This window comes from Chionomys nivalis, chromosome 4 (assembly GCF_950005125.1).
Source record: "Chionomys nivalis chromosome 4, mChiNiv1.1, whole genome shotgun sequence".
NCBI classification, from domain to species: Eukaryota; Metazoa; Chordata; class Mammalia; order Rodentia; family Cricetidae; genus Chionomys; species Chionomys nivalis.
The window spans coordinates 8,441,473-8,512,523 of record NC_080089.1 but is presented as its reverse complement, the minus strand read 5'-3'; the positions used below and the strand labels follow the sequence as shown (position 1 = coordinate 8,512,523).

The following is a 71,051-nucleotide window of genomic DNA, read 5'->3' as shown; positions in this document are numbered from 1 at the left end:
AGAACAATACCTGTAGAATATCCCCTCCATTCATTGATCTAACTACTTTTTATTTTATTTGTTTTGTTTTATTTTGAGACAGGGTATCTTTGTGTATCTCTAGCTGTCCTGGAACTCACTCTGTAGACCAGGCTGGCCTTGAACTCACAGAATTTAGGGGTTACTGTGCCAGTCACAAAAATTACCAAGAAGAGAAAGAACAGGAAAGATGCTTTCCAGAAACTTAAATACTAGGAAGATTATACATAAGAAGTCGGTGCTCATATTCCCGTGTACACAAACAGAAGCAGTCAAACAAACTGACTGGCCTCACTATACTGTGTGCTAACTTTAGTTCCTTACAACCCACCCCATCGCTGTCCTATCTTCTACACATGCTAGTATTTTCTACTGCAAAGAAATATCCATACAGGAAACAGTAGGCAGATCAAAATTGGGTGTTCCCCATTGTCTTTCATGTGGGGACACTAGCAAGCTCCCTACCGGTCTGGCACTGACATAGAGAGCACAGGACAACGGGGTTACAGGGTTACACATTAGGGAAGAATTTCAGTTCATTTTATAAATACCAATATTCTCTGTAGCCAGCCCCTCAGTAATGGACTTGCTTGCTTTCATGTCTAGATTTTCCAGGCCTGGCCTTCCGAGTCCCAGAAGGTGATGCTGAGCCTCGGCAAAGTCATCCAAAAAATTTCTTCCTAGTCATTTAGACCCAGAAGGGAAAGCCACCGTCTGAATTCTGTAGCTTTCAGCAAATTTCCCATAAATGAGAGTTCATTTACCTCAACAATCTTTGCATTTTTCTCTTCCAGGACTTCAGGTGGTACTGGAAGGGCCTTGGCAAGCTGCGTGTGGAGTAACAACAGAAACGGAAGTGTCTGCAAGCGAAGCATGGCCCTTTCTTCTGAGACCACCTCGTCTGCTTTCCTCTGCCCGTCTGGCAGGTGCCCTGAAGTTCACAGCCACCCCTGCCAATCACTGCTCCGGTCTGGTCCCTTATAAAGCCACATCTTGAGTAACTGCTGCCTCCGCAGAGTGAAGCAACACAGTCAACCAGACGAGAACGTCTCTTCAATGCTAGAAGGTGATTGGAGCGTAAGAGCGGGGTGGTCCTTCAGCTGAAGAAAACATGGGCTGCCCGCCGCCAGGAGGAAAAGGAGGCAGCGGCTGATGTGGAGTTGCCAGGCTTCCGTTTTCCTGACGTGTGTGATGCTGCCGTACTAGTTTCATCGGGGAAACCTTTTAAGAATATTCATAGATCATCTTCAGATCAAACTGCACCTGTGAGCCCTGTTTCTAATCTGCCACTGTAGCTTGTGTGTAAGTGCGAGAGTGGCCTGTCACAAAGACCACAGCAGCTCCTGGAAATGGCTCAGTGTTTGCCATACAAGCTTGAGGACCTGAATTTCACTCAGCACACAGGCAGCAACGTTGAGCGTAGCAGTGTTTAAGTGTAATCCCAGTACTTGGCCATGTGTGTGTATGGGGGGAGGGAGTGGAATTTCTGTGGCTTGTTGGCCAGCTGGCCTAGTCTACTTGGTGAGTCCCAGGCTAATGAGAAACCCTGTCACAAAACAAACAAAACTCACATGACAGCATTTAAAGAATGGTGCTCAAGGTAGTCTTCTGGCCTCCACACACATGTGCATGGACACACAGACACAAAGCATGAGCTTTCACACGTAAATGCACACATGCATGTACTTACATAAAGAGCTGCTTCTGTAGGACACGGCTTTGCCAGAGAGGTGCAAAACCCCTCACTGTCTATAAGGAGGGGTTTTCCAGAGAAAGGACAAGGATTGGAATACTATTGTACAAACTAACATTTGTGGAATATTTGCAGTGTTCCAGACATGTTCACACCCCCTAAATTCCCTGTCTATTCTCACACAGCCTTCAGTACAACATGCTATTATTGCAGGAATAGCAAGGTTGGCAGACATAGAAGAGGCACCAACTCAGTTTGTGGAGGACTCAGTTCCAAGGGACCATGAGAGACACTGCTCTAGTTCCCATCCTATACCAGGCTCGAGTTCATCAGACCCCCATCTGAATCCAGGCTGGAGCACCAGTACCTGTGGGCTCACAGCAAGTAGAAAACTGGCCTAGATTCATGGATGAGACAGGGGAGAGAATGAGATAGATGTTTTACATATTCCCAGAGTGGTAGGAGGGTCAGTGGTGACTTCCAAACAGTGTGTCTACACAGGGCACCATCTGCCCTGCTCTCTCTGCCCACCTGGCTGTCTACACAGGACACAATCCTCCCTGATCTCCATCTACCTGGCTGTCTACACAGGGCACCATATGCCCTGCCCTCTCTGCCCACCTGGCTGTCTACAAATGGGTCCTAGGGGTCTAACACATGTCTTCATCTTTGTAGACAGGAAGTACTTCACAGACTGTGTTATCTTCTAATCCCCTTAACTGAACTTTAAAAGAATTTAAAATGGTTTACAGAGATGTTTAGAACATAAGTGCTCAGTAACATTTTCAGTCTGTGTTGAACATAGCAAAGGAGAACCACTTGGAAGTCTGAGCTCACAGAAAGCATCTGGCTTGTGTTCGTCTACTGCCTTCTGCTCCATTCCTAATGGACGCCATTCTTTCCTTTTCCATCTACACGACACAGTCCGAGAGCTGGGACTCAGGTAAGGGTTTATTACCCGAGTATCTCCACAGGGCACCCAGGGGAACGCCTTTATTTCTTTTTCTTTCTTAACATATATTTTATTTGAGTTTTGCGACATGACCTTTGTTTCTCCTCCTTCCTCCCCTCCCAGTCCCCCACATCTCCTCTCTGCTCCTCCCCCTTCCTCTCTTCCCCCATTTCTGTTCAGAGGACAGGCTAGCCTGAGTCCTTGCAAGGATTTGATGTTCTGGCTGCTGGTGACCCCTACTGGCCACAGGGAATATCATTACCCTCGCCTTCTCCCCTTCACCCCCCTCCTTTCTCTTGTGTCCTCTTCTCTTGTAACCCCTCTTTCTCTTTCTGTTTGTGTGACCTCCTCTCTCCCTTTCCCTTCTTTATTGACTTGTCATGAAGATGTAGACAAAGGGACGCATGGAGACAGGAGGAGGAGAAGGCGCACGGCTCTCTCAAGCTCCCGGCTCCTCCTCCCTCCCTCCCTCCCTCCCTCCCTCCCTCCCTCCCTCCTTCCCTCCCTCCCTCCCTCCCTCCCTCCCTCCCTCCCTCCCTCCCTCCCTCCCTCCCACCCTTCTCCCTTCCTCCCTCTCTCAGACTCACAAAGACCCACCTGCCTCTGCCTCCCAAGTGCAGGAATTAAAGGCGTGCACCACCACTGCCTGGCCATCTTCTGTTTAATACTTAGATGCATAGACAGAAATGCTAACAGATTGTGTGAGGAAACAGCAAACCTTGTCTATCTAGACTCCTCTTGTCCCCAATGTGTTATTGCAGAGTATGTATTTACACTGTGAGAAGATGTTTCACTGTGATTGGTTTAATAAAGAGTTGAATGGCTAGTAGCTAGACAGGATAGAATAGGTGGGATTCTCAGGGAAAGAGAGAACTCTGGGAAGAAGAGAAGCAGGGAGACACCAGAGAGACGTGGACCAATTTGGACATAAAGAATGATGGAGAGGTTAAAAAAAAAAAGCCATGTGGCAAAACATAGATTTAAAAAATAAGGGCTAATTAAGTTATAAGAGCTGGTAGGAAACAGCCTAACTAATTAATAAGAAGGCTCCATACTGTTATTTGTGTAGCACACACCTTTGGATTAGGGTGCAGGACTTCTCAGGAATGAGAAAGTCTTTACAGAGAATTTCTGTACAGCAAGCTCCAAGATGAAAGGCAGAAGAAGAGTGGAGTTTCTATGACCTATCTTGGGAAAAAGAAATTCTAGTTTCCATAAACTTTCCTGGGCAGAAATGAGCCAGGAAATGTGATATCTCTCTCTCTCTCTCTCTCTCTCTCTCTCTCTCTCTCTCTCTCATAGTTTCAAGCATGCCTCTGAATGAAAAAAAAGGCTTTTTTTTTTTTTTTTTTTTTTTTTTGCCAGCCTTGGAAACAATGGTTCTCTCCAATTTAGTATAGAATTAGAAGACTATTTCTGTAGTTCTGGTAGAAAGTATAGAGACACATTGTGTTTTTCTTTCAGTACTAGCTTCAGTACACACAGACATTTAGAGAGAGACTTCTCAAGGTTCTCTGCTTGCTTTTGGAGCTGTCATTTAGCACAGTGACGAGCAGACACACACTGCTGATAATATTTCCTATTTCTCAGTGGGAAACATGGCTTGTCATGGTTTATAGGACAATTGTGAGGAAAAGCAGACACATCTTGGGTTTGCTTTACAAACTACATACACGCATGGAGAAACAGGAGGTATCTCTTACATGGTGGGAACCGTAACAGGTCTACACCATTTAACCAATTTTACCCTTCTGCTCTTAGTCTAATTTTAAAAAAAAAATTGCATCTTTTATACCTTCAGAACAATGCTTACATCAGCATGCTCAGCTAAGCTTGGGTCACAGCCTGCCCACCTTGCATTCGCTCTAAATTCAGTCCCTAAGATGCTGCTATATGTTAAGTTCCACTCATGGAACATTCACCAGCTATTTTATGAAATTGTCTAAGATTCCATTCTGTGACTCTCCCCACCCTCATGTGCGACTGTCCTTGTGGTTATTAAGCTGCTAACTGGGGACTCTAACCTCTCTCTGTAGGAGGGTTTGGCAGGTGCAAACCCCCATCCCCGTTACCTAGTCACCCCGACCTCCTCCAGCAGAAATCCTACCAAGTTTCTTCAGAAGTACAGTATGAAATTTGGCCAGAAACCCACAGCGCCTCTTGGTTGTAACTCTCCTATCCCAGCATTTGGTGTTCACAGTGAAGTTCAAGCCAGGACTACAATTACATTTCTTCTTTTTTCTGTTGAAATACTTCTTCAATAAAGATTGTTTTTTACTAACTACCGTCCAACTTTGGTCCCTGCCCGCCCCTCGTGTTTTTAGTTGATACACAATGTTGGGTCTCACTGAGATACTCTCATCCTCTGCTCCTCATCACCCTCCGCTGGTTCTCTTTAACAAATGGGCGGTGTGGCCCAAAACATGCGTTACAGAACTGTTCAGGAAAACCCATCAGGCCAAAAATTTCCCATGAGTCTTTGTAGCTATTTTCTAAGAACTAAGTTAGTGCTTCTTTAGCACGCCTTTAATGCCAGCACTCGGGAGGCAGAGGCAGGCGGGTCTCTGTATTCAAGCCCAGCCTGGTCTACGAGAGCTGGTTCCAGGACAGGCTCCAAAGCTACAGAGAAACCCTGCCTCAAAAAAAAAAAAACAAAAACAAAAACAGGAACTACAACTCCCAGCATCTCAGGAAGTTACCTGGTCCTTGGGCAGGTGGGGCTTACAGGTTAAGGTATTACAATGGAACTGTGGCTCTATGCTGCCAGGGATGGCAGAGTGAATGTATCTTGGTGTGTGTCAACTATAGAACAGTACTGTGAAACATTCTATGTGTAAGTGGGCTCCCAGAAGGATAAGAAAGTCCCTTAACTCTGGCCTAGAACTGGAATTAGGGGTATACGCAAACTTCTATTTTTTTAACCCTTGTGTAGATTTTTAAATCTTTAAAAAAGATTTATTTATTATATATACAGTATTCTGCTTGCAAGCATGCCTTCAAGCCAGAAGAGGGCACCAAATCTCATTATAGATGGTTGTGAGCCACCATGTGGTTGCTGGGAATTGAACTCAGGACCTTTAGAAGAGCAGGCAGTGCTCTTAACCACTGAGCCATCTCTCCAGCCCATGTGTGTGTAGATTTTCTTAATGCATATTTTATGTAAGGAAAAAAAATCAATAAAGAAATAACCACACACACACACACACAAAAAACAAATGGGCGGTGGCTTCTGCCAATGCCCATAATCCCACAGCAGGGTGGAGATGGTTGGGCTGCTGGCATCTAGGATTCCAGAATCCTACTACTGTTGGTGCCAATGAGTTCCCACGGGTGTAAACTGTCACAGCCCAGCCTAGACAGACCCAAGGGACTGCCTTTCTGGGTCCTCTACCTTTCAGCTATAGTTTAACCCGCACTATCCTCTCTTTTTACTGTTGAGATTTTTCTCACAAATTCATCTGGAAGGGGATTTTTGTCCTTCACTTATATGATCCAATTCTCACTTAGGGTGCCCACGTGACACCCAGGAGGTCAGTTTCTCAGCATTGGGATAAAAGAGGCAGCAGAGCAGACAGTTATGTTGCTGCTCCGCTCTCTCTGGCGCTGTCCTCCGTCTGTGCTCCGCCCGCTCTGGTGCTGTCCTCCACTTGTGCTCTGCCTGCTCTGGCGCTGTCCTCCGTCCGTGCTCCACTCACTCCAGTGCTGTGCTCCGTCCATGCTCCACTCGCTCCAGCGCTATCCTCTGTCCGTGCTCTGCTTGCTCTGGGACTGTTCTCCACCTGTGCTCTGCCCACTCTGGCGCTGTCCTCCACCTGTGCTCCACTCGTGCCGGTGCTGTCCTCTGTCTGTGCTCTGCTTGCTCCGGGGCTGTCCTCCGTCTGTGCTCCACTCTCTCTGGTGCTGTCCTCCACTCGTGCTCTGCCAGCTCTGGTGCTGTCCTCCGTCCGTGCTTTGCCCACTCTGGCACTGTCCTCCACCCATGCTATGCCTGCTCTGGTGCTGTCCTCCATCTGTGCTCTGCTTGCTCTGGTGCTGCCCTCCATCCGTGTTCCACTCATTCTGGCGCTGTCCTCTGTCCATGCTCTGCTTGCTCTGGTGCTGTCCTCCATCCATGCTCCACTCTCTCTGGCGCTGTCCTCCATCCATGCTCCACTCTCTCTGGCGCTGTCCTCCATCTGTGCTCCACCCACTCTGGTGTTGTCCTCCATCCGTGCTCCACCTGCTCTGGTGCTATCCTCCATGCGTGCTCCACTCTCTCTGGCGCTGTCCTCCATCCATGCTCCACCCACTCTGGCACTGTCCTCCATCTGTGCTCCACCCACTCTGGCACTGTCCTCCATCTGTGCTCCACCCACTCTGGCGCTGTCCTCCATCCGTGCTCCACCCACTCTGGCGCTGTCCTCCATCCATGCTCCACTCTCTCTGGCGCTGTCCTCCATCCGTGCTCCACCCACTCTGGCGCTGTCCTCCATCCATGCTCCACTCTCTCTGGCGCTGTCCTCCATGCGTGCTCCACTCTCTCTGGCGCTGTCCTCCACCCGTGCTCCACTCTCTCTGGTGCTGCCCTCCATCCATGCTCCACTCTCTCTGGCACTGTCCTCCATCCGTGCTCTACCCACTCTGGCGCTGTCCTCCATCCGTGCTCCACCTGCTCTGGTGCTATCCTCCATGCGTGCTCCACTCTCTCTGGTGCTGTCCTCCATCCGTGCTCCACTCTCTCTGGCACTGTCCTCCATCCGTGCTCTACCCACTCTGGCGCTGTCCTCCATGCGTGCTCCACTCTCTCTGGTGCTGTCCTCCATCCGTGCTCCACTCTCTCTGGCACTGTCCTCCATCCGTGCTCTACCCACTCTGGCACTGTCCTCCATCCATGCTCCACTCTCTCTGGCGCTGTCCTCCATCTGTGCTCCACCCACTCTGGCGCTGTCCTCCATGCGTGCTCCACTCTCTCTGGTGCTGTCCTCCATCCGTGCTCCACTCTCTCTGGCGCTGTCCTCTGTCCGTGCTCCACCCGCACTGGTGCTGTCCTCCGTCTGTACGTTTGTTTCTTACTGAGTTGTGATGAAATACTGGACCAGACCATGAGGGGAGGAAGTGTTGTTTTGACTGACAGCTCCAGCAATACACGCAGCAGGAGCTGGAGGAGGCTGGTCACAATACCTCCACAGCCAGGAAGAGGGAGCTATGGATGAACGCTTGTGCTCACTTCCTCATTTTTATTCAGTCCAAGATCCCAGCTGGTAGATCAGCATTATCTATATCAAGATGGGTTTTCCAACCTCACTTAAGCCAATCTAATGCTCCCTCACAGAGCGTTGTTTCTGAAATGATGATAAACCACATCACGTGACAGCCAGCACTAACCACCACACCTGGTAGTGATGCTAAACCACATCACATGACAGCCAGCACTAACCACCACACCTGGTAGCTCTGTTTCTTCATCGCATGCTAATCTGTTTTCAGTGGGATAGGCCTCTCTACCCATTCCTGGTGCTCTCCATCCCCTTTAATCCTGAAAGACACTTCACTGCAGGGGATTTCAAACCCCTTCGGCAAACCTCTATCTCTAAAAATATTACACTGCAATTCATAACAGTAATAAAATTACATTTATGAAGTAGCCATAAAAATAGTTTTATGGTTGGGGTCACCTCAACATGAGGAAGTGAAATAAAGGGTTGCATGTTAGGAAGGTTGAGAACCAGCGCTGTACTGGAACACAGTCCTCCAAGTTCTAGCTTGATATTTTGCATCCTTGTGTGTTTTAGGAAGAATTTATACTATTTTCCCACATGGCACTCTGAAAAAACTATAGCTTCTGGTAGAGTGAAGAAATGAAGGGACAAGTGTCTGGGGTTCAGCTGTTTGCTCTAATGTGGTATGATGAGCTATTCTCTTGCTGAGTGAGGGATTAATTAGATTATGATACTTGAAAATGCGGGTAAAGGGTGAGTGGAAGTTCTGAGTAAAACAGCTATAACTAGGGATTAGGTTAACCTGCTAGAAACATTTTGCCTTAACTTTGTTCTATTCTGTTTGCATACCCAATAGTATGTCCTTTCTTGCATAATAGATGAAACGATTAAAAAGAGATCAAATTAAATGATGCAATAAGTTTGTTTGATAGGTTTTCTGCCTTCATGTCCATTTTCTGGGTGACATTATTTACTTGAAATTAGGCTGTCTTTGTTAGCATTAACTATCAACACAATACAGCTTAGAATAAGCTGAAAAGGGAGTCTTAGCAAGCAAGAGAGAACTAGAAAGCAGCATATCTCCATGGTTCCTGCCTCGAGTTTCTGTCCTGACACTCCTCAGTGATGGACTGCAACCTGGGAATGCAAGTCAAGAAGCCCTTCCCTCCCCTAAGCTGTCTTTGGTCATGGCGTTCTTCTCAGCAATGGAATGGAGCAGGAGCACAAAATTTATCCCCGTTCTCTCTGGCTGTCTATGTGACTGTTAATGACATACCCTTCTAGCTTCTCATCTCTCTGTCCCCAGTTCCAGCATCCACCATACTGATGGCCACAATAACTCTCAGAATGATATCTGAGCCCAGCTTCACTGCTTACAAGCTCAACAAAGTGGACACATTGCTAGGTAACTGCATAGCCCCAGGCTAATGGCTATCAGTAGAGACCGGCACTCTAAAGTGATCTCAGCTCCAAGGGAGACAGAGAACTGAGAACTCCAATTTTCTATTTCACACAAGAGTTAGCTCTACCAACCTACATAAGCTTGGTTTTCTTTTCTAGAGAACACAATGACAACTTTCAAGATGATGGGGGGGGGCAGATGAAGTAGAGTGAACTATATTGCCACACTGAAGGGTAGTCCTTGAATGCTGGTTCATCTTCGAGTGGACAATCATATTTTTCCACCAGAAGATACCTTTTAAAAACAATCAACCAAAAACTCTCTCACGTGTTATGTGGTAAAAATGAAATTCAGAATGTTATGTTTCATTTCTTAGAAAAGTATATAGAAGGAAATTGTTTGAGAAACCACATGAGGTCATTTGAAGTGGGTTCCAACCTCTTTAAGTAAACTTCCTGAGGTAACAGTTTCTTGATGGTTGCACAAGTTAAAATGGGAGTATTCTTTATCTGAATCAACATTATGAAGCACACAATACACTATTGCCTGTGTAAATTTGGAGCCTTACTCAGGGAGAGAGCCACATGACCAGAAATTCCCACAGTGCAGTCATTGCCACGAGCTGAGTATTGAGTCTAAGAATGTCATGGTTTCAAGGCAAACACTTCCCCACCCCAACCCCAAACATCTACAGTTGAGCTTCGGATGAGCTTGTAACAATTCTGTACCGCCCCATCAATCTTATTGTGAAAGCACTATCAATTCAGTCGTCTGCAGATGAGCTTCTGGGTACTCAATCCCGTTCTGCGGCTGAGGGAGGATGCTCCATACAGACCAGCTTCCTACTGACTGCTCAGGGGTCAAGTTTGCACGAATCCTCAAATAGTTAAAGCAAAAATGATTTAGAATGCACTCAAATTGTATTTCCCCTCATTTGGGAGATTAGGTCTATGTCTTTCTTCTTTCTTCTTAAATTTGGGTGGAATCTGTAAATACTTTGACTACAAGGACAAGTACAAGCAAGGCAGTTCCGCAGAGGCTGGTAACCTCATACAGATTGCTTCAGAGTGCTCTGTGTTCATGGAGGAGGCAGAAGTCACACCATGAGCAAATCAAGCTGTAAGGAGCGAGGCAGCTGCAGCCTTTCCAGTGAGAGGCCAGACGTGAGTGAAGAAGCCAGAGATGAGCTCATTCCCACTCGTGACTGCATGAATATGAACCACTGCATGGCAGCTGGATACCACCAACCGCACAAACACTTCTCAGCTGGGAGGTTTGGAGGGGCATTTTGTTGTTATTATTTTGCTGTGTAGTAAGAGCCAGAAAATTTCCCCGGCTTAAGCATTTGGAAACTAGGTTGTTCCTTCCGCCGCCCACTTAGCTCAGTCCTGTTTACCTAGTGAGCTGTGCAGGGATCCAGTGGGTTCATAGCAGAGCTGCTTTGGGGCGTTTGCTGGCTGGTGAATTCTTTATTTTAACTTTTTCTGTTTTTAAATTTTTTGTGTATGTGAGTGTATGATGAGTGTGTGTGTGTGTGTGTGTGTGTTTGTATGCGCGTGTGCACACACACACGCATGCACGGGGTGGGAAAGGGAGGCACTTGCCATGGCATGCACACAGAGGTCAGAGGACAACTTGAGGCGTTCATTGGCCCCATTTTTGTCTTCTCTGGGACAAGGTCTCCTGTTATCACCACTGTGTACATCAGGCCTGCTGGTCCCCAAGCACCGGGGATTTGCTGGTGTGCCTCACAACTTGCCTCAGTACTGGGTCTGAACCCACACTACTGTGTCCTGTTTTCTGTGGATTCTTTGGACGGACAGGTAGGTCCTCACTGGCCGGCAGCAAGCAGTCTGTCCGCAAGCCACTTCCCAGGCCAGTGTTTGCTGCTTTGTGTGTGGGTCTTGCTCCATACCTCAGTCTGACTCTGAACTCTCAATCCCCCTGCCTCAGCTGAGTGCTAGGATTGCAGGCAGGCTCTACTAGACCTCGGCCTTTATTTTTAACTTACAACCGGGGAGCTTCAAAGCAGATTTGGTGCCGAGGTCTAATGATTAGTGACTGAATAAACCGTTAAGCAGTAAAGTGAAGACTTTCGTTGCAATTGTTTTGCAGATTAAAGTTTCATACTCTCAGCTATCAATTGAAAAGCTGAGTGCTTCATTTTTTTTTTTCTCAAAAGCATACCATAAGAATCCTCCCGCTTCTAGACTCTACTAAACATATCCTTGGAATTTTCCCAAATACAGCGTGTTATTTAATACCTCCCAGCCATGGCTCATAGAGTTTCTTGGGGCATTCTTCCTCTCCAGCTGTGACCCGACAACCCACACCCATTCTTCATGTTAAATATCCAGGCAATGGCTACTGTGGAGCATGGTGAATATTTGGGGAGCAGTTGGGCAGGTGATTCCACAGAGCCAGGAGGACAAAGATGAGACTCTCTCAGCGAATATGGGGTTGCGTGACTGAATTGAAGGCTTGCAGTAATGACCCCAGTTCCAAGCACTCCCAGCTCTCCTGGCTCCAGCTGCTGGAATCCCATTGTCCTAACAGAATTTCTTCTTTTCTAGTAACAAGGGTGCTGTAGAGTCTGCTGTACCAGTCACCCAGGCGTCTAGACCTGGTTCTCAGCAGCCTAAGTAGCGGATGCGTGTAGAAGTTGTTTCTGGCAGTAGAGAGCTCCAGTGCTTTTCCTGTCTGTAAAGCCATCTCTGTTTATGGATTATAAACCAACATTATTCAAAATGTGGTCTCTGTTGCCCACAAATTGTTTGCTTATTATTCTATAATGGAATTTATAAAAAAAACACTAGAGAACAAGTACTTAAAACAATAAGTTCTTAGAGTAGTCTGGCAGGGTGATGTGTACTATGAATATAATTATTTAAAAACAGGGCTAGGGACACAGCTCAGTTGTGGGGTTCTTGCCTAGCATGCACAGATCCCAACTTCTCTCACAGTAAGAGATAGCCAGGCTTAGTGGCACCCACAGCTAACTCCTGTGCTCAGGAGCGGGGTTGGAAAATCAGAACTTGAGTGTCATCCTCAGCTACGCAGTGAGTTCAAGACCAGCTTGGGGTACGGGAAACGCTAGGCAAAGCAAACGTATGTGACAGTCTTAACATCTTTGCATTTCCTTTCTCACTAATTTCTCATCTTTGCTATTTCCCAGAAGTATGATTCTGTGACTTACTGGAAATGTAAAGACTGTAGCCCTTCACCAGAGATGCTTGGAGACCCGAACACTCTCTGCTGTTCCTGCTTCCTCGTGGGCCACCTTTCCTCCCCCTTCCCGCCTGCATCAGGTCCCACAGAAACCTAGGAGATGTCCCACTGGGTACCCATCGCTCCTCTTAGCACCTATCACCGCGCCCCCATCCAACCCTCTCCAACCCATGGATTGGGCTTCACTTCCCTACCCCAGCTTCTGATTCCTCTATAACCTCAGAGACGTTGACCACATGCTCTCTCGGTTCTCCCTTTCTCTTGGCCTCCTTGGTCTCTGCTCTGGGTCTTTCGGTTCCCATGAATCCTCTTGGTCCTCTCTCTTCTCTTCCTCTCTTGCTTTTACATCCTCTCTGACCATGTTCAGTCTGGACTCTTCCAGATGCCTGTGGTTGTGCTCTCCTTCAGAACTATACAAAAACCTCCTCCTCAATCAATCACACCTAGGAGCGGCCGTGTCCTCATTTTCATTCACTATGCTCTGGCTTTTGTTTTCCCACTTACATGTCTGCTTTTCTTGGAGAAGTTCAGTGACTTACTGATACGAGATGGTAGTGAGGATGGTGTGAGTCCCCATTATGGCTACCGCACACATTTCGTACCATTTCATAGACCCCACGTCAGGACTAAGCCAGGATTCATGACAAAGTGATGAGAATTCTTAGAGAGAAGTAAGGTGAACTCTTTCCATCCTTCTGCCTCTGCTGGGTTCCAGCTCAAGGATTTGGGAACATGCCTGCAGTTTCAGGAGGGGGTCGGTGGCTTAAACTTTAGGAGACAGAGGACCCTGAGAACACCATGAGGTTTGCTAACCCATAGCCACAGACAATGACAATGAAAAGAAAGCAAACATATGGCCATCCCGAGTGAGTTTGGAAGCTAACTTTCCCAGGTAAAACTTCCAAATGAGGATGCCAAGCTAGAGGAAGCCCCGAGACAGACCCTCTGCCGAGGACGCAGCGGAGTCAGCCCTGAGCACAGAAGCAATGTTTCCAGCTGTGGACTTGGTGGTGGGTTTTACTCAGCAATGGACACTTAAGGCCATGACTCCTTACATGGAGTCACAGGTACAGAGCCGCTATCAATATAATTCAAGCTCCCATCCAGGTTTGGTTTCAGATCTTGAGGCAGAATCATTCCATCAGTTTTGAACCTTGCCATCTGGCGACATTCTTGGTAGATGATTGTGTCCAACGTGGCCACTAACACAAAATTTTGAATTGGGAAAAATTAGTCTTCAGTATACTGACTTGATTTGGGATGTCCTGGGTGCTAGGAGAATCTTTTGCTCTAATTTTTAGCTTCTGCCTATTTCCTGAGATAAGATCTGAACACTCATGAAACACCAGTAGTAAGCGAATGTTTTATTCTGGTATCTGCTCTTTGGTTGTGATTCCTGATACACAGCTGCCGCACCCTTGGGATTTCCTGCATGATGGAAGCTTCATTTGTTTCATGAGGTGACGTTTTGTGGGATCCTGGGCAGGATTGGTCACCTGAAAGGTCAAATTGTGGTTCAAAGTTTGCAGCACTATCTTCTACAGAGGAGATTATACTATTGATATAATCCTTGGTAACAGCTCCCCCAGTGGGGACAGGAGAGAGTCCTGGATAGTGAGCAGAGTAGAGGATGGTGTTTGGGGAGGGTGCTGGGCTCTGTGCTTCTCTTTCTCTACCCTCTGTGAGCTTCCCCCGGACTCTGTGAGCATTGTAGCAGTATTCCACATAAAGAGAGGTGATAGGAAATCCTGGTAACGGGCCGGTCTCCAGAGCTCATAAGGCTCAGCTCTGCACTTGGCATCTGAAGTGAAGAACAGGGTTATGTGATTGAGCGCTTGCTCTGTGGGGTCTTCACTAACGCTAGCGAGGCAGTGCCGTAGTAAAAACTGTAGAAAAGCGAGGTGGCACTGGGACACCCAGAGAACTGGTCAGTACGGTAGAGTGTGGTGAATACGGAGGAGAAAGCAGTTTGGTTCCCCGACAGACCCAAGTCTGTTCATAAGTCCCTGACGGAATCCGGAAGTGCCAAGAGACTGCTACTGGTCTTCGCTTTGCCTCCTGTTCACAGATTCTTGCTTTGTACTAGGTTAGCTATGGCTTGTCACCTAAGTCCTCAGATGTGTGTGCTTCACCTTGCTCCTTTAGCAGCCTCCTTAGCCAGTGGCTTCTGATCTCCCTACGGGGCTTCGCTACTGTCAGACTGCTCTCTGTTCCTTCCTCTTCTTGATCTTCACTTCCTCTTCAAACCTCGCCTGTTCCACTAAATTGAGATCGAACTCTGGTTTTCAGCTCACTTTTTTTTCTGATGGTGTTTCATTGTGTAGCCCAGGCTGGCCCCAAAGTTGCCACCTAGTTGCCTTGACTGAAATGACTGTTGGGATCATGCACCACATGCCTGGCCTTTCTCTCAGTTTAAGTGTGTGTTTACCTGTGGGTCTGTGTCTTCACGTCAGCACCACACCTGGGCAGTTTTCAATGCAGGATCAACTGCATTCTCTGTTCTGAACAGATTTATTGTGTGTTCTTAGAAATTCGTCATGCCAAAATTGATTTCAAGACTTGCTAGATACCTCAGACTTTTAAATCCATCTGACCAAGTCGGAAAAAAGCTGGATTTGAAGGAGGGTGAGCTTTCTGTACGTGAAAGAGAATTTGACGTAGAGGTAGATGGTTATTAGGGTTACATAGCAGTCCTGTAGGTTCTTGTCCACTCTGCCATTTTTACAGGTTATCCCTTAAGACGCTCCCCGTCCCATCAGGACAGAGGTGGACTGCATTGGTGGTAAACCATAGAGTATGGTCTGTGAGCAAGGTAATGAAGACTGATGGAGAGGGGAGGGCCTTGGACTTCCCACAGGCCAGGGTACCCTGCCTTCTCTTAGGACTTGAGGGGGAGGGAGGGAGGGAATAGGGAGCAGGAGGGAACTGGAGGAGGAGAGGAAGTGGAAATTTTGAATGGTATTGTTTATAAAGCAATAAAATATAGGAAAAAAAATAAGACTGATGCTTCCAGACGGAGCCTGGGAATACTGAGGAAGGAGCCGCTCGTCAGAGGGGTGGGCTGGGGGAAGAGCACTCAGAGCTTTTCAGCGTTAGATACGTGAAGGATGCCATCTGCTAGTCCTGTGCCTAAGTCAGCAAGCACACAAGAAGGGGCACAAATGCAGCACTCCACCAGTGCCCTGAGGGTGGGTTCTGAGTGCCATCATGATCCAAACGTCTTAGTGCAAAGGGGCCTCGTGGTTTTTTGTCTTGTTTTTGTTTTTTAATTTTTGTTCATTTTACATACTAACCACAGTTCCCCATCCCACCCCTCCCTCCTTCCACTTCCTCCACCTCCCCGTCAACCTCCTGCTATCCACTCCTCCTAAAGGAATAAGGCCTCCCATGGGTAGTCAGCAAAGTTTGGCACACTAAATTGAGGCAGGACCGAGTATCACTGGTTTTTCTTTCTGTTTTTTAATTTTATTTTTTTAAAAAAGAAAACAAACTATCTTTTCTCATTTTACATAGATTCCCAGTTCCCACTCCCTCCTCTCTTCCCATTCCCTCCACCTTGCTCCCATCCCACGGCCATCCACTCCTCAGAGAGGATGAGGCACCTTGGGGGCATTGAAGGCTGTAAAATCGGAGGCACCCTGAAGGAGGCAGCTCAGCAACTCCAGAGGCAGGAAGCCCATAAAGACACTGGCTAGAGAATGCGGACAGCACAACTCATCTCAGCTCTCACAGTTCATTTCCCCGGCAGCCGGAGAACGGGCAGCCCTCAGAAGGCAGAGTTCTGGAGCTGAATATTGCTCCAGTATGGCTGACTGAGGTCTGGAGCTCTTCCATAAACAGGCATTTCCACAGTCACCGTTCGGGTCAAATGAATCACATTTTCAAAAGAGCCAATAAATTTATCTTTCTTTTAATTCACCATTACCACAGCAAACCAAATAAGGCATTGATTGAAACCTTAGCCCAGCCTGGTAGCAGAAAAGCCCTCCTTGGTGCTTGCTGCGAACGATTCCTGTTCTCTCCCCTCTTTGTTCCCAGGGGAAAGCAGTTGCTGCCTCAGCCACAGATCTTCCCTAACCCTCTGGGAAGTGCAATGCCACTGAGTGACATTAAGCACAGCCCTGCCTTCAGGGCAGAGCCACAAGAACAACAGAAGTAACTCCATATTTACCACCCAAAACTTCCCCACCACTCTCCTTGACAGCTGGTGATGCAGAGGAGTCCCTGTGTGAAATCTGTGCATCAGAATCACGCAGGGCAAGCTCTGCCCCGGTACCATTTGCGCTGCTCTCATTGGCCGCATCTGTGGGGTTTGTATTAGCAGATCAGTGATGTGCTTCTAACTCTGACCCTAAACTGCATTTTCAAACACACATACTCACACCTTGGGAAGGACAGGTTTGTTTGTTTGTTTTGCCTTGGGCTGGGGTCTTGTTATGTAGTCTAGACGGAACTTGAACTTGTAATCCTCAGTTATAGTCAGCTCAGGTTTCAGATTATAGATATACCCAGCACACCCAGAAATATTATATTTTTAAAGAAAAATGGTGAAGAAAAACTCAAAATGTATGCTAATGTGTTATATCTCCACCTCACAGCCCTCCAGTGTTACACCTGCACCTCACTGCACTCCAGTGTTACACCTGCACCTCACTGCACTCCAGTGTTACACCTGCACCTCACTGCACTCCCATGTCACACCTGCACCTCACTGCACTTTATACCTGCACCTCACTGCACTCCAGTGTTACACCTGCACCTCACTGCACTCCAGTGTTACACCTGCACCTCACTGCACTCCAGTGTTACACCTGCACCTCACTGCACTCCAGTGTTACACCTGCACCTCACTGCACTCCCGTGTTACACCTGCACCTCACTGCACTTTATACCTCCACCTCACTGCACTCCAGTGTTACACCTGCACCTCACTGCACTCCAGTGTTACACCTGCACCTCACTGCACTCCCGTGTTACACCTCCACCTCATTGCACTCCCGTGTTACACCTCCATCTCACTGCACTTTACACCTCCACCTCACTGCACTCCAGTGTTACACCTCCACCTCACTGCACTCCCGTGTTACACCTCCACCTTACTGCACTCCCGTGTTATACCTCCACCTCACTGTACTCCAGTGTTACACCTTCACCTCACTGCCCTCTAGTGTTACACCTTCACCTCACTACACTTCAGTGTTACACCTCCACCTCACTGCACTCAGGTGTTACACCTCCACCTCACTGTCCTCACGTGTTACACCTGTAACTCACTGCACTCCAGTGTTATACCTGTACCTCACTGCACTCCAGTGTTACACCTGCACCTCACTGCACTCCCGTGTTACACATCCACCTCACTGCACTACCATGTTACACCTCCACCTCATTGTCTTCCAGTGTTACACCTCCACCTCACTGCACCTTCTTTCTAGCTCTGTGGCCTACAAACATACACACATCACATATACCACACACAGAGACAAACATATCACAGATACACATACACCACACATATATACATGCCAGACAAAAACACAGCAGACACATAAACATATCACAGATACACATACACCACAGACACACACACATATATACACCACACACAAATACCACAGACACACATATATATATGTATACATCATACAGACACACACCACAAATTCATACATACATAGCACACTCATAAACACACACAACACATATATCTACATACAGAGACACACACATGCTCATATATACACACACGCACACATACAGACACAAATGCACACAAATTAACCCTATGCTCTCCTATATAAGAGAAAACATGCTGTATTTGTTTTCCTGAGTATGGCTTATTTAGCATAATGACTTTCAGGTGCACCCATTTTCCTGCGGACGTCAAGAGTCCATTTCTTAAGGCTGCATAAAATCTTGCTATGCACATGGGCTGTTTTTTCTTTCCCCATTATCTCCTGATGGCCATCCAGACAGGCTCTTTCCAAGCCATTGTGAACAGTGCAGTTGTTAGCAGAGGTCGATGTTTCTCTGTTGTATGGCTCTGGGTAGATCCCTGGTATTGGTACAGCTGGGGCACATGGTAATTCTATTTTCAGTTTGTTCATTTTGGGAACCTCTGCACAATCTTATGTTTTGAGTTCTCCTTTCTCCACATCCTGGCCAGCATTTTTTTCTCATCTGTTTTCTTCATAACAGCCATTCTGACCAAGGAGATCAGTCCTCTGTCAGATGTGATGTTGGGGAAGATCTTTTCCCATTCTGTAGGCTATCATTTAGTCTTGTTTACTGTGTCCTTTGCCTTACAGAAACTTCTCTATTTCAGGAGGTTCTGTTTATTGATTGTTACTCACAGTGTCTGTGCTACTGGTGTTGCATTTAGGAAGTAGTCTTCTGTGCCAACGTGTTCAAGGCTACTTCCCACTTTCTTCATATGCATATCTTTCTATCGGGATATTTAGCATAACATCCTTTAACTTAGCATTGGACATTTTATTTTATTTATTATGTATGCAGTATTCTGGCTGGATATATATACATGACAGAAGAGGGTGCCAGATCTCACTATGGATAATTGTGAGCCATCATGTGATTGCTGGGAATTGAACTCAGGACCTCTAGAAGAGAAACCTGGGCTCTTAACCTCTGATCCATCTCTCCATCCTGCACTGGAAGTTTTATTAAAAGTTTGTAAGCTATCTTTGTAATCCAAATTGCAAGTCTGCTTAGCTGACAGGAAAATAGAAAAAAAGAAAGCATACTTAACAAATGATGTAGAAGAATGAAAATAGATCCATAGCTATTGTCATGCACAAATGGATCAAAGACATCAACATAAAACCAACCACACTGAACCTAATTGACTGACATTTCTGTCCTTCCTGGTCCCACAGCTGTTTAGTCCCAAAGAAACACACAGAGGTCTACATTAATTATAAACTGATTGGCCTATTAGCTCAGGCTTCTTATTAACTTATATTAGCCCATAATTCTTGTCTGTGTTAGCCACGTGGTTTGGTATCTTTTTTGGCAAGGCAGTTACACCTTGCTTCCTCTGTGTCTGGGTGACAGCTGCAGACTGACTCTTTCCTCTTCCCAGAATTCTCCTGTTCTCGTCTCCCAGCCTATACTTTCTGCCTGGCTACTAGCCAATCAGCATTTTATTAAAAATGATAGAAGTGACAGGATAAAGGACCGTTGTCCCACAGTAGAACCTCATAGAAGAAAAGGTTGGAAGTGCACTAAAACGCATTGACACAGGAGGTCACTTCCTAAATATAACCCCAGTGGCACAGACACTGAGAGAAATAATTAATAAATGGGACCTCCTGAAAGTGAGAATCTGTAAAGCAAAGGACACAGTCAGCAAGACTGTAACGACGTAAATGAATGCAGACAGATTATAAAAATATATACAGCTTTAATGGGGAAATAGACTTACAGGACCACAGAGAAAAGGGCTGCTGGGATCACGCCCGGCAGATTTATCAGTAAACATTAGCCCGAGGCAAACATGCCCCCTAATGGGTGGGGCTTATCCCTACACAAGACAGAATGGGCAAAGTTCTTCCCTTACTCCATACTGAACAGAAGGCTGATCTCCAAAATATGTAAAGAACTTAAGAAATTGTCATCAAAAGAACAAATAATCTAATAAAAAAATGTAGTACAGACCTAAACAAAGAACTTTCAACAGGTGAAACTAAAATGACTGGAAGACACTTAAGAAATGCTCAACATTTTTACGTAGCAGAAATGCAAATCAAAACAACTCTGAGATTCCATCTTACTCCTGTAAGAATGGCCAAGATCAGAAACACTGATGACAACTTATGCTGGAGAGGTTGTGGAGGGAAGGGAACACTCCTGCATTGCTGGTGGGAGTGCAAACTGGCATAGCCATTTGGATACCAGTTTGGCAATTTCTTAGAGATTTAGTCAACAACCTACATCAAGACTCAGCACTACAGGGGCTGGAGAGATGGGTCAGAGGTTAAGAGCACTGACTGCTCTTCCAGAGGTCCTGAGTTCAATTTCCAGCAACCACATGGTGGCTCATAGCTATCTATGATGAGGTCTGGTGCCCTCTTCTGGCATGCAAGCATACATGGAAGGAATGTTGTATACATAATAAATAAATTTTTTTTTAAAAAAAAGACTCAGCACTACAGTACTGAAAACAGCCTGATATTGGTATAAAAACAGATATGAGAACCAATGGAACTAATATCAATCCACACACCTATGAACACCAGATTTTTGACAAAGAAGCAAAAAATGGAAACTGGAAAAAAGAAAGCATATTTAACCTGCTTGTTTACATTCTCAGAGACCTTGACTAGCCTGAACCTGCAGTTCTCTGAGGCTACTGTTTTGCATCTTAGCTGTCAGCTCTTAGCTGAAGCCAGGCAGCATGGGGTGGGGGTAGTGGGAGGGATACAAGGGGGGCGGAGTGTAAGTGGAGGGGGCACACCATGCTCCCTCTGCCCATTGGTCATCCTGCCTGGGACAAGATGGTCTGTCCCTCATTTCCTGCTCTGGGAAGAGTACAGGCCATGTTTTTTACATATAACAATCTCAATGGAAGCCAGTGTTAAGAGTATCTGCCATTGTAGCAGCTTTTAGACTGCAGCATGAGATCACAAGCTCAGGCAGGTATAGTATGCTGGTTTTTTAAAACTATTTTTGTCTTTTTATTTTAAATCTTGTAATCACAAAATTAGGAGAATTCCTGCGTCCTCTGCTCTCTTAAAAGCTCTAGAATTATTTATATAGGCTCCTTGGCTCACGGGCCAATTAGCCTCTTACCTGCTCTGGGCGCTGGCTGTGGGAGGTATAGCCCTTTAAACCTCCTTTTCCCCAGCCTTTCCTGGCTCCACCACACAGCTGGTTACAGCGACAAGTGCATGGACTGCCCAATCTCAGTGGTCACCTAGGTCCTGGCAGGGCGAAGGCAAACATTTCCTTCTCTCTTCCTACCCTTTCTGCAGCCACAGAGGCAGCGGCTTGGTGAGCTAAGCACCTCAGTTTTCAGGGGAAGGCTGGGCCTTACCTTGTCCCTGGGAGACCTGGAGCAGCCGGAAGGCAGAGAATAGTTGCCAGCCCAGGGGCGGGAATATACTATTTACAAACTCTAAATAAATCTCTTCGTTTCTGCTTCTCTTTAGCTTCTCTAGCTATCAAAATACATCCCAGCCACAGTACAGATAGTTGAATACTATTTCCTTTATACTCCTGATTGCTTCCCCACTTTTCTCTTCCCTTTTTCTGTTTATTTCAGAGCGCTCGTTACTCACCTCTCCACCTATGGTACAGTTTTCTCGCGGGGTTCTTCACGATCTCCCTTGTATGCCTGGTCACTTTTCTGTGATTTTTCGGGGTTCAACATTGTTCCACCATATGTTGAGGACTGGCCTCAACAAAAATACTTCTTACCAGTGTAGAGGCATGGGAAAATAAAGACAGAAAACCACAAGACAGTATTGGGAGGGAGATTCAGGGATTATTCAGATCCTGAAAAATCACCCACGTTTATTTTTCCACAACTTTTATACGTAACATAAACTATGGGAGAAAGTAACAAAAGGTTTCATTAACACTGTACAAGAGGTGAACTCACAGAGTCATTCTGTTGTCTAGGTAGCAAGAAGACCCAAGTCACGTATACTCACGTACACTTGGTCACATAGGGAGAAAACAGCCCCTCCCCGGGTGACCTCATAGGTACAATGGAAGGAGCAGAAGTACCTTGGCATTTCCTGACCACCTGTCAGGATGGCGTTGAGCTATATTAACTTCAAAAAGGGGCCAGGCAGCTAGGTATGATTAATCCTTGTTATTCCCCAAACTCTCTGACATAAGATAAGGTGGGAAATGGACCTGCATTTCTCGGCCCCCACAGATAGGTAGGTCTGCCTTATATGTTACATGGTCTTTTTCCCTTGCAGCTCTTAAATATTCTTTTCTTAAGGTAGCTTTGCAATTTCCCATGGAGGTCACTGGCCTGGACCTGCTCCCACAGAGGTTGCTGCCTCAGGCCTGGTCCCACAAAGGTCACTGGCTTGTGCCTGTTCCTGTGGAAGTCACTATCTCGGGTGGGCCTGCTCTGATGGAGGTTGCTGGCTCGGGCCTGCTCTAGCAGAGGTTGATTGCTCAGGCCTGGTCCCACGTAGGTCACCTGTGGAGGTTGTTGTGCATCTGGGCAATCCCCGCAAGCCAACAAGAAAACCAAGTCCCATATGTAAAAGCAAAGAGCCTTTATTTTAATCAAGTTTGCAAACTCAGTCTCTCCACACGTCCAAGGTATTGGAATAACCGGAGAGCCCTGAGCTCAATTAGAATTGGGCTTTTATAGTAGTAAAGGTAAGGGTGAGAGATCTCTGAGGTTCAAGACCCCTGATTGGCTGACATTTGTCTAGAGGTGTCCTGGTGAGGTGTGCTGGCAGGTGATCCTATCTACAGTGGTTGGAACGTTAGGCATTTCCTTTGAATGGTCTGTTCTTGGGTGGGGGTCAGGTTATCTCAGCTTGTGGTTCTTTCCTGCAGCCATGTATTTCTTCAGGGTAAATTACTGAGACTCAGGCCTCTTATTAAATTTATCGAGGGTCAGAGTTCTACTCTGGCAGGTGATAATGGTTGGAACTTCCTTTGGGTGCCCTGCCCATACTTAGCTTATCATGGCTGGCTCCCACAGTGGTCTCTGTCTTGGGTCTGCTCTGGTGGAGGTTGCTGACTCAGGTCTACTCACACAGATGTCCCTGACTTGAACCTGCTTATGCAGTAGGCTTTGGCCTACTCTGGTAGAGGTCGCTGGCTCTGGCCAGCTCCAGAGGAGGTCTGGACCCATGAAGGTCATTTATTTGGGCCTACTCTGGCAGAGGTCACTGGTCTGGGCCTGGTCCTGCGGAGGCTGCTGGCTCTGGCCAGTCCCACAGAGGTAGCGCTGGCTCATGCCTGCTCCCTCAGAGGGCATTTGTAGTATGGAGCTGCGGGCTGCTTCCCTGCTGCCCCAGCTCCTGGCCACCTGGCTAGCTTATGCCCTGAAATAACAACACACAAATTGTATTCTTTTAAACACTGCTTGGCCCATTAGTTATAACCTCTTATTGGCTAGCTCTTACATATTGATCTAACCCATTTCTAATATTTTGTGTAGCACCACGAGCTGGCTTACCAGGAAGGATCTTAATCTGCATCTGTCTGGAGTGGGAGAATCATGGCGACTGACTGACTCGACTTCTTTCTCCCAGCATTCTGTTTGTCTACTCCACCTACATAATTTTCTGTCCTATGAGGACCAAGGCAGTCTCTTTATTTAACCAATGAAATTAACACAAAACAGAAGACTCTCCCCCAATCAGGTGTTCCCTTGTGCTTGCTCCTACGAAGGTTGATGGTTTGGGCCTCTTCCAGCAGAGGTCATTTGCTTGGACATAGTCCAGTGGAGGTTGCTCACTTGGGCCTGCTCCAACAGAGGTTGCTGGCCTGGGCCTGGTCCCACAGAGGTTGCTGACCCGGGCCTGCTCCAGTGGAGCAAAGTTCTAGTTTTTTAAAGCTATTATTATAAACTATATAAAATAATCAGGAAAAATAGGTTAATGGCTAGTCATTTATAACAATCAAAATTGTAAATATGTTAGGTATGCTTTCCAGATCATATAGAGATATATTTTAGATGGATAAATGGTCTTCCAACCTTTCAAAGACCTACCGGATATTATGTTTAAAACATTTGTTTAACTTACGGCTTTTCATGATAATGAGACACATTTGCTCCTGATAGCGCCAATTTACATCGGAGATTATGGGTATTCAAGGAACTCCTTATGGAGTTTGATTTCAATATGGCAAGGCTAGCCATTTGGTCAAGAAGCTGCTCTTGCCTGGACTGCTTGATAGTATGTTATATAAACTGGACATGCAGGACCCACAGGATAGTGACTGCTGAATTTTGCTAAAACAAGATGGGATGGTCCTTCAGGGTTTGTACTTCACAGAAGAAACTACCAGACATTCTGCAGGACACAGAGGGAAGTGAATTAAAAAATTTTTTCCCAATATAGGTAGGACAGTATTTCTATTTTCCTGCTCTACTGAAATGCCTGTTAGATACTATGGGCCTGTAGGCTGAAGATGAAAAGCCCAGCATTGCAGAGGAACTTTAGGTGACTGTCTCTGTCATCTCTAGAGTTTTTGGAAGTTGTTTTCAGTGCTACTTTTGATACTTAAATAATATTATTATATCCTTCTGGTGTTTTTGACAGAGTTGAAGACCGGATAGTTATAGTTGCAGTTTTCCTTAGATATGATAGAAAGTAAATTAGGTATAAAATGTTAGATTTACTAAGATAGGACAGATTATGGATTATTTTCTTTATCAGGCACAAATGAATTGTAATTCAGTAGATCATTAATATATTTTTTACTTGATAATTGTTCTTACTTTATACAGTCTTACTGTGTTAAAGTTAAAACTTTTCATTTTTGCTAAGGAAAAAGGGAGAAATGTTGGGGAATATTATTTTAAGGAGTATTGCATTTTTTCCTTACTGCTTTTGTTAACAATTCAACGATGACTTGGATTAAATAAAATTAACCTGCATGCAGGAGGTAGATTCAGCAAGGAACTGACAGAAAGTTGGAAGGAGAAACCATGTGTAGTAAGGGGGTTTTAACTGGGGGCAGAGAGAAAGGTGCTGGGTTGTTTGGAAGACCCCAGCGAAGAGAAAGGTTTAGCTACTTGCCATTCAGTCTCTCTGAGCAAACTGAATTCCACCTCAAATCTTGAGTTTTGAGTTCTTTAGATTTAGATGTTTCCCTTAGTATCTTTGAAAGAACCAGTGCCTAAGGGAACAGAATCTCCTCAGGCTATGGCCCTTGTGGCTGAAACCATTGCTTAAGGGGCAGCCACTATAGATAATAAAAATGCATGCAAGTCAATGGGACCCAAAAACTTTTAAAACAAAATTCTAATGAGAATGTTTTGATGAAGGAGAGAAGTTGTTGTGAGAAATCCAGTTTCTGTGACAGGAAGGAGTACCAGTGAAGAAATGAAGAGACATCTCTGTGAGTTCGAGGCCAGCCTGGTCTACAAGAACTAGTTCCAGGACAGGCTCCAAAACTACAAAGAAACCCTGTCTCAAAAAACAAACAAACAAACAAACAAACAAACAAAACCCAAAGAAATGAAGAGATGACTAAGCCTGCAAATTATTTTATTTCCCTATATGCAAGGCATGAAGTGGACTAACTTAGAACCTCATTTTGCAGGCTTCAGTATTCTAGAAGGCTCCTTTCCAGTCTTACAGGACAATTACTGATGTATCTTGTTCTTCTTTAGATACATAAAGGATACAATGTGCATGAGGCAAAAGTAAAGGTTTTGTTGGTACAGAGGCTAGAAGAGGATAGTGACGGCCATTGTCCCCATTCCTGGGGTGTATGACTTCATCGTGTCTCCTGCATGCACACTGTCTGTCCAATGTTCAGTACACAGCATGATTCATGTTCTGAGCAGGGATTACTCCAGGAAGCAAGGAATTGTTCAAAAATAAAGCTCTTTATTAAGCAATAAAATACCCATGAAGATGCATCATCTCACCAACTGCAATGAGATGTGCAGTGTAACTCAAGAGCAAGTACAGTGGTTCCAGGGATGCTAGTTAAGGAGGACATCTGCTGGGCTCATCTTCTTGAGCCACAGACATACAGGAATAAATAATCATTCTGATATATAATAAATTAGGTGAGCGATGACAGGATTCCTTTTACAGTGTTTGTATGTCTTCTCGTGGCAGTCAGCACAGGAGCCAGCTGTTACTCTTCAGAGTGTGTGTCACCATCTTGGCATTGGGGTCAAACTCAAACTGTGATGATCCGTGGAAGAAATAAAAAAACCCTGCGAACACAGATGAGAAAAACGATGGCAAGTTTATGGTATGAATACCTAGGAAGGAGCAGGAGCTGGTACAGGAGGGGGTGCGGTAGGTGGTGTCTACCTGGCATCAAGCTGAATGATCTGTGTGATTTCAACTCACTGGTGAATCCTTACCAAAAATGTCTGCCAAAACCGAAAGAGGGCAAACTAAAAACTGGAAAGGGTTAACATTTCCCAAGGCAATAGCCCCAGTGAGCAGCAGAGTGGGGATTCCATCTCATTTCTCTGGCTCTGAAGCTAGATGCTACAACACCAGAATATACTACTACTAAAAAAATTCTAAAAGATTTTAGTATTTAAGGCTTCCTTCCTTTCTTTCCAACTTCCCTTGCCCCAACTAGCATGGTATGGGAGGCAATGAACCCAAGAGAATGAGACAAATGAGCAAACAAATCAGATGTTCATTTTCTTTTTGTACATATTATGGGCAAGTTGTTTTAAAAGCAATGTCCGTGGTCTCATGAGCACCATGACTGGCGCCCTGGCAGATGCCCCAGACATGCCTTCAAGGGAACAAACGACTGCTTTGTTTTCCCATAAGTCATTACCAACAATCAAAGTTTGTCTTTTGAACAAACTTCGGCACTCTCTATTTTCTAGTGAACAACGGACGTAATTTCAGACTGCAACAGGAGCCCAGGCACAGTAAGGCATAGGAGACAAAGGCTACCAGCCAGCCTGGCACATTGGCTGTATCTTACATGACGCAGCAGCGGTGTGAAAGACCATTGTCCGTTGTTCCAGTGTTATGGAACAGCATCTTGAAAATTATTAAAGAAAAGCAAATTTCAGACCAAATTTGCATCAATTACAAGTTAACATTTCAGGATTTAAGTAAAAAGAGACAAGGCAAAGGATTTGAAAGTTCTTTGATTTTCACTTCATTATTGCTGTTTTAACACCCTTATCAAGTTTGACATCATAGAAAACCAACCAACTTTGCCAAGCTTTAGTGAATGTTATTTAAAAGCTTGTAGGCAAATGTTTGTTGTGACATTTCTTATGGTAAGCTTCAAGTTGAAAGAGCCCACATACACTTCACTGTGATACCTTAAAACACTCCTACTGTCAATGACATAAAGTTCTTACCAAATGCCTGCAACACGGCATCAACCTGTGGCTCGATTCCTGGAAAGTCATCTTTTATCAGCCTGGGGAAGCCTTTATCCATAAGCCATCTCTTCTCATCAAATCTACAGCATGGAAAAGGAATTCAGAGCCACACCATAAGTCCCATCACACACATGGTCTGAGGCGTGCTAACAGTGCGGGGTCCAGGACAGCTTTTCAAGCTGTGCAGTGCTAAATGTTTTGGTGAGGGAGGAGGGTATGGTAACACGTGAACTTCCTGGGCTTGTAAGCTCTCATAGAGTAGTGATCTCCTGATACAGGCATATCCTGCTATAGTCTATAGAAATTCTATATGTGTCAATTTTCTAAGCCTGGACATATAAAACCCAAGAATCTACTAGTCATAAATATATAATAAAATCTATATAAACAAAAGATGGAAGCTAAGTTAAAACAGTTGGCCAAAAATAGTTGTGCTATCTGCCACACTAGGACCTGGTATGCTCTGTATCGGCTGCACCTGGCTTCGCATGGCAGCCAAGTGCTGGAAGGAAACGGAGTGGGAAGGCAGTGTTCCTGTGGCCTCGGGGTCACCTTCCCTCATGTCCGAGAAGGCAATGTGCCTGTGGCCTCAGGTTCACCGTCCCTCATGTCTGAGAAGGCAGAGTGCCTGTGGCCTCGGGGTCACCATCCCTCATGTCTGAGAAGGCAGAGTGCCTGTGGTCTTGGTCACCCTCCCTCACATCCTTTGCTAACTGGATACATGGCCAGCGGTGCACTCTGGAAAAGCCCTTTGTATTTGCGAAATTGAACCGCCATGCTATCTTTTGCTTAATCTGAACATTTGAGGTTTGGAAACATTAGAGGGTAGGCAGGTATCTTGAAAGAAAGAAAACTACTTTCTGTAATTAGGCTTCAAGCAAACTTTCTCCCTAGATCTCACCTCCAGTACTGGTCACCCACAAAGAAGTAGGTCTTCTTCGTCTCCTTGTCACTCACAGCAGCATCAATCTTCCTGACAGTGGGAGGGAAGCCGAGAGTGTAGATGCTTTTAGGGTAACCTGCTTGGACCTCACTTCCTCGGACTGCCCAGAACTGAGTTCCTGTTGAAAAATTTCCCAAGAAATGTTGTTTGAGTAAAACCAGTTGGTTTTAGAAATGAGAATAGTGCCTTGTTTGATAGAGATGAAAGCTGAAGTCTTGGCTTTCATTCCAACTCCTAACTCCACACTTAGTTCACAACTGGTATTTTAAAATGTTTCCTGGGTGGGTGCGGTGGCACGCACCTTTAATCCTAGCACTGGAGAGGCAGAGGCAGGGGATTCTCTGTGATTTCGAGGCCAGTTTGGTCTACACAGTGAGTCAGACGAGTCAGAGCTATATAGTGAAATCTTGTCTCAAAAAGAATCCTTTCTGGATGAGGGGAAAATGCAAATGAACAAACAGATGAGCAGATTTGCTGCCCTTTCTGTATTCATTTCTCGGGATTTATTCACAGTTATATATTTATTTATCCTCTGGGTCATAGTAGCCAGCTCTGGTCATCTCTTCTAACAGCCTCTTAGTCTCCACTTCCCAGACTTCCCTCCTGAGGCTGCCCTTGGTAGGTCAGACGCTTAAAATGCTAATTTACAATCACCAATTCTGATCTGTTCTTCCCAGAAAACTTCTAAAATTTAACACAATGGAGAAAACTCACACTCGAACATCTTACAGTAAGCTTTATTTCAACAAAGCAAAAAAAAATTGATATACAGTTCTTACCTTTAAAAATGAAAACACTATCCTTGCTATTCGCTTCATAGGCAGCATCTAAGTGTGAAGGAAGAGAGGGCCAAAATGCTGAAATCAAGTGAACTTCAGGCTCGGGGTTCCAGTGGGAGAGGCGCCAAAGGTACCTGTAATATACAAAACTGCAACAGTCTTTCTCCTCACAACAATACGCGCAGATTCACCTGTTCACAGTAGTGCGCACTACATTGTCTCACATGTAATTTCAGGTGATGGTGACAGGCACCGCATCGTCCCACAAGTGATCGGTACAACCTGGGCTGTTCACCCTGTTCCGATAAGATTACTCAACTTGATGCTGTGCAAAAGTATTTTATGACTCGGCTGACACGTTTAAAATGTTGTGCACCTTTTAAAATGTGAGAATCTTGGTAAAGCGGGGCAAAGGAAGCCAGGAGCAGTCGGTACACGCGGCAAGGGTCTGGGACAGCAGGAATAGGAGGGTTTTTTCTTTCTTCTTTTGGTACTGTTTGAGTGTTGTGCATAAGTATAGACCACCTTTTCTAAAATGAGTCAGTTTAAATAATAGCACTTTCTAGAAAAGCTAAAGATACTTGTTTAGCTCTAAAGATGGATGGCACTTTTAGAAATTGCATGAGTTATGATATTTAAAGAGTGAAAAATAAAAATAAGAGATAAAGTTCCCTGATTTAATGGATCTTATATTCTACTGAGCAAAAATCATCTGGGAATCTAGAAAGAAATATTCTGAACAATTCCAAGGAGATCCTTAAAATACAATATAAATCAGAGCTGAACGATTTTAAAATGTGCCCGAAATATGTTATAATCATATTACATTATATGTACTATATAAATACATTATATATAATCCCAAGCTTATTTTCCTTTCTGAGCACTGAACACCAAAAGTAGGGAGGAAAATACAATGCTGTGTTCTCACCTGTCTTTAAAGAATAGGAGCTCCCCTCTCAGGGTGCTGACTGCATCAAAGGACAGAGAAGGATCACACTTGGTTGGGATCTCAGTTCTTGGAGAGACAGAGGATGTGGGCACCACTGTGACACCAGAGTAGGGATGCGGTCCTGAAGAGAACAGGTTAGGGGAAGCAAATGTTAGAAGATCAGATGCATCTAACAATTTACGCACTGTCCAAACTTTTTCACGGTGTTTTGAGATGTAGCAATATGCAGCCCTTCACTCCTGTGGCAAGGGAGGCGGCTCAACTGGTAAAGGGACCTGGTGCTGCCAAGCCTGATGACTTGAATGGGTTCCCAAGACCCACGTGGTGGAAGGAGAGAACTCACTCCACAGGTTGGCCTCTGACCTTCAAATGTATGCCATAGCATGTATGCTCAGGTGCACATGCCCACACGTGGGCGTGAACTCTCCCTCCCACATTGTATGTAATAAAAACAGACCTTTCCTGAAGACTCACTACACAGCAATCTTTTTTAAAAATGAGAGTTGTAAACACGTTATTTATTCAGTGTGACCGATTTGGAACAGTGATGAAGACATAAGGCAACTAATCCATCCTTGGGGCCCTAACCGGTAGGTAGAAGGATATGCACAACTAAATAACCTAACCAAGCCAGATAATGAATTTTTTCCTATCCGTAAACCTTCCCCCATTCTCAGCTCCTGTCTCTGCTGCAAGGTGGTCAGATAAGGAATAAATGTTTCTTCAGTAGAGACATTCCCATCTGCAGGGCTCAGTCTTTGCCCACAGTGAAATTCCCAGGGAAACTAGAATTTCATGGGGTCCACACTTTCATTGGACATTAACAAAAGAAAAGATAGAAATGCCTCTTTAGAATATCCTTATTCCTTCCAGTCAGGCAGGTTCCAGGGGTGACAAGGGTGGGGACTGCCAGTGGGGTTGGGGAATTCCAGGTGTCACAAGAGTGAGGGACGAGCTGGAGGGGCTGATCCGAGGCAGCTCAGCAGATACAGAGCACAGCAGGTGCCAGTTTGTCTCAGGCCCACCCCATGCACTCTTCTCTAGTCACTGGATCCTTGGGCTTCCACCCAATCTCTCTTCCTAACAGTTCCTTCATACTCCACAGTTATTTGTAAATGCCTGGTTGCCCCGGACTTAGAGTGACTGCTGAGGTTCAGAACCTCCTGACAACCTGGGTGTCACCTGGTGTCACCATTGCTCCAGGCTCCTAACTGGGAGTTGTGCAGGCTCAGGGAAGCAGAATATCATCCCATTCTGACCATTCAGCCTTCGTGCCTGCAAGTTCCTTTTCTTTCCTTACAGGAGGTATAAACTCCAGCAGGGATACACCTGACATGTATCCTTGTGGGCGCCTGTTGCTACCTTTTTACTACATTCGAGATAAACTCAAGTCTGTGGCCTTGGTCCAGTGGTTAGCCACTTTTTAAACACTTGTATCATCAGTTTTTTCTCCTCATCAATTGTTGAACTCCTTCCTCATTTGTGAAGATCTGGGCTCAGAAAGTTCTTTAAGTACCAAGTCTAAGTTATTTCTGATGCTATCAATCTTTTATTTGTCTGGGTCATGAGGGCTGAGGTAAAGATGAACTTACTGCTCTTAATGACACATACTGCATTCTTAGAGCGCAATGACAAGAGCAAGCAAACAAAAGCATCCCGGCCTTTTTCTTCATGCTCACCGTAGAGGGACTGAATGCCGTCTATATCATCCTGAGAAAGCCGGAACTGGGCTGGGCTTCTGGAGAAGTTGTAAACTGGGTACATCAGAGATTCTTTTTTGTCTGAGTGAAAGAGACCCAGGGCATGGCCAAGCTCATGAGCAGCAACCAGGAAAAAGTTGGTGCCTGTTTGAGAAAGCACAGATCCTCAGAGTCCAGCAGTTACTATCCCACAAACACGCACACACTGCTGCTCAGGGCTCCGTCTGGATCACACACTGCCTTTCCTCATTTGCTTGCTCACTAACTGGCATACTCCAAACTCATCACCTGTCTTTCATGGTTGACTTGAAGTCAGGGTCTGAGACAGTTCACTAGTTGCTCTCCTGTGTCAACAGTGGTAAGTCCTATTTTATTGACAGGATGAAGATGAATCGCATGACAATAAAAATATATCTTTATTGTTTAGAAATGAGGAATGATAGTTAGGATTTAGTAACAAACTGGTTTTCACCACAGTTTGAATCAAGCACAAGCTATTTATAAGATCTTCCACTTCGCAAGTAACAAACCTATGGGGAGTTTCATCACCATCAACTTCTGATTGTTATAAAGACCTTCCTAAGAGAAGTTAATGGAAATAAATATATTCACAATGCATCATCTATGTTTATGAAACCATCAAAAGTTAAATTTTAGAGAAATTTCACCCCCTAGTAATAGGTGTCATACAAAGAGCACAAGTCCCAGTATAAACAGAATCATGTCCATTGCCTTTTGATGACATGAACACGGCTGGACTCAGAGCGGCCTCACATTATGAATGGCTCTGTTGGTGCTCATCATTAAAGCAGGGGTTCAGACTCTTAGAGAGAAGAACTGTCGTTCTTATCACGTGGTACTTACCGCTGCAGACCTGCACAGTTAGTGCTTCCTAGTAATCGTCTGACCCACACTCAGAAATACAGAAATTGTGGCGTTTCAACAACGTGTTTCCAAACTTCAAATGCCAGTTACAAAATTTAAGTAGAGTGCAGTTAACAGTAGTTAATGAGGTTTCCCAGAAACAGTTTGAGGAGGAGAAAGGCTTCTGAGCCAGTAAAGGTGGCACGTTTATTTCAGCAGAGCATCTCCCTTCAGTTTCTGACATTTGCTCCCAATCATTGCATTTAAAAGAAAGAGACGCAAATGAGAATTTAAAGTCAAGGGCAACTCTGGGGTGTCATCTTGCGCCGGGTGCCCTTCCAGCTCTGCTTACTGCCGTGGCGAGCAGTATCAGTCCTAAGATGCTGAAGCCCTTCACAAGGCCCTGGCTGCGGAAAGGACACCTAGCAGCGTTTACTGTATTATACTTGGTGGGCAAAGAAAGCAGCAGTTTACACGGCTTGTTAGTAATGATTAGAGCACCAGAGCTTCCGATTACCACACAGATAGTCAGAAGTTGAAGCTAACAAGTCATCCATTTGAGACTTGCTCTAGACAAGTTATTCTTCGACAACTCACATCTGAACTCATCCTACCTGAGGATCCCAGTGTCCATTTCTCATCCTCATCGAAGTGAACATCTCCATAAAATCCAAGCCCAGGCGGGTAGGCATGAGCCAGACTCTGTCCCGGTCCATCAAAAGGGTAATAGTCTCCATGATCTGATGGAAAACGAGTTCATGGAAATACTAGTAAGAATTTCTTCAAACCCCTTTCAGTAAGACAGCACAGGGCTGTGTGGGCTGAACGCTGCTCTCTCTCAAAGTCCTCATGCTGACATGTAATCTCCAGTGTGATGGGGTCACCAGGCAGCTCCATTAGGAGATGCTTAGGGAGTGGGTGGTCCGTGACAGTGAGTGCCCAGGTGATAGGCACTGAGGAAGCCTCTTGGCCACTTCTGCTACCCGAGGAAACACAGGTGCTCCCTAAGAACAGACTCTCACTAAACTGAGTCTGCAGCCCTTTATTTTGAATTTCTTATTTTTGGGGACTCCAAGCAGTATCTTTCTGCTGTTTAAATTTTCCAGTGTGAGGCATTTTGTTTTAACAACCTGAACAACTCAAACACCAGATGAGTAACAATGAGCAGAACTTCATTACCCCCAGCTGCGAAGGAGATCATGATGTCCGCCTCTCCTTCAGAGAGCCTGGAGAACTTGAGCGGGGTCACCGCCTCCCAGACTTTCAACGCTTTCTCAATGGCAGAATCCACACGCTCTCTCGGTAAATCTGGTGTATAATTTTCAACCCTGGATGAGAGAAGTGGAAGAAGGAAACGTGTGTTGCTGCGAGGCCTCTGGCAGTGCTAGCCCTGTGTGAGAACTTTGGACCCAATCACCTACCTGTAGGTGAGGTGGTTTTTCCTCCACTTTGGCGAACCTGGAAAGGTAGTGAAGCCACCAACGTCAGGGACGCCACATCTGGGCTTGAGCATCACATCCATCGTGTTGGAGTCCAGCTTCCCTGTCATCTCCAGCCCGAGGAACTTCTGCATTTCTTGGATTTTTTTGACAACAGGACTACTGTCCTTTCTTTTAAACACTTGTTCCTCATTTTTTCCTAAGTTGTAGTACTTTTCTAGATATTGCTAGTGGAATGACAGGTACAGTTTTAAACTATGGCTATGAATTTTAAACCATTTATAAAAACCTCAATATTCATTTTAATTTTTCACAGCTTAGTGAAAGAAAAGTAGGATATCATATCTAATTTGATTTTTTTCACAAAGATTCCCCATTTTATTATTTCATTGTAATTTATTATGCTACCAGAGTAAGGAACCTGGCAGAAGTGTATGACTGCATAAATGATTGTATCTAGTCTTCCCATTTCCATTATTAACATAGACCTGCTAATACTGAATGGTGTTAGATAAATTCTTTTTTTCACAAATGAAAAATTAGGGTATGCATTATTTCTTGAAGTTGTAGAAGACAAATAATTCCGAAACAAGAGATTTCCTTCGTTCCCCATCGTCTCTTCTCAACCTGGGCTCCTGCCATCGGCCATCCTTGAGGAATTACACACACTTCCTTGCCTCTCTTTTCTTCTCTGTAAAGATGGAATTTCTACCTCTTACACTTTGATATTTTCCAACACAACTACTAATCAGGTCATCTACTCCTGTTGGAAGACCAAAGAGGTACCGTTGTCCTTCACTTGAGCTGATTACTTACCTGAGCAAAATCCATGCTTGAGGGCTCTTGCCTCACTGCGCCCTGCAGAGGATATGCCGAACAGATTGGCAGGCACAACAACAGCACCTGGATAGCCAGCCACGCCATCCGGACAGACAGCCTTTGCTTTAACAACAATCCTTCTCTAGTTTCTGACTTCTACATCTTCGTCTTCTTGGCCACTCTTTTATAGGGAGTCAGTGTTTAGGTCACTAACAGCATGACTCATGTGTGTGTTATTTTTAATCTCAATGACTGCACGCTCTTTCATAGAAGCTCAGCACGAAGACGGAATGGCTTACATCAGTGAATCCCTCACCCTACTACACTGGAAAGAATGCTTACTCTCCAGGAAGTGGCTTCTGTGTTTGTGAAGAGGAAAAGGAACTGACTAGAGAGTTAATGTTTATACAATATTTAGATATTTTGAAAGCAGTGGGGTTTTTTTTGTTTTTGTTTTTAGCAACACGCATTAGGCTCAAATACATGCAGGCAAGAAATAAATAGATTAATGGAAGAAGATTCCAAATGTAGCAATGATGATGGCCATCTAGGAAGATATAATGACAGAAACTTTATTTTTTGAGTCCTTGCGTGTACAAGTGTTACCAATTTCCAGATGGATTTACTGGCCTTTGGGAGGGAGTGGGGTGCACTGTGAGAAGGCAGCCAACATGGAGGGGACAAGGTCCAAAAATGAAGCCCAGGTGCCCACCCAGCGTCTGTTTCATGATGATGTCATCAGTCTCGGTTGTTTCATGATGATGTCACCATGCACTGGCTCCATGAAGACTTGTCAAATGGATGTCAGCTAATTGCATATTGAATGAAGATGCTCCCCCTACCTCCTTCCCAGCTTTGCTTTTCCATTTTTATCCTTTCCCTTCTTCTAAAACACAAATGATTAAGGTTTACAATGGAATTTCCAGTCCTTTCTCTTCACATAACATTACCTATTAAAAGTATTTTCATTTCCTTCTTTGGCCAACCTGAGGGCTCTTCAAAAGAGAAAGTATGTAGTAGCTGTTAAGCCCAAATTAGCTCTTTTAAAAGAAATATTTACTTGTATTTATATGTATACACCACATGTGTTCAGATGCCCTCAAAGCTGGAAGTGGAAGTCAGATTCCCTAGAGTGGAGTTAGAGGTGGTGTGGGCTGCCGTCTAGGGACTGAGCAGGTTCGCGGGAGGAGCAGCAAGTCCTCTTGCCTGCAGGGTCGTCTCTCCAGCCCCACAAGTCTTAATACAGAGGTCAGAGGGTGCCAAATGTCTAAAGTACATTTTTCTGCCAGTGAAAGGAAAATAATGCTGCCGTATCTGAAGTATGAAATTTCAAATTAGTGGAAGAAGCAAGTAAATATAGGAGTGACTTTTTTAGTAACGTCTACCTCTCTACCAGAGGACGCCATGGCAACGGAGACTGAAGCACATCTTGGGTGAGGGGTGCTTGCCTGGGCCAACTTGTCAATTGTGACTTAGCATAGGTGCTGCACAGAGAATATACCAATCTGAAAATCAGGAGCAGAGTAGCTGGCTACTAGCAGATGGGACAAAGTCAGCTACACTCGAGCAAGTACATAGCATACCACATGATCCCTTTTCCTGTGAAATGGGTAACATCACTCAAGGGATGAGTTTTTATGTGGACTCAGTGCTGGAGAAGCCCTATTACCTTTTGTTCTTGTGTCTTTCACAGAAAGAGCTTGTTGGCCGGGCAGATGCCTGACTTGACAAGTTCTGAGATGCCCTGTGCTCCTTTGAGTCATGCCTTTGTTAGAGTTGGCACACCCTGCTATGGTTCCTGTGTGCCCAAGAGCTACGGCTGTGACTAGTTGACTAACTGTGCAAGGACGTGACTTCCAGGACTGATTTGGATGGATAAACTTACTCTAAGCCACCACACCTGGAGGAGATTAATGGCTTGGGGCTATGGAGTCCTCTTTGTTATTAAGTACACTATTATCTATCAATTTTACTGTATATTTTTTACAATAAAGCAAGCAGGCATATGCCATTAATTAAGGAAAGGTCCAATTCCTAGAACAGAGCTTCTATATATGAGATTTTAAGTATGTGCTATTTTTAATTGGCATAACAACCGAAGAAAATTGAGATTAGAATCATAAGAATGGAGGAATTAATTCAAGGACGGCTAGCTAGCCACAATTTACATGTTGATCAAAAGAGTAATGTGGGGGTTGCAAACTTCAGTTGCAATGTTAAAACAGAAGGTGGTTGTGGTTGTAATTCCAGCACAGGAAGAGGTGGGGAATCTCTGGGCTTCAATGGCCAGCCTGCTCGGACAGTCCAGTGAGTTCCAGGCCATTGAGAGATGCTGTCTCAAGAAAGAAAGGGGGTGGGGAAAAAGAAAGTTGGATTCCACATAAGGAATAAAAGCTGAGGTTTCTCTCTCTGGTGGTTTGAATAGGGATGGCTCCCATAGCCCAGTGTGTGAGTGCTTGACCCATAGGGAGCAGCACTTTTAAGAGCATAGCTTTGTTGGAGGAGGTGTCTCACTGTGGAGCCAGGCTCTGAGGTCTTATAAGCTCAAACCTGGCCAATGTGACAGAGTCTCCTTCTGCTGCCTGCAGATTAAGATGCAGGACTCTCAGCTCCTTCACCAGCACCATCTGACTGCACGCTGCCATGTCCCGCCAGGATAATAATGGACTAAATTTCTTAAGGTAGAAGCCAGCCCCAATTAAAGGTTTTCCTTTTGTGGGACCCCACAGTATCATGCAGGAAATGGGCAGCTGACAGAGCCATTGGGCTAATTCATGGGAAGTGTATATGTCTATGTCCACGTCCGCATGGAGTAACATGCTTTCACAGAGCTAAGGGAAAACATCTGTCCTTTCGATAAGTCACCGTCAGTTCTGTAGAAATCTTGAAATCACGGCATTTTTCTCTTCTATAGTATCCCAGCAGTGTATAAACCTGACTTTCACTGTTCAGCAACCGGATACCTCCCCATAACAGGAAGCCCTACATTCACTCACTGAAAAGAAAGGAGCCCGAAAGGGAGGTGGTTGTCGGCTCTAACAGCTGACCCAGGAAGGTGTAATCTACTGGTCGTCTGCTTTGACTTAGCAGACTACTAATATTCTGTATTATCCTTCACCTTGGTTTCAACTAACATAGTGTCATAGCCCAGGAAATTAGTTGTTTATATGGGAAAGAGGCCTGAGTCATTAAAACTAGCTTCAAAGAGAAAAATTCTCACTTGGGCACCCTGCTGGAGTCAAAAGCAAGAACCCCAGAAGAGATTCCTTTTAACTCAACCAGCTAGATGCTAATACAAATCAAGCCCACAGGCTAGCACAGCTGCCAAGGCTGTGTTCCCAGCCACAGGGGAACTTCAGTCACACCCACTCTGAGATGCAAGGTAGCAGATCCACACTGTGACTCTGTGAAAATGCATGCTTGCTACCGTTGTTACCGCCTGTGGGACTGCTAGCTTGCCTGTGTGCCCGTACAGACTGAGAGCTTTGTGGAGATCACCCCTTTCTTACCCTTATGCTTTGCATTAAATCTTATACCTTATGCCCCATGCTTCAAGGAATAAAGCACATGTAGCAGTAATGTAGATGAGTTGATTTATTTCATTTTACCCTTAGATCCAATGAGCCAGTTTTCGTCTGCCCTAGTGAATCTTTCTGGACCCTGAGAGGTTTAATGAGCTTAACCCCGAAGTAAGCCTTGATATCCTGTATAAGAGCTGAAGTGGTCATGGTGTCTCTTCTCAGCAACAGAACACTGAAGAGGACACTGTCTGCACCCACACTCACACATATCTTATAGTCTTAGGGAAAAGGGCCCAGTGGGCTTTCCTAAGGACCAGAGTCTAGTGCAGAGTGCTTCATGTCCATGCAGTCAGTTCCGCGATGCCCCAGTCTCCCTGTGGCGGCTGACTCCACACTGTGAGACGGGAAGTTTTCATCTTTCTAGCATGTACTATTGTGTGCACAATGTGAGGTGCCAGGCAAGCAGCACCATGGAAAAGTTCCTGGGTTCCTTTCTGGAATACCAAGTCCCAAGTTATAGGTACCCATTTCAGTAACTTCTTTCTTATCCAGCCTTGTAGCCCTGCCACCCATCATAGCCCAGTCTTTAAGACCTGCTCTGAGCCCTCTGCCTTCGTGCTTGATGATAAATAATATGGACTAGGACATGATTATGAAGTGTATCCTGCTAGAGATTCATTCTCCAAATGAATGGAGAAATTTGAAAAATTAGGATAGACTAACTTCTTATGAATACTTTTTGTATTGTTTGTGTTTGATCAACAGTGAGACCCCAGTCCCCTGACACCCCTATATCCAAGAAGTCTGGGATGTTTGGGTGAAAGCATCACCGAAGTCCCTGGCACCCATCCTTGGAGCGCCAATGGAGCAGGAATGGAGCAAGAAGCTCCATTTCAAGCCCCTAGGTCCGGACTCCACCTCCAGAAAAGCCTGTCAAGCAGCGGCACCTCCCCATGGAGGGTCAGAACCACTCCCACAGGCTATTGAGGCTGCTGCCCAGAAAAGAAACATGTTGTCTCCGGGTTTCCCGTGTTCTCCCGTTCTCTTTCCCTCACTATGCTTTCCCGGACCACCTGGGAGTTCTGCATTAAACGTGCGCATCTTTTATTCGTTTTAATTTGGTCCGATTGGAATTATTTGCATCAATGGAGAGGCTGGTCTTGAGAAATCCTCTTAACAGTTTGTTTTCCACTTCAAATTTGAAAGCAATAGCATTTCTAAGTGAGGCTTTGCTGTCAGCTATAGCAGCATAATGAAATAGAAAGCATCGTAAAGAAATGATAAAGCGTTAGATACAGAAGTGGCTTCAGTCTAAGTATCAAATCTTTATTTTGCACATGAACCATGTTTTGGCTGGGCATGTTGGGCTTGCCTGTATCCCAGCATTTGGGAGCCAGCAGTAGAAGAGGTGTGAAGAAGAGTTCCTACCCCAGCCTGGGCTGTCAGCACTGTTTTAAAAACCAAACCCGAAGCACCAGTTGATTTTTCTTGTGTGTTCAAAAGGCATTTTTTTTTTTCTGGGGAGAGCTTGTCTGCCAACCCTCCACTCTTGAAAGGAGAGACCTAGGATCAATGTCAGAGAGCACAAACGGCCTCCTTCAGTGACTTCTCCACCATGAACTTGGCCTTCTTGGTTTGTCAGTTGTGGCACTAAACTGTTTCAATTCATAAATTATTATACTAGAAATTATAAAAATATACAAGATGAAATATAAATAAATTTTTACTTAGTAGCTCTGTGTATCAACAATTCAAGGAGGTAAATCAAATATAAAAATACTTGGCTCTTCAGAAAACTATCTCCTTTATAATTATGCAGTATGTATTTTCATTAACTTGGTGACAGGACAGGTTGCCATATTCTTAGCAGTTGAACCAGGTGTTAGAATGACGGATAGCATCAACCACTCTCGTTTGGAGGTTAAATCTGTATTGAGTTGACTGGTGAAAGAAATAAAAATATCCTAAAAATAAAATGAAACATATTCATTATATTATACATGTAGTTTCCAGCTTTTGACTCAATTTTGCATGACTTCAGTATATACAGTTTTTACATTTGTATTCTAATTTTCATTTACGGTTTTATATTTACATTAAATAGCAATGCTGTTACTTTTGGTATTATAACAAATAGAGAAAATATGTCTATACTCTTACCGTTGTTCTGGAAAACACCGTCAACTTTATTGCCAACTCCAAAGAAGTCGTCTGCTATTAATTTGGGATAACCTGAATCCATGGTCTTACTATATTCATCATACCTAATCAGAAAGTGCTTAGAAGTATTAGGACCTTTGAAAACACATGCAGATTGATTAAAATATTTGTGGAAAACACACCAGCGTGAATTGCATACAAATTTTTAATTCTTGAGATTAGAAGAGAGTGAATTGGGTGAGGGAAGAAAAGCTGAATGCTGGGTATGTCAAAATATGATAAGGTCTTCTGAAATCCAATGAACTACACAGATGCTCTCCCTAAGGTAAAATGCTATATGAATATTTAAGTTTAGGTCAACGTAGCTCGAGAAGTTGGATGCCCTTACTGTCCTATCTTTCCCAGCACAGAAGAGCGCCACAGGCTCACTGGATTCCCTGTATAAGCAGCACCATGTGATACCAGGCTATGGTTGTTCAGTGGCTATGTCATTCACAAAAAGGCAGTTAACCAAGTCCATATGAAACTCATTTTAAGATCTTTCTATGTACAGACAACTGGCACCCTAAAATTATTTGGATTTCAGTCTTTACCTCCAGTACTTGTCATCAACAAAGAAGTATGTTTTTCCAGTCTCTTCCTCACAGACAGCAGCATCAATGTGTGTCACGCTGCTAGGGAAGCCAAAGTAGCTGTAGATGTCCGTGGGGAATCCTTCCTGTACACTCCGCTCTCGAACAGCCCACACTCTATTGCCTGCCAATCAAGAGCCACGGATGAATCTCTTTGTCTACATTTCCAGCGAAGCTTCACAGGCAAGAGCAGCATCCTAGCTGTAGACTGGAGCGTTTTAGGGAAGGTGGGGGTGGCCTGTTCTGCCTTAAATGTAGATACTGGGATCCAATTTCAGACCAATTAAATGTGTTTGCCTTATGTTTGATTGATTGATTGATTGATTGATTGATTGATTGCTGTGTTTTTGAGACAGAGTTTCACTTTGTAACCTATTCTGGTCTAGAAATCACTATGTAACCAGGTTTGACCTCTTAACCTTTTAGATGCTGGAATTAAAGGCAGGAGCCACCAAGCCTGTTTATATGAGCTTTTTTTTTTTTTTTTTTCTTTCTAGGCCATTTTATTCTGTAAAAAGCTTTGAGAATTATCTTCCCCCTCCCCCTATTGCAGTTGAAACTCCTTTCCAAAGCTCAGACAACTAGAGGTTCTAGGCTACCTCAGTGCTGACTAAGTTCCCTGGCATCATAGATGGTAGATATGAAAATTTATGCAGATTCCAGGGTCTGCATCCAGTACCTAAACTATGTGTTATAGGAAACTGATCTGTTTGGAAAGCAAGATCACTCTTGTTGACAAACACACTTATTTTAGCTCACGTGAAAAGCTGCTTTGAAATGCTGTGTATGTAAACTTTTATTGAGTTTTACACACACACTCAAAAAAATGAGACAGGCCATTGCAGAGTATTATGCCTGTCTGAACTGCGGTCCCTTCTCTGTTGGGGTGTGTAACTGTATCAAGTATCTCCATGACTGTACTACAGCAAACAGGTTGGTGAAAACATGTGTGTCTGACATTGTCCTTAGTGTCAGAGTTGCTGGATCCTTTGATCTCACTGAATCACACAGACTCGTTGAGGTCCATCTGCAATGACTCTGATTTTCTCATACATTATTCTATGAATGAATTGCCTGGGAAATTTAGTACAATTTAGATTCTCTCAAGGAAGTTTCACAGTGAGACCTGAGACTCTATTTCGTTTTTCAAGGTAGGTTGTCATCAGGAAAAGGGTACTGGGACATGCCTGATTTTTCCTAGTAAAGTTCAGAGACTGACAAAAGACAAGAGTCTTGGATGAAAGGCAGAGGAACATGCTGTTACTAGAAGAAATCAATAGCCGGGCGGTGGTGGCGCACGCCTTTAATCCCAGCACTCAGGAGGCAGAGGCAGGTGGATCTCTGTGAGTTTGAGGCTAGCCTGGTCTAAAAGAGCTAGTTCCAGGACAGGCTCCAAAGCCACAGAGAAACCCTGTCTCGAAAAACCAAAAAAAAAAAAAAGAAAAAAAGAAAAGAAATCAAGTCAGCAATGGCTCATCTGTCTACCTGGTGATAACTTTAGTTCCCTCCAGGGAATGCTTCACATTAAAATGGGTGTAGGAAGCTGCATACACAAAATTGTTCTGTGTCATCCTTCGTAGAATCAACTCGTGCCTCTTAATTTTATTTCAGAGAACTCACAGCAATATGAAGAAGTTTAAAACACAGTGATTGTTTGCAAATTCTTTAACAATCCAAAAATGTTATATCTCTAATCATTTACTTTTCAATCAAAATGAAGCTAAAATACAATATAGCTTTAACTGTGCTGATTGACAGGCTCCGTGAGCTTACATCATGGAGCTTAGATTTTCAGAAGAACATGCAGTGAGTGTAGCCAGGACCCTTTTATCTCACTCCAAAGATAAATAAAAATTTAATTTATAAAACAGAAACAATAAAATAAATTAATTAATAAAAAATAAATAAAATAAAAAAAATAAAAAAAAAACAGAAACAATCAGAAACATTACCTTTGAAAAAGTAGGCTTCATCTGCCATACTAGCTTCGTAAACAGCATCAAGTTCCCCTGGCAGATCTGGCCAGAGTATCCCTATCAAATTGAGCTCCGGTTCCGGAATGGCTCTACTCACACGGATGTAGAACCTGATTTAGAAGACAGAGAGAGCACAGTTGTCAGCGCGTCTCCCAGTAGTCTCCACCCCCTTCTCGCTGGAGAACTGCTGTCAGCAAATGTCTACTGTCTTTCCAAGGAAAGGCCAGGATGAGGGTTTCTGTTTGATGTGCTTGTTTCTTCACAGAAACACCCATGCTGCGGCAAATCTTAAAAGTGACAATGGTATATCATCTGGAACCCTATCATGTGAAGACACAAATGGCATAAACAAGCTCAATATAAGGAATAAACGGTCATGAAAATCGGACTGGGGATCTAGATCATTAGTACACATCTGGCCCAGCGTGTTTGAGCCTCAGTACTATCAACAAATTTCAGTGAAGATGATGATAAAACAATGTTTTTTTAAAAATTACTTTTATTGCTGGTTCTAGTATACTTTAATTTTCATAATAACTGTGATTCACAGCCAATTTGTTTAAGCCTTAAAATGTAATAGTCAGTTTTGGTGTGCCATGAGGAGCTGGCTGTAGCAGGTGACCAATGGCAACACAGTATCCTGTACTTAGTGACGGTTGTCTTCCTGAATATCTGAGGGTGCATGGGTACTCCCATGAACACCTAAACCTGTGGAAGATTAAATCCTTTATATAGGGTAACTTTTTAAAATACAGTCTATGAGGCCACACCTACAGGCCCCTTCTATGCCACAGCCAATCTCTTCACCGAGCCAGATTTCCCACATTCTAGGCTCTAGCCCAGTGAGTCTCACTGACCTGCTCCTCCTACCCCCACCACAGCCCCAACCTGCCAGATCTAGTCTGGGACCCATGCGCAGCCTCCCAACCTAGTCAGGCCACCCCTGCCTGAAACACAAACTTCTAGGTTTCTGTCATGATCCTGTCTACCTACCCCCTAACCTACAGGCTCCCTAACACTGCATTCAACCTTTCCTCCCAGCCAGATCTACCCCATACTCCAGGTCTGGAACAGGAGGAACATCCTGTACATCAGCCCTGTGTCTTCTGAACATTCCTCCCAACCATTTCCCAACTCTTGGCCCAACCCTCCCTCATAACCTCTCTTCTGCCCCAACCTGCTCTGTCTGCATCAGATCTAGAGCTATCAATAGATGTCTACATGCCCAGGTCTTATTGAAAACACACCAACAATAGAAAATGAAAGCTCAAACCATTATCTTCCCTTTAAAACCTATCAGTCCTGTAGAAATGTCTGCCAGTGAGTTTTCCAGATAAGCCCAAAGGCACAGAATTTAAAAGAAAAATCATAATCTTAATCAAAGAATAAAAGAAGTTTAAAGAAGATATGAAAATGCTCAATTAAATCAAAGATAAAGAGCTTACAGAGAATAAAACACAAACATAAAGTTGATGGAAATGACAAAGACAATCCAAAACTCAAGAATGAAATTAAATAAGGTGACAGAAACACTGAAGAAAACTCAAGCTGAAATGAAAATGGAATTGAAAAACCCAGTAACTCCACTAGAAAGTGTAAAGGAAGCCTTACAGTTAGGGTGGAACAAGCAGAAGACAGGGAATTAGGACTCCAAGATGAAGGAGAGGATCTAGAACAAATAAAACACAGGAAAGAAGCACACAGGAGATGTGGGATACCATGAAAAACCAACCCTCTTCATTATAGCATAGACAGAGAGAAGAGCCTCAAGTTAGCAGGATAAACCAGATCTCTAACAAGATCATAGAAGAAAACTTTCTCAAACCAAGGAAACACATACCTGTGCAGATACAAGCAGCACACAGACCACCAAATAGGCAAGACCAGAAAAAGAAAATCCCCACAGTAATCATAATTAAAAGCTAAGTACACATATCACTGAGTTGTTTTATGTTGCAACATAAAAGTTGCAAGAGAAAAGGCACAAGTTACAAATAAAGGAAAGCCTTAGATAACAGATTTCTCAATGGAAGCTTTGAAAGCCAGAAGAGCCTGAAGCAATGCATTCCAAATTCTAAAAAATTATGGCAGTTAGTCTAGATTAATACACATAGCAAAACTATCCACCATAACTGAAGGAGAAAGAAAAACTTTCTACAATATTAAAAACTTAACTTTTTTATCCAACATGCAAAATTTAAAGAAAATACAGGAAACAGTATCTAGGGTTGGAGAGAGACTGTGGACAAACATGAAGCCATAATTATTAAAACACAACAACAACAAAAATTCAGCAGCATGGCCACAATTAATATAATCATTTCAATAAAAACTTTAAATATCAGTGATTCCAATTTCCCAATCAAAAGACATGGGTTGATTAAATGGATCAAAGAACAAAAATCCATCTGATTTCTACAAGATAAGCTTCTTAGCTTTAGAGATAAACATCTTCTTTGAATAAAAGGATGGATAAAACACTCCTAAAATGAGTCTAGGAAGCAAAAGAAAACAAAAGATGGCTAAGAAATATCTCTAAAAAGTTTATTTCTTCTAGCAATAAGGAAAATAGAAATAAAAATACCTTTATGATTTCATCCTAACCCAGTCATAATGGCAAAGATTAACCAAACAATATACAAATACTGCATGGGGGCTGGGGAAGAGGGAACCTTCATTTGCTGTTGTTAGGGACAGCTAACTGGTGCAGCCACTGTGGAATCAGTGTGAAGAATTATAAAATGAACAAAAATAAACCCACCACATGACCCAGTTGTATTACTCCTGGGCATAGACCCTAAATACTTGTTCACCACGCTCCTTGCTGTCTTGTTCACGATCTCAAAGAAATGGTAGTAACCTAAATGTCCTTCAACGGATGGGTTGGTAATAAAAATATAGTATATGTTCAATATGGAATATTATTATTATAAAGAAAAAATGCAACTATGAACCTTGACGATCAGTGGATGGAACCAGAAAAGACCATCCTGAGTGAGGTAACCCTGACGCAAAACCAACAGCACATGCTCTCTCTCATCAGAGGCCCCTAACTGCAAATCTTCAGATGTAATAAACACCCTGGAGTAACCGGGAAATCAGGAAAGTAAAAGAGGAGCCATTACCAGGGTAGAAGGGTTGGGAAGCAATAGAGAAAATAGTAGGGTGCAAGTGTTTCGATGAGGAAAATGGAAAGGGGGCAGCTGTATTCAGGAAGGGGGAAAGGAGATAAATACAGAGAAAGAAGGGAGAAAGGCAAAATAACAGTATTCCATCTGAAAAGGTAATAAGGAATCATACTATTAACTATCTTGCTAAGAAAACCCCCACAATATGCTTGTCTTTACATAAATAAACATGCACTATTTAAATAGGATTTTTCCACATGAGCTGACAATGCTCCATCCAAGAGTCAAAGACCACCTAATAAAAAAACACCAGACATGAGAATCACTCTTTTGAGTTCTTGGTCAAGGTTGTCCAAGAGAATCTCTAAACAGGTTGCCCCCAGAAATGGAAGATAAGTCCCTGTTGCTTAAGACACCATGAACTTCACACAGAGAGCCTACAGGCTCTGAGCTCAAAGTCACCTGAAGAACTCTTCCATGAGGACTACCTATTATGATACCAGAAAGTGCCACACAAATTTCCAAAGGTGAAGGAGTGTGATTTTTCAGAACCTACTGACCCAACCATATGGAACCCGTCATTATTCGTTGTATAAAGAAAATAAGAGAAGCACAATCAATTGTGACCATGTAATTACATACACTGTTAGGTTACCATATGCGGCATATTTGTGACCTGCAATGGTGAATATAGAGCCCAGAGCAAAACGGAGACCTTACCTGCCCTTAAAGAATATCACTTCTCCCCGAAATGTAGTTATTGCATCAAAGCTTAGAGCACTATCACACAGTCTGGGGATTGTAGCACCTGTTTGCTTGATGGGATTTGGAGAAGGTCCTAAAGAATATGAGAGACCTGGAGTTACTTTCCATGGTTCCAGAGCCCACGTGAAGAATGAAGTGCCTTTAACAGCTAATGGCTGCTTCACTTACCGTACAAAGCCTGAATGCGATTAATATCTTCCTGGTTTAGCACAAAGTCGTTAACATACCGTGTATAGCTGGGGAACATTAGTGCCCCTATATCACTGGAATGAGTGAGTCCAAGGGAGTGGCCCAGTTCATGAGCGGTAACATAGAACAAGTTGAACTCTGGAAGGAGAAAGATCCGTTTCCAATTACTAAAAATTATACTGTTTTGAGGTATTTAGTAAGGAGATAATCTTTCAGGATGAATATCCGTATCTTCTTAGTCCCTTTTTAAAATCCGCATGTGTTTATACTGCCCTTTTCTGGTGGTAGGAGCATGCCCACTTTAACTATAAGAAGGCACAGGAGAGTGTACACTCAGGATGAGATCGGTAAGTCCATGTTAACAATGAGCTGGGCCAATTTCCTTTGCAGAGGAGCAATGAAACTCTGACAGTTTCTACTTTTCTTAGGGCTGATAAATGCTTAGGGCTAGGAAAATTGAAATACACAAACAACTGTTTTCTCATTTTGTTTTCCAAGTTTAGTAGCAAGTTTGTCAAGTGCATTGCATCTTTCTTGTAAGAACATTCCAGGACCATGAGTAAAACATTGAACCTTTATCTCTCTTTCTTTTTAAAAGAAGGTTGTTTGCTTGTCTGTTGTGCGTGCACACGGGTGCAAGCACAGAGTGTGCAGAGGATGCCTGTGTGGAGGGCAGAGAATGATGAAGAAGATTTGGCTTTCTCCTGCCTACCAAAGAGTTTCAAGAATCAAACAGGTTTTCAGGAGTTGCATCTCACCAGCCCTCAGAATTTCTTAAGAGAAGTTTTAGAGTGACCTATTTGTCACCAGGGAGATGATATGTGATCAGAAGTCACTCCTAGCCGGGCGGTGGTGGCGCACGCCTTTAATCCCAGCACTCGGGAGGCAGAGGCAGGCAGATCTCTGTGAGTTCAAGACCAGCCTGGTCTATAAGAGCTAGTTCCAGGACAGGCTCCAAAACCACAGAGAAACCCTGTCTTGAAATAATCAAAAAAAAAAAAAAAAAAGTCACCTGCCTCATGTTTCTCAACGTGATACTAATTCTAAGAGTGGTGATAGATTGCCTACTCCATTAATGCATTAAATCAACCAGCATTGCCGTGCACTGGAAGAGGCCCAATGAACTGAGCGGAGCAGCTCAGCAGACTCACTTTCACTGGTGTCAGTCCACCTCTTATCAAGATCAAAGTGAACGTCGCCCCCAATCCCTGGGCCTGGATAGAAAGCATGAGCAAGACGATAGTAAGGCCCATCGAAAGGTTTGTTGTCGCCATGGTCTGCAAGAAACAAAATTCAACAAAAGGCTCATTGATTCTCATATTGGTTAGCTCAGTGCTTTGCTGAGCTGCCAGCAGACTTCCAGTCAGTGTGATGTTATTTTACTCCTCAACCCCATAAAATCAACAATGCTCTTAACAAGCAACTGCCATGCAAAGCAGAGATTATCAAGGGGCAAGCCAAGGTTGAAGAACTTACCTCCACGATAGAAGGCCAGCACAATGTCTCCTTCCTCATCAAAGACCCTGGAGAATGTCAGTGGGGTCACATCACTCCAGACTCTGAAGGCTTTTGCTATGGACTGGTCCACAACTGCTCTTGGCAAAAGTGGTGTGTAGTTTAAAATACTAAGAAAAGAAATAAGATGGTGATACATTGGGTTTTGTTTCCTTCTATTCTAATGGGGGAGTAATGGCCCAATTTTGATTTTCATATGCGGTCTAGTTACCTGTATGTCAGATGTGTTTTTGTCCAGCGCGGATTGTTGGAAATAATGGCTTCCGGCGTCACATCAGACTCCCCACACCTGGGGTTACTCATCACTCTCAGGGTTTCAGGATCTGACTTTCCAGTCACTTTCAACCCAAATATTTGCTGCATTTCCTTCAGCTTTTCAGCCATCAACTCCTTGCCACTCAGGTTTTTAACTTCTGTGTCATTGCCCAAGTTGTAGTAGTTTTCCAGGTATTTCTGATAAAATATAAAATTAATGAACCAGTAGGTCTGGAGAGAGGTCTCAGCAGTTAAGAGCACTTCCTGCTTGCAGGGAACCCAGGCTCAGAAGATACTGGCTTCTACTACTGAGGTGGGCAGACACACCATACATACACTCAGTCATACACATAGTTAGAAACACATAAATATTTAAAGTTATTGAAATACTAAATGGAAAGTGGTCCTCCTTTTTTTTAAAAAAAATGAAAGTTTTAGACAAACTAGAGAATTACTTTCAAACTTTTGATTCGGCTTTACTGTTAGAACAAGATTTGTAGGTGAGGTTTGCGCTCTTGCAAATCCACCTTTGTAGAGGGAGCTGCCTTCCCTTCCTTGGGTTCCCTCCCCTCCAGCCAGAAAGGAGGTATCCAGCTAGACTTGGTAGATACATTTTTAGAAGGTTCCATTTCTGGCAAATGGCATTTCTCTCAGAAGGAAATCCATCTTCTAGTATAGCCACCACGCTATACAAGAAAGACACAAAGTCAAGACTCGCATTCCCGCCATGAGTAATGTTGCATCCATTTACCCAGACAGTCTCCACATCTTGTCTGTGTCCTTCTTGGAACACAGGGAAGGCATAAGTGCTGGTGCCCCAGAGAAGCAACAGCAAAGGAAGGCGAGGCATGATGTCCCTCTTTTCTGGGCAAGATCAGCAGCGGTCCCCTGCCTGCCTGCTCCAGTATCCTACCGAGGAAGCTCCATCTTTATATAGGGAATTCTCGCACTTCTAGAAAGCCAGAGGCTGTGTGACTCATGATTCACAACATCCTCTTCATCGGCAGCGAAGAGCCTGGGAAACCAGAGACTGTGACACCTAGCAGATTGTTTGGGCTGGTTTGGTGTGATAATCCCAGAATTATATCAAAGAGGACATTTGTGAAAGAGATGATCTTCACCAATTAAACAGTTGTTTTTCCAATTCATGTTCATATTATTTGAGAAAGGGTCAGGCCTATAAAACACATAGGCAAAGCATACCCAAAGGCTCTGTGTGTGTGTGTGTGTGTATGTGTTGTATATGATGTGTGTGTGCTTTGTATATGTGTTATATGTGGTACACGTGTTTTATGTGTGGTATGTATATATATGTGTATATGTGCGGTGTGTATATGTGGTATGTGTGTATATGTGTGGTATGTGTGTGGTGTGTATATGTGTGTGTTTTGTGTGATGTGTGTTTGTGCTTGTGTGTATGTATGTTTGTAGTGTATGTGTTTGGTATGTGTGTATATCTGTGTATGGTGTATATGTTCATGTATATATGTGTGTGTTATATGTGTGTATGTATGTGCATGGTGTGTGAGTTTTTGGAAAAGGTCTCCTATTGTTCTGAGTTCACCTAGAAGGTCACATACTCCCATTGCTATGATTACAGATACACATTATCACGTCTCACTTTTTCCACAGGAATTTCTGGGACCAAAATCAACCCCTCTTCCCTTGCACAGTAAACTCTTTCCCTGAGCCAACCCCACAGCCCTCACTGGCCTTTATACAGAGTAGAGTTTGCTACTCAGTTCTCCTGATGTGTGCACACACCTTGCCCCCAGGAAAGAGGGGATTACTGACCCCCGAGTGACGGATGATGTTTTGCACCCATGCTATTTGAACTCAAGGCCCTCCAATATTTACTGGCTCTCCTGGGTTCCTGTAGCTCCCTGCTGACTTTGATAAACTCTCTGCTATGAGACTGCAACAGCGCCATGGCTTCTCTTTATCTTTATTGAGGCGTAGGCTACAAGAACTTTGCCCAAGAAGAACTCTCCTCCAGGCTGGGAGATGATGTATGAAGAGCTAAATAGACCTTGTTCATGAGCCTCATAGGACAAACAAGACCCATCTTTGAAACCTGTTTAAACACAGCAGGTAGAATGGGCTGCTTAGAGACCAAGTGTGATTCTGGGCTCTTGCATTTTAATTATCCTTGTTCCTTTGGGTGACATGTGTTTATACTGTACACACACACACACACACACACACACACACACACATTCATGCTTATATTTATATGTTCATCCATTCAGAAAGTCTCACGGAGTTTCTCTAGTAACGAACTATAGAAATGATCCCTGAAAGTATAGTCTTACGGAGTTTCTCTTGAACAGTAAAATGCATGCATCGCTGTGTATGAAAGCTGTGCACTCAAAAACTCATGTTTCATATAAAGTTGAAGTGGGTGCTGACTCATGATATCCATATCCCCATCAGAGACAAGGTTATCTGTCTCTGTAGGTCCCTCCTCCTGTCCTGTCCCATTTTGAAAGAAGCTCAGTAGCGTACAACACTGAGAAGAACTGACTTCCACTCCCACAGTTGAGTACTCACGGTGTCCCCCACCTTCCCCATTGCTCCAAAGTCAGTGGTCTCAGGACTGTTTTCACCGTGTGGATATCTGATCTCACTGCATAACCATCACTTATTCAATAATGCTTTAACAGACCTTGGATTAATTTGAAAGCACTCATTTCCTCTCTAGTCATCTAACCACAGCTTCCTCATTTAAGAGGAGTAATATGTAAGTCAAATAGCATAGGAGGAAACTGGAGGAAGGCCTCACACAGGCAGCAGCCCTCTTCACGGGCATCAGAGGGAGGGCAGGGGGCATAACAAAGACGTCAGGGGAACAAGTGCAACACAGAAAGGAAAGCGGGGAGAACAGAGTCATCAGGAGAGAGGGGCAGACGAAGCTGCACAAGTTCACAGGAAGCCCACACACCTCAAGTGCTCTTTTTATATTCTATTTAAAATAGTTATTTCTATACAATATATCTTGAACACGGGTTCTTGTCCCTCATATCCTCCCCTCTACCCCAGCCTTCCAACTCCTCTCCCCCACTCTGTCTCTGTCTCTTTCTCTCTCTCAAAAAAAAGACAGAAGAATAAAAAGGATAAGTTAGGCTAAAACAAAATGAACAAACTAACAGAAAAAAAGAAAGACAGTGAAACAAATAGCATAAGATACTAACACACATACAAGACTCATAGAAATATAAAATTGAAAATCATAGTATATATAAGCAAGAGACCAATAAGGGACCATTGAGTTCATCTTGTGTTTGTTATCTACTGCTGGGCATGTGTCCTCGGTGAGACTTCCTTGGAGAAACTAGCTTTTCCTTTGAGAGTACTCATCAGTTGGAGGTAGTATCTTGGTTGGGATGGAAGCTAGTGTCCACTTCTCTATTGTAGCATTGGGATCCCACCTGTGTTGGACCCGTGACGGCCCTGTGCATGCCGGAAGTCTCTCCTCTTGAGTCTGGGAGGCGTTGTTTCCTGCTGTCATCCCTTCCCTCTGGCTTTCACAGTCTTTTTGCCTATTCTTCCGCATAGCTCCCTGAGCCCTGAGGGGGAACTTGATGGAGACATCCCAGTTAGAACTGAGTGTTTCAAAGTCTCTCATTCTCTGCACGATTTCTGGCTATGGGTCTCAACTATTAGTTCCCCTCTACTGAAGAACAGTTTCTCGGCTGATGATGGAGTGAGACACTCACCTATGGGTGTAGCAGAATGTCATTAGGATCCTTTTATTGCTATATTCCTTTAGCAGAATGATAGTATTTGATTTTCCCCTAAGTCCATGGCCTTTCTAGTCTCAGGTTCTTAGCCACACAAGCACTGTCTAGCATGGGTTCCATCTCATAGAGAGGGAATTAAATTCAACCAGACAGAATGTTTGTGCCACTATTATACCAGCATATGATACAGACAGATCACCACCATTGATCAAACAGTTTGAAGCTGGGTTGTGTTCAGCAATGGGGCCTAAGGATCAGTTTTTGTAGAACAACTGACAGCCTTGGTAATATACTAAGGGTCTTTTTGGGGGTGGGGGTTATTGGGTCCCTTTGACAATGACTCAATGAGACAACCCATTCCTGACACCGAAGATATCACTTGGTTGTAAGTGAAGTCTAGTTGGAGCTTGACTTCTTCATTATTTGATGATTCTATTAGATTTCTTTTATATGCACATATAAATTTTAAGAAACTTCTAATGTAGTAGGTTTTTGTATGACTCTCAAATGCCCCTTATCATTTGTTCTTCTTCCCTATATTTCTTCCCTCATCCTCCCCTTCCCTCGCCCTTCCAGTTTAATCCTCCCATTCCAGTATCCCTCCTGTTTATCCTTTTTATTTCAGTATCCCTCTGTTTTCTATTTACCCTACATTGGGAGAGCCTTCCCTCCCCAATAGTTCCTTATTCTATACCTAACCTCTATGGTTATTCAAATAGTAACAAAGGCTTAAAAGATAGTGTCCACATATAAGTGGATACCTGCCATATTTGTGTTTCAGGGTCTGGGTTATCTGACTCAGGATGAATTTTTTTGTTCTATCTATTTACCTTTGAATTTCATATTTCTTTAACAGTTGAATAATATTCCTTGTATAAATGGCTCCATATTGGGCACCAATTTGTTGTGAGAGGCTGCTTGTTCTGATCACACAGAACCTATATTATTTAAAACACTGCTTGACCCATTAGCTCTAGCTTCTTATTGACTAACACTTATATTTTAATTTAACCCATTTCTAGTAATCTATGTCTCACCACGTAGCTGTGGCTTACAGGGTAAAGTTCTAGCATCTGTGTCTGGTGGGGCTACATGGCTTCTCTCTGACTCTGGCTCCTTTCTCCCAGCATTCAGTTTAGCTTTTCCCTACCTACCTAAGTTCTACCCTATCAACAGGCCAAGGCAGTTTCTTTATTCACCAATGGTATTCAAAGCATACAGAAGGGAATCCCAATCACACCTTTTTCTTGTTAAATAAAAAGGAAGGTTTCAACTTTAACATCTAAAGATACATATATATCTACTTTATATTTTATCATAACTAAGGAAAACTATAACTCTAACTATAAATTCTTCAACTCCATTAAAGACTTCAGAAGAATATAATATTACCTAAGTAAACAGGAAGTGAATTATGAGCAACTTCCAAAACTCTAAAATTTTCAGAGACTTTTCACTGCCTGGACAGGTCACCCAAACTTTTTCTGTACCACTGGGTCATCCATCTTCAGTCTACAGGCCGATAGTATCCAGCAGACTTTTCCATGAAACAGGAAATTTCAAAGACAGTTCTGCCTATACTGGCAGTTTGTCAGTCACTTTCTTCTATGTCCTGAATGTGTCTAGCAGACTCTTTTATGAAGCAGGAACCCCAAAGGCCCTTTCTCACCTTTAGGCAAGTCCAGTTGTCATTATTCTGTGGGTCCTGCATGTCCAGTTCATCAAACAACACAGGAAAGAGCAGTCTATTGCCCAAATGGCTAACCAACTCCATAAGGAGCCTCTTTGATGTCTGTCTTCCTCTTGAAGTAAATGGTACTGCCAGGAACAGATTTGTCTCATTATCATGAAAAGTCCTAAGTTCTTTAAACATTTTAAATGCCATATTCTGAAGGTCTCTGAAAGATTTGAAGAAAACCTAACTAAAATATATCTCTATATATCTAGAAAACATAACATGACTACAAGCTTGACTATTATAGATGATTATCTATTAGCCTATATTTCTTAATTACGTATTACATTTTTAAATGAGCTGCACAAACACAATACCATAATCATAAACAGAAATATATATTTATATATATATAATATATAACAAAATGACCTTAAATATGTATCAATATACCAAGATCCATACCAATGCAAATCTCTATAGCATATCCCCTTTAAATGTAAACAAACATTTATAAACAATATTTGGGAATTTGGGAGAAGTTCTCTAGATTACTTCCTGCTGAATGGGGGTGCTGTTAATCAAGTCTTTCATGGTATATCCTGTGTGCTAGGTTTATCTCATTCAGCAGTTGGGTGAAGTAATTTTTGAGGGGGGTTAATGACCACCTTTTTGAGGGTCTTGGTTCATCAAACTTCCTTAGCCTGGAGTGAATCCACAAGTTCTCATCCTCTGTGGAAACAAAAGAAGAACCTGTTTTCTAAAGCAACATATTCTTGAGCCCAAATTCTGAAATCAAGATACCTTTATAATATACATGCTGGTTTAGCTTAGTAGCCCATACAATGAAATGTCTCTGTACTTAGCTCCTTCACAATCAAAAAATTCAAATAAAACACAATAATATATATAATCCAGACTCTCTGTGAATATTCCATCTTTTGTGGCTTACTTTTTTTACTTTTTTAATCTATGACTATGTGTACTCTGTCTCTTTAAAAACTTTACCTTTTTTTTTAAAAAAAATTATTTTCCTGTTCATTTCATCTGGTTATTCTGAAAAGAACAGCAATGAGCGTGGGTGAGTGAGTGTCTCTAGGCTAGGATGGAAGTAGAATATAAAGTTTTAGAGAATCACTTTTTCCTGTTTACCTGGGACCTAGAAAATATGGGTTACTATACTCACTTGAGAGAGGATAATGTGACCATCAGGGACTAGGGAGGAAACAATTGCACAGTGTGATCCTCAAAGAAGACCTTGCAGAAATCTACATATTCTGTAGTCTAAAAGCTTTCAGACTTTTATAAATTCCAATCTTTTACTTGGACAAAACCCTGAGAGCAAATTTTAGAAAATGTACTTATTTGGGCCAGATGTGGGACACATGCCTTTAATATCAGCACTCTGAGGCAGAAGTAGGCAGATCTCTGTGAGCTGGAGGCCAGCCTGGTCTACAAAGTGAGTTCTAGGACATCCAGGGCTGTTACACAGAGAAAACCCTGTCTTCAAAAACAAAAACCAAAAAAGAATGAAAGGGGGAGAAAGGAAAGGAAATGGAAATGTGCCTCTTACGTTGGTGTGTGAAGCATGGGTCATGCGTACAATCAGAAGACACCCTGGGGAGCAGATTCTCTCATTTTACCTTTTCATGGTTTCTGGGGATCAAATTAAGGTCACAAGTCTCACACAGCAAGTACCTTTGCCCACCAAGCCATCTCCTGTCCCCACAGAAACAGAAGCTCTCTGATGGGCCTTGCCCATGCCTGTATAACACACCTTCTTTAGCAAGGTCACCCATTGTTTCTTGGTTCACTCCTAGAACCAGTAGCATCAAATTGAAGGTGTTCCATGATCTGTCTAGGTGCAGACAGGGGTTGGAAATGGGGACCTTAAAGTTTTATTCAATTTTTTCCAAAAACAATAAAGAATTTGCGAATTAAGTTTTGCTAACGTAGCCAATGTCACAGAATTACATAGTCTTGAATCTTGAGATTTCCAGCTAGTTATATATGGCAAAACTTAAATATCCACAGGTAAGTTATGGGCTGGTGTGTAATTCCTTGATAATAATAAGTAATACATCCAGGAATTCAATAAAATAAAATTTAGCAGTGCTTAGAATTGGCAAGGTTTACAGGAAGATAAAAATAAGTTAAAACCCTGTTTGCTCTTTACATCAGCATGAGTATGTTTCTTCCTTCTAGGAGAACCTCCCTCCCCTACCCCTACTTTAGATATAAGTTTATGGACATTACCCCCTCTGCTTTTTGTCACATAAGAGAATGACATGCCTAAAAGGACCGCCCCGCCAGAGCAACTAAGCCAACTGAATCCTAGCTCTTTCTGCACAGGCCAATGAGAGTGATTTTCTTGGTTGTTTTGTGCTGGGTGCTTTGTGAGAGGCCTCCAAAGTGTTTGTGTTTCAACTTGTGTCTGATTTTTTATACTTAGGGCACCAGGCTTTTGAACATTATTAGTTCAGTTGAGCTGCTGATCCTCCTATTGCTACTCTTTTTCCTACTGCACGTGTTGAAGTGGTCTTTCGCAAGAAGCTTCAAATACTGATGATTTAATATAGTTTTATTAAGTAGTGGCATCTAGAAAAAGATTCTACTCTCTGTTATCTATATCTATCTATCTATCTATCTATCTATCTATCTATCTATCTATCTATCTATCTATCTATCCATCCCCATATATGGCCACATAGCAGCTCTAATGCTAAACACTGTGAAAGACACTGGCCACACACGGTTATTTGGGTCTTCAAGGTTTCCTTTTAGGTGTAAATGACCCATCGATCCTTAATCCTATCACAGCAGGTAAGGAGTGGAATCATCTGAACATAAGTGACTGTAGTGCAAGCATGTGCCCACTCTGGGTATAGAAATTGGATTCTCAGTTGGTAGAGCATGCTTTTAATTCCAACACTCTGGAATCAGAGACAGGCATATCTGTGAGTTCAAGGCCAGTCTGGTCTACAGAACTAGTTCCAGGACAAGTTTCAAAGCTACAGAAAAACCCTGTCTTGAAAAGCCAAAACAATAATGTCTGATGACAGTAGGGAGTCCCATTAACTTTCTCAGGTCCCCATGTCACCACCTTGTTCCTCTGACCTGAAAAAAAAATCTTTCCTACTTTCTTCCAAGCTATGACCTAATCTCCCTTATTTCATTACAAAAGGTTCTCAAATTGCAACATGGGCTTTTTACATCAACTTCCTACATTTTTACAAATAATCATTGAATAAATTGACATATGAATAAGGAATAAGTAGATACCTAAGTGATTTTTAAATGAAAGGGATTATTTCCTGCTGGTCTTTAATGTCTGAAAAGGGCCTTAAGCTTGTGGTTGTTTGTTTTACTCTCCTAAGACCAAACGCCTGAAATGATCAAAAGTGGAGTACGGGTTTGCACATTCACTAGACACTGCACAGCCTTCGGTGCTGCCCACATGGAGACAACGTCACCTTAGCTACCTTATTCGTGATGTGGTCATAGAGACAGTGTGGTAAGTTTCCTAACCTTTAAAATATTCTCCACGATGACATACTAGTCAACAGAAGGTGCACAAAGAAAATACCAGTCACAAATCTGTTTTCTTTTTCTATAGTTAGTGTTTTCTTAAGCTATTAAGAGACTGATTGCTGGAATATTAACCCAAACACTGGACCTATATCAAATTCTCCGAATTTCCACTGCCTGAAGTCCCATGTCCTAATATATATATATATATCCAGGCTACAGAGCCAGGAGTGACATTATGGTCACTCCACAACTTTGGGGCCTCTAGTCTTAGTCAGATCAACCTTTCACTCTTATGGTTTGAATCTGAGGTATAACCCTCAGTCTCGTGGTTTGAACACCATCAGGGTTGCTCGATCTACCTCTTAACTCAACCTGCTTTGGAGATGCAACCACCTCCTCTATCCTTTTCTCCAGCCCAGGCTCCCCTCTGTCAGTCTCTCCTTATTCTACCAGTTTGCTATTAACCACTTCTCAATCACCGTCAGATAAAATGGGGAGGCATCAGAGTAGATGCACCAATCCAGAATCAGACAAATATCCTTTACATCCACACACTCTGAGGATGCTGTGCATCCTGTCTGAGTAATGGCTATCTGTACTGGAAGACAGCTATAACAGTGCCCTTTTCATGGGTGAGAGTTCTATGATCTCTCTCTCTCTCTCTCTCTCTCTCTCTCTCTCTCTCTCTCTCTCTCTCTCTCTTTTCTCATGCACACACACACACATGATATATATATATATATATATATATATATATATATATATATATATATATATATATATCTGCTTCCTTTCTGTGTTAAAATACAAATAGTACAGTATGCCAGTGTTGTGTTTGGATTTTCTCATGTCCATTGGGGGCTTTCTTTGTGCAAACTTATTGATAGATTTCTTTGTTATAATTTCCTGAGAGTCAATGCTGAAGCGTTCTCAAAACTAATCAGTCAGGTATGGCGTGCTCACCTGCCATCTTAGCATTCTTTAGAAGGCAGAAGTAAGGAGACTGTCTCAAGAGCATGGTCAGTCTGGTCCACACAGTGAATTGCAGGCCAGCTAGGGCTACTTGGTAAGACCTTGTCACAGAAATCAAAAGGTCTTTCTTCATTTCTAGTCATGTCATTCTTCATAGCATACTTGCATAAAAATAAATATCATCCCTCATGCTGAGTTATAATATTCAATTGACTAATACAGTTAAATATATTATTAATTACTTGAATTGCATTAAAATGGCTATCTGAATTACACTAAAAATAAAATTTAATCAGTATTTTTTAACATGGATAAGTTTTCAAATAGTGCAATTCTTTTTTTTTTTTTTTTTTGGTTTTTTTTCGAGACAGGGTTTCTCTGTGGCTTTGGAGCCTGTCCTGGAACTAGCTCTGTAGACCAGTCTGGTCTCGAACTCACAGAGATCCGCCTGCCTCTGCCTCCCGAGTGCTGGAATTAAAGGCGTGCGCCACCACCGCCCGGCTTAGTGCAATTCTTTTAAGCAGACTTAAAAGACAATAATATTTCTAAACACTTAAACAACTTTAAAATATCTAATTAATCAAAAATTGAATTTTTAAGTCAATTCTCATATACTTTTTAAACAATGTGAAATAAAAAACACAGTACTCAGGACAGCAGACTATAGACCAAGGATCATGACTAATCAATACTATACAAAATTATAAATATGTATATATGTATTTGGGTCTTCTTTCTATCTGTTGTTTCATTTGTTAATTAAATAAAACTGCTTGGCCAGATAGGTCAGAACATAGGTAGGTGGGGAAGACAGAAGAGAATGCTGGGAAGAAGGCAAATAAGAAAGACGCCATGATTCTTCGACCCGAGAGGAATGTAGGCTAGAATCTTTCCGGTAAGCCACCACCTCGTGGTGCTACACACATTAATAAATATGGGTTAAAGCAAGATATGAGAGCTAGCCAAGAAGAAGCTAGATATAATGGGTCAGGCAGTGTTTAAATGAATACAGTTTGTGTGTTGTTATTTCCGGGGCTAAGCTAGCCATGCGGGAGCCAGGTGGGACGAAAAGCAGGCCTGCTCGCCTCTTCACTACTGGGTGGCGCCCAATGTGGTAAGGTGCTGGCCCTCATCTTCTCACCTAGGTCATATCTCCTTTTCTGTTGGTTTATCCCCAATACTTCAGCAGATTCTCAACATCTGCTTTCCTTCCTCTTAGCCTCAGGTCAGACACTCCTCTTTCCTGTAAAGTATTGGGTCTTTCCAGGACCAAAACTTCCCAGGGCAATGGGAATAAGCCATTCTGGAGCCTTCAGGGCCAGCCTGCATATAAAATCTACAGAACAGAATCAAGATAGTGAGTGAAGGGGCCAGAAGTCAGGTCACAGGAGGTCTAAAGCCTTCCTTGATGCTGCCTGTCTTCTGTAGAATGCTCTTAGAATTTTCTTCTGTTTATGATTAAGGCCTTCTCCTCACTTACCACACCTCCCACCACAGTCAGGCCCTGTTCTGTGGTTCCACCAGCCTCAAATAGTCCCCGGAAAGGACACAGTTCTAAGAAGAATCTCCTAGAAGTGGGCACAAAAGTGTGCTTTCTTTTTGACTCCTTAGCCTTATAAGTGCTTCTTCAGATCTGTGATGTCTTGTGTGTCTTTCCTGTATGAAAATGATAATTATAATAATCCCAGTGAAGTCAGGAACTGTGTGCATGTTTTCAGAATTCCATGTCTCCAGTCTAGCACAATGCCTGGCACATGGAATGTGATTAATAAATTACTTCGGAGTGAACGAACAGCCTAAAAGTGAGTGAGCACAGACTACATGATTAGGCATTGAACTTAAGTGCTGCTCAGGGATGAGAAACCTGCTTTAGAATTGCCATTGCAGACGGATGTCCACCCTGAGGCATACAGAGACACAAAATGAGCGCAAGATGATGTTTTTATGTGTGTACAGTGTAGATTTTAGGGCAGTTGATGGCTGAGACAGGGAGGGACAGTACTGAGGAAATTCGTAAGCTAAAGGGATGGATTTGATCCCTTCACCTGCAAAATGAAGCATTCAAACTAGATTATTTGCTGTAAGTGTAGGAATCATTACAGTTATTAAAAACCAGCCCTAGAACATGAGATTCACCCCTAGCTTTTTCCATTAGGTATGACAACGACATATGAAGTCTAGGTGGGGAAAATACAAGTCAGTGTTTTCCTGTTTCTGGAGTGCATTAGGGGGTGAGTGGTACTGTTTTTTATGAATAACCTTGCCAGTAGATACAGCGAGTGTTTACCTGTAACGGCCGAGCATCTCAAGCTTTGTGTTGCTCAGTTCTTCAGCACCCAAGATGCTGAATAATTGTTTTAAAAATCAACCTGCAAAATTCCTTGATTAAATAAATGATACATCAATTTTTATTAGATAAAAACAAATAATCTACATAAATATAGTCACTTATTTGTTGCATAGGAGTGATCCCATCCTCTCCAGACAACAACACACAAGATAAGGAGTGCTTCTGGTTGTCCTATGACCATGCGAGTCTCCATCTGGTTCTGTCATAGCACATACTGAGAGAAACAAACTTCTTCAGTTCACAAAGACTCGAATGAAAAACTGTCAACTTCAGATAAAATATGCCAGGCCTTCCTCAAATATCTTCTAACAATTGAACCAACTATTACTCTTCAACACATGGGTCACTTTCTTTGCATTTGGGTCAAACTCCAACTGTGAAGATCCACCAAAGAAATAGAAAAACCCTGCATGTAAAGACAAGAGAAAATGTGAGCTACTTTCTTCTAAGTAGAAACTTGGAAAGATAAAAAGCTCAGTAAGAGGTACGTGAAAAACAGAAAGAATCAGGGATGTGACTCAGTGGTATGACACTTGCCTAGAGTGTCCAAAGTTGTGTGTTCAAATCCTTGTCTAGAGTGTGCAAAGTTGTGTGTTCAAATCCTTGCCTGGAGTGTCCAAAGTTGTATGTCCAAATCCTTGCGTATAGTGTCCAAAATCATATGTCCAAACACTTGTTTAGAGTGTTTTAAGTCATGTGTTCAAACCCTTGCCTAGAATGTCCAAATCATACATTCAAACCATTGCCTAGAGCATTCTAAGTCCTGGGTTTAAACCCTTGCTCATCAGAGAAAACAGCAACAAAACAACACAGAGTATCTCTGTAGTTTTAGTCTGTGTCAGGGAAAATGTCAAGCATTAATAAAGCTACTATTTTTAAAAACTTGATTGGGCAAGAGCTCTATGACGTAAGCCTATCTAATTCCATCTTTCTGATAAACCGTTGAAGTTTAGGCAGATGTTAATATTTTCCTCAGTGTACTTGCCAGGGAGGGAAGGAGACAGCACTGAGTCTGTGTTATAATCAGAAAAAATAAAAACTAAAAATATCCCTGCTTGTTTGAAACTAAGCTTTATTTCCTTTGCTCCAAGTCCTCTCTCTCTAGTCATCATCTTCCAGCCCTAGGGCTGTTTCTGGCCCTAGGGAGCCAGTGACTGGAGCTCCACCCCTTCTCCTCTCTGCAGATGTGGCGCTCAGTGTCAGTAACAATCGCCAGCTTACTCTTGCTTAGGAAAAATTCCTTAAGTTTCGGTGCATGGAAAGATGAATATTTACAAGAAGCAATGCTGTTAGTCACTAACTGAAAGACAGAGAAAGTCTACAATTGAATAATGGAAACATGCATTTGAGAAGGCCAGCCAGCCTTAAAGCAGGTCCACCACTGGCGGCAGCTTTGTAATAGCATGGATCAAGAACGGCAGCAGCTCGTGCCAGCACTTTGTCTTCCACACATGTGTACAGTGAAGTGTCTGTGTTCATCACCTTCATGAGTCAAAACAGCTCACCTGAAGGAGAACGGTAAATGCCACCAAAGCAAGCAAGTTGAAGTTCTTGGGAGAGAGGAGAGCACTGACTCTTTAAAATCTGTTATTAAAAATGATTTAATCCTCCTCTGTATTCTTATAGTACAGAGCATTTTAAGAGCCCTCTTGCCAACAGAGTACAGGTCCTCTTACCGAATGCTTCAAAGACAGCATCCACCTTTGAGTCAACGCCTGGGAAGTCCTTGGCTACCTTCCTGGAAAATCCGGGCTCCGTGGATCGTTTCTGCTCATCAAATCTGCAGAAGAAGCAAGAGTGCAGTTGTGCAGTGCATGGAGGGTGTGCACCCCATGCTCGTGAGCCTGTGGAATTCCAGCAAGCTTTCCAAGTTCCACATAGATGTCAAGCTTCGTTAGTACCATGTGTTTTTCATAATGTAAAAACTAAGCTCTTAAATCACAACGACTTTGGGAACAGGACAACAGCCTACTCCAACAATACTGTTTGTTACTGTCTTTCTTAAGTCTGGACTGATGGAGGAGTTATTTTCATTTAATAAAGAAACTGCCTTGGCCCATTTATAGGCCAGACCTTAGGTGGGTGGAGTAAACAGAGAGAATGCTGGGAGAAAGAAGCCGAGTCAAGGAGTCGCCATGATTCTCCCACTCCAGACAGATGTAGGTTAAGATCTTTCCTGGTAAGCCAACTCGTTGTGCTACACAGAATATTAAAAATGGGTTAGATCAATATATAAGAGCTAGCCAATAAAAAGCTAAAACTAATGGGCCAGGCAATGATTAAAAGAATACAGTTTCCATGTAATTATTTTGGTTTATAAGCTAGCCATGTGGGCGGCTGGGTGCCGGGGACGCAGCCCTGCTGCTCCTATTACAACACTGGGCAAGAGAATCTTTAGATCTTCCTTCATTCACAAATCATCTACTCAGATACAGCTACTTGTTTGTATGGTTGTGTGATTATACAAACGTGTGTACATATGTCTGCATATAGGTGAACACACGCATGTATGTGTGGTCTAAGTTACTGGTCAGAAATACGATTTCAATGGCTAGAGGGATGCCTTAGTGGTTAAGAACACTTTTGCTGTTCTTTCCCATGACTGCAGTTCATGTCACCGTCCACAGTCAGATGACTTATAGCTGCCTATAATTCCAGCCTCAGATCGTCTGGGGGACGCCTCTTCTGGCCTCTGCGGACAACTCCATGCCCATGTACCCACACGGATATGCCCTCAGAAATAAGAATGGAATATTTGGGGCTGGAGTGATGGCCAGCTGTTAAGAGCAATGTCTGCTTTTACAAAGGCCACAGGTTAGGTCCCTAGCACTCACATGATGGCTTACAACCATCTGTACCTCCAATTCCAGAGGAACTCTATGCACACGTCTGCCTACAAGGGTACTGCATGAATGTGGTGCATGTGTAAGCTCACACACACACACACACACACACAAAATGCTCATAAAATGATAAATTTTAGAAGTTGGATATTAAAAACAAGAAACTATACTTTGCAGCTCACCACCATAAGTAGCCTGTCTATTCTTTCCCTACTCTGTACGCTGAAGTTCTCTATGGAAGCTCCCTAGTGAAGGGGACTGAATGAGACTAAAAAGGGCAGCAAGTGTGGTTTTGGCCAATGAGCTGCACACTGGACCATGTGCCTTGATGTCTCAACATCTGGACTGATGGCCTAGGACTCAGGAAGTCTGTGAGGAGGCCTGAGTGGAAACCACAAAACTGGTCTGCTATTGTGTCTCATTTGTAACCCAGGCAGGGGTCATCAGTGCGTGAGCTCGGCTGGAGTCCTTGAGAGGATGACAACCCACATCTAGGAACAATAACTCTGGGGCACTGGCAGAGGAGCGATGAATGGGGGCATGGGCTCATTATGAAGTTCAGAAACAAAGACTTCATGAGGGTGGAAGCCATTAAGCCTGAGCTTGAAGTATGTGCAGGATTGAGCAGGTAGAGAAGAGGGGCTACACAGTGTCGGGGAGGGGAGGAGACGCACACTCTAAACTTAAGAAATGCCTGTTGGAAGATGTGCCCATGATTCTAGGTCCCCAGCCCCCAGTTGTCAATGCCCCTGTGTGGGTTTCTGACCCCTACAGTTGTCAATGCCCCTGTGTGGGTTTCTGATCCTGGCCCAGTTGTCAATGCCTCCGTTCTTACCCAGAGAGGGAGAGTGAGGATAAGCGTGAGGCGGAAGCGTTTTCTCTAGGGCAGAAGCAATTCTCAGGCGGTCTCTTCCCAAAGCCACGTCCCCAGCATCTCACCTCCAGTATTGGTCGTCCACAAAGAAGTAGGTCTTCTTTGTCTCCTTGGCACTCACAGCAGCATCAATCTTCCTGACAGTGGGAGGGAAGCCGAGTGTGTGGATGCTTTTCGGGTAACCTGCTTGCTCCTCGTGCCCTCGGACTGCCCAGAACTGAGTTCCTGTACAAAAACGAAAGAATGACAGAATCATCAGTAGTGTTAAAAGTCCAGAAATCATGCCTTGCAATTTTGGAAACACATTCTTTACACCATGTCTTTTCATGCTGAATAAATTTAGGCCTGCATTGAATCTATAGATTGCTTTTGGTAGAATTGCCATTTTTACTATGTTGATCCTCCCAATCCAAGAGCAAGGGAGATCCTTCCATTTTCTGGTGTCCTCTTCAATTTCTTTCTTCAAAGACTTAAATTTCCTGTCAAATAGATCTTTCACTTCCTTGGTCAGAGTTGCCCCAAGATATTTTATGCTATTTATGCCTGGGGTGAAAGGTGATGCTTCTCTGATTTCCCTCTCTGCTTCCTTATCCTTAGTGTATAGGAAGGCAACTGATTTTTTGGAGTTGATCTTGTATCCTGCCAAATTACTAAAGGTGTTTATCAGCTGTAGGAATTCTTTGGTAGAATTTTTGGGGTCGCTTATGTATACTATCATATCATCTGCAAATAACGAAAGCTTAACTTCTTCCTTTCTAATACTAATCCCCTTGATCTTTTTATGTTGTCTTATTGCTATTCCGCTAGAACTTCAAGCACTATATTGAAGAGGTATGGAGAGAGTGGACATCCTTTTCGTGTTCCTGATTTTAGTGGGATGGCTTTGAGTTTTTCTCTGTTTAATTTAAAGTTGGCTGTCGGCTTGCTGTAAATAGCTTTTATTATGTTTAAGTATGACCCTTGTATCCCTAATCTCTCCAAGACCTCTATCATAAAGGGGTGTTGAATTTTGTAGAATGCTTTTTCAGCATCTAATGAAATGATCATATGGTTTTTTTCTTCAGTTTATTTATATGGTGGATTACATTGATAGATTTGCATATGTTGAACCAGCCCTGCATCTCTAGGATGAGGCCTACTTGATCATAATGGATAATTTTTCTAATGTGTTCTTGGATTCGGTTTGCCGGTATTTTATTGAGTGATATAACCCTGTAATTCTCTTTCTTGGTTGGGTCTTTGTGTGGTTTTGGTATCAGGGTAACTGTAGCTTCATAAAAGGAGTTTGGCAATGACTCTTCTGTTTCTATATTGTGAAATACATTAAGGAGTATAGGCATTAGCTCTTCTTGGAAGTTCTGGTAGAATTCTGCATTGAAACTATCTGGTCCTGGGCTTTTTTTGGAAGGGAGATTTTTGATAACGGTTTCTCATTCTTCACGACTAACAGGTCTATTTAGATCGTTCACCTGTTTTTGGTTTAGCTTTGGTATTTGGTACTTATTAAAAAAAATCTCCATTTCTTTTGCATTTTCCAGTTTTGTGGCATACAGGCTCTTGTAGTAAGATCTAATGATTCTCTGAATTTCCTCTGTGTCTGTGGTTATGTCCCCCTTTTCATTTCTGATCTTATTTATTTGCGTGTTCTCTCTCTGTCGTTTAATTAGTTTGGATAGGGGTTTGTCAATCTTGTTGATTTTCTCCAAGAACCAACTTTTTGTTTCATTGATTCTTTGGACTGTTTTCTGTGTTTCTATTTTGTTGATTTCAGCCCTCAGTTTGATTATTTCCAGTCATCTACTTCTCCTGGGCGCGTCTGCTTCTTTTTTTTTTTTTCTAGAGCTCTCAGGTGTGCTGTTAAAACCTCAATGTACGCTTTCTCCGTTTTCTTTAAATGGGCACTTAGTGCTATGAACTTTCCTCTTAGCACTGCTTTCATCGTGTGCCATAGGTTTGAGTATGTTGTCTCTTTGTTTTCACTAAAATCACAGAAGACTTTAATTTCTTTCTTAATTTCTTCCTTGACCCAGGTGTGGTTCAGTAGTTGACTGTTCAGTTTCCATGAGTTTGTCGACTTTCTGGGGGTAGCATTATTGTTGCCTTCTAACTTTAATCCGTGGTGATCTGATAAGACACAGGTGGACACTGATATTTTTTTGTATCTGTGGAGGTTTCCTTTGCTTCCGAGTATGTGGTCAGTTTTCGAGATGGTTCCATGAGCTGCAGAGAAGAAGGTGTATTCTTTCCTATTTGGGTGGAGTGTTCTATAGATGTCTGTTAAGTCCATTTGCTTCATTACCTCCAACAATTCTCTTAATTCTCTATTAGGTTTCTGTCTGATTGACCTGTGCATTGGTGAGAGAGGTGTGTTGAAGTCTCCTACTACTAGTGTGTGTGATTTGATGTCTGCTTGAGTTTTAGTAATATTTCTTTTACATAAGTGGGTGCTTTTATATTAGGGGTGTAGATATTCAGGATTGAGACTTCATCCTGCTGAATTGTTCCTGTTATGAGTATAAAGTGTCCATCTCGATCTCTTCTGATTGATTTTAGTTTGAAGTTAGTTTTGTTAGAAATTAGTATGGCCACACCTGCTTTTTTCTTAGGACCATTTGCTTGAAACACCTTTTCCCAACCCTTTACTCTGAGTAGATGCCTGTCTTTGTGGTTGAGATGTGTTTCTTGCAAACAGCAGAATTTTGGATCCTGTTTTCGTATGCAATCTCTTAGCCTGTGCCTTTTTATAGGTGAATTGAGACCATTAATATTAAGTGATATTAATGACCAGTGGTTGTTTACTCCAGTTATTCTTATTGCTTTTGGTAGTAGACTTTGTGAATCTCCCTTCTTTGAGTTGTGCTGGTGAAGGGTCGTTAGATGCCTGAATTATTATAGGCAGTGTTGGCAACTTTGGATTCCTTGGGTTGTGATTTTTCTTCTATTACTTTCTGTAGGGCTGGATTTGTGGCTACGTATTGTTTAAATTTGTTCTTATCCTGGAATGTCTTGTTTTCTCCATTGATAGTGAACGATAGCTTGGCTGGGTATAGGAGTTTGGGTTTGCATCCATGGTCTCTTAATTTCTGCAGTACCTCTATCCAGGACCTTCTGGCTTTCATGGTTTCCATAGAGAAGTCAGGTGTAAGTCTGATCGGTTTACCTTTTTAAGTTACTTGGCCTTTTTCCTTTGCAGCTTTAATATTCTTTCTTTAATCTGTATATTTTGTGTTTTGATTATTATATGGCGAGGAGATTTTTTTTTTGATTCAGTCTGTTTGGTGTTCTGTATGCTTCTTGAATATTCAAAGGAATATCTTTCTTTATGTTGGGAAAGTTTTCTTCCATAATTTTGTTAATAATATTTTCTGGGCCTTTGAGCTGTGACTCTTCTCCTTCTTGTATCCCTATTATTCTTAGGTTTGGTTTTTTTATTGTGTCCCATATTTCCTGAATGTTTTGTAATGAGAATTTGTTGGTTTTGCTGTTTTCTCTGATCAGTGTTTTTTATTTTCTCTATGGTGCCTTCAGAATCTGAGATTCTTTCTTCTATCTCTTGTATTCTATTAATTATGCTTCTTTCTGTAGTCTCTGCTCACTGACCTAGATTTTCCATATCTAGCCGGTCCACAGTTTGTGTTTTCTTCCTTGCTTCTATTTCAATTTTCAATTCTTGAACTGTTTCCATTACCTGTTTGATAGTTTTTACTTGGTTGCCCAGGGTATCATTTACATATTTACTCATTTCTTCAAACTTTTTATTATACTTCTCATCCACTTCTATTAGGGTATTTTTTACATGTTGTTTTAGGGACACTATTGCTTTCATAAAGTCAATTTTTTCCTCTTCTTCTGTGTTAGGGTGTTCAAGTCCTTGTGTTGTAAGATGGGTGTTTTCATGTTGTATTTCAGATTGTTGGGTGAATTCTTGCCTTGGCGTCTGCCCATCTCCTCCTATCGATGTTATCTAATGGGTTTGATTTAATTGTAGTGGGGCGATCTGCTCTCAGTGTGAACTTCACTATTTCATGCGTGAACTATCCCGCATCCGCCGGGTGTGCTCACTGGTGTCTCCGCTGCCTGGGCCTGCCCCTTTCCCTTCTTCTAAAACACAAATAATTAAGGTTTACAATGGAATTTCCAGTCCTTTCTCTTCACCTAACATTACCCATTTAAAGTATTTTCATTTCCTCCTTTGGCCAACCTGATGGCTCTTCAAACAGAGAAAGTCTGTAGTAGCTGTTAAGCCCAAATTAGCTCTTTTAAAAGAAATATTTACTTGTATTTTTATGTATACACCACATGTGTTCAGATGCCCTCAAAGCTGGAAGTGGAAGTCAGATTCCCTGGAGTGGAGTTAGAGGGGGTGTGGGCTGCCATCTTGGGACTGAGCAGGTTCTCGGGAGGAGCAGCAAGTCCTCTTGCCTGCAGGGTCCTCTCTCCTCCCCGACAAGTCTTAATACAGAGGTCAGAGGGTGCCAAATGTCTAAAGTACATTTTTCTGCCAGTGAATGGAAAATAATGCTGCCGTATATGAAGTATGAAATTTCAGATTAGTGGAAGAAGCAAGTAAATATAGGAGTGACTTTTTTAGTAACGTCTACCTCCCTACCAGAGGGCGCCATGGCAATGGAGACTGAAGCACATCTTGGGGGAGGGGTGCTTGCCTGGGCCAACTTGTCAATTGTGACTTAGCATAGGTGGTGCACAGAGAATATACCAATCTGAAAATCAGGAGCAGAGTAGCTGGCTACTAGCAGATGGGACAAAGTCGGCTACACTCGAGCAAGTACATAGCATACCACATGATCCCTTTTCCTGTGAAATGAGTTTTTTGGTGGACTACGTGCTGGAGAAGCCCTATTACATTTTGTTCTTGTGTCTTTCACAGAAAGAACTTGTTGGCTGGGCAGATGCCCTGTGCTCCTTTGAGTCATGCCTTTGTTAGAGTTGGCACACCCTGCTATGGTTCCTGTGTGCCCAAGAACTACGGCTGTGACTAGTTGACTAACCGTGCAAGGACGTGACTTCCAGGACTGATTTGGATGGATAAACTTACTCTAAGCCACCACAACTGGAGGAGATTAATGGCTTGGGGCTATGGAGTCCTCTTTGTTATTAAGTACACTATTATCTATCAAATTTACTGTATATTTTTTACAGTAAAGCAAGCAGGCATATGCCGTTAATTAAGGAAAGGTCCAATTCCTAGAACAGAGCTTCTATATATGAGATTTTAAGTATGTGCTATTTTTAATTGGCATAACAACCAAAGAAAATTGAGATTAGAATTATAAAAATGAAGGAACCAATTCAAGGACGGTTAGCTAGTCCCGCTTACATGTTGATCAAAAGAGTAACGTGGGGGTTACAACCTTCAGTTGCAATGTAAAAATAGAAGGTGGTTGTGGTTGTAATTCCAGCACAGGGAGAGGTGAGGAATCTCTGGGCTTCAATGGCCATCCTACTCAGAGGGTCCAGTGAGTTCCGGGCCATTGAGAGATGCTGTCTCAAGAAAGAAAGGGGGTGGGGAAAAAAGAAAGTTGGATGCCACATAAGGAATAAAAGCTGAGGTTTCTCTCTGTGGTGGTTTGAATAGGGATGGCCACCATAGCCCAGTGTGTGAGTGCTTGACCCATAGGGAGCGCCACTTTTAAGAGCATGGCTTTGTAGGAGGAGGTGTCTCACTGTGGAGCCAGGCTCTGAGGTCTTATAAGCTCAAGCCTGGCCAATGTGACAGAGTCTCCTGCTGCCTGCAGATTAAGATGCAGGATTCTCAGCTCCTTCACCAGCACCATCTGCCTGCACGCTGCCATGTCCTGCCAGGATTATAATGGACTAAATTTCTTAAGGTGGAAGCCAGCCCCAATTAAAGGTTTTCCTTTTGTGGTG

At 43.2% G+C, this 71,051-nt stretch overlaps 4 protein-coding genes and 1 pseudogene across 4 annotated transcripts in view; all 5 read right to left on the bottom strand.

Moving 5' to 3' along the window:
* The window catches only part of Mmp8 (matrix metallopeptidase 8), a 9,422-nt gene extending 8,085 nt beyond the window's left edge, over positions 1-1,337 (bottom strand). Inside the window, exon 1 of the mRNA XM_057767574.1 lies at positions 783-1,337. Within this exon, the coding sequence (XP_057623557.1) occupies positions 783-893 (111 nt within the window). The 5' untranslated portion in view covers positions 894-1,337. The remainder of the gene's footprint in view (positions 1-782) is intronic.
* A 24,737-nt stretch (positions 1,338-26,074) lies between these two features.
* On the bottom strand, positions 26,075-35,174 carry Mmp10 (matrix metallopeptidase 10). The gene is made up of 10 exons (XM_057767892.1): positions 35,034-35,174; positions 34,200-34,444; positions 33,958-34,106; positions 33,393-33,518; positions 31,894-32,058; positions 30,194-30,335; positions 29,263-29,396; positions 28,442-28,601; positions 27,517-27,620; positions 26,075-26,388 (listed from the first exon to the last, which is right to left on the bottom strand). The coding sequence occupies exons 1-10, from the start codon at positions 35,139-35,141 to the stop codon at positions 26,288-26,290; spliced, it is 1,434 nt and encodes a 477-aa protein (XP_057623875.1). The 5' UTR covers positions 35,142-35,174; the 3' UTR covers positions 26,075-26,287.
* A 5,246-nt stretch (positions 35,175-40,420) lies between these two features.
* Positions 40,421-50,039, bottom strand: LOC130873697 (interstitial collagenase A-like). The gene is made up of 10 exons (XM_057768597.1): positions 49,929-50,039; positions 49,134-49,375; positions 48,884-49,032; positions 48,559-48,684; positions 47,387-47,545; positions 47,174-47,291; positions 43,302-43,435; positions 41,311-41,473; positions 40,718-40,821; positions 40,421-40,521 (listed from the first exon to the last, which is right to left on the bottom strand). The coding sequence occupies exons 1-10, from the start codon at positions 50,025-50,027 to the stop codon at positions 40,421-40,423; spliced, it is 1,395 nt and encodes a 464-aa protein (XP_057624580.1). The 5' UTR covers positions 50,028-50,039.
* Positions 50,040-51,353: 1,314 nt separating this feature from the next.
* On the bottom strand, positions 51,354-51,487 carry LOC130874042 (small nucleolar RNA U3; annotated as a pseudogene).
* A 10,263-nt stretch (positions 51,488-61,750) lies between these two features.
* The window catches only part of LOC130873402 (interstitial collagenase A-like), a 24,095-nt gene continuing 14,794 nt past the window's right edge, over positions 61,751-71,051 (bottom strand). Inside the window, exons 8-10 of the mRNA XM_057768221.1 lie at positions 65,228-65,387; positions 63,122-63,225; positions 61,751-61,851 (exon numbers count right to left, since the gene is read on the bottom strand). Of these exons, the coding sequence (XP_057624204.1) occupies positions 61,751-61,851; positions 63,122-63,225; positions 65,228-65,387 (365 nt within the window). The remainder of the gene's footprint in view (positions 61,852-63,121; positions 63,226-65,227; positions 65,388-71,051) is intronic.

What these genes read in the sequence shown, in the direction of transcription:
- LOC130873697 (XM_057768597.1), bottom strand. Translation starts at nt 50,027, where the DNA reads ATGCCTCGCCTTCCTTTGCTGTTGCTTCTCTGGGGCACCAGCACTTAT. An exon ending in AAAACACATCTGACATACAG is followed by an intron (nt 49,033 to 49,133) that starts GTAACTAGACCG and finishes TTCTTTTCTTAG; the next exon opens with TATTTTAAACTACACACCAC. An exon ending in GCTGGCCTTCTATCGTGGAG is followed by an intron (nt 48,685 to 48,883) that starts GTAAGTTCTTCA and finishes TGTTTCTTGCAG; the next exon opens with ACCATGGCGACAACAAACCT.
- Mmp10 (XM_057767892.1), bottom strand. Translation starts at nt 35,141, where the DNA reads ATGGCGTGGCTGGCTATCCAGGTGCTGTTGTTGTGCCTGCCAATCTGT. An exon ending in AAAAACCACCTCACCTACAG is followed by an intron (nt 34,107 to 34,199) that starts GTAGGTGATTGG and finishes TCTCTCATCCAG; the next exon opens with GGTTGAAAATTATACACCAG. An exon ending in TAGTGTTTTCATTTTTAAAG is followed by an intron (nt 28,602 to 29,262) that starts GTAAGAACTGTA and finishes ATTTTTCAACAG; the next exon opens with GAACTCAGTTCTGGGCAGTC.